The sequence below is a fragment of the Setaria viridis genome, chromosome 8, assembly GCF_005286985.2.
Source record: "Setaria viridis chromosome 8, Setaria_viridis_v4.0, whole genome shotgun sequence".
NCBI lineage: Eukaryota > Viridiplantae > Streptophyta > Magnoliopsida > Poales > Poaceae > Setaria > Setaria viridis.
In genome coordinates, this window is record NC_048270.2 from 5183427 (window position 1) to 5254878 (window position 71452).

General features: G+C 44.6%; 6 protein-coding genes and 1 pseudogene across 6 annotated transcripts; 1 reads left to right on the forward strand and 6 right to left on the reverse strand.

Annotated features, from left to right (window-relative positions):
• Window positions 1–169: 169 nt before the first annotated feature.
• Window positions 170–6200, reverse strand: LOC117833757 (uncharacterized). The gene is made up of 6 exons (XM_072295580.1): window positions 5428–6200; window positions 5043–5325; window positions 2624–2849; window positions 2389–2542; window positions 2142–2291; window positions 170–2055 (listed from the first exon to the last, which is right to left on the reverse strand). Exons 1-6 carry the CDS (start codon window positions 5530–5532, stop codon window positions 454–456), a joined length of 2520 nt encoding a protein of 839 aa, XP_072151681.1. The 5' UTR covers window positions 5533–6200; the 3' UTR covers window positions 170–453.
• A 4983-nt stretch (window positions 6201–11183) lies between these two features.
• Window positions 11184–12063, reverse strand: LOC140220179 (uncharacterized; annotated as a pseudogene).
• A 5714-nt stretch (window positions 12064–17777) lies between these two features.
• Window positions 17778–18673, forward strand: LOC117833355 (dirigent protein 22). Its single transcript, XM_034712815.2, has one exon. It carries the CDS (start codon window positions 17878–17880, stop codon window positions 18427–18429), a length of 552 nt encoding a protein of 183 aa, XP_034568706.1. The 5' UTR covers window positions 17778–17877; the 3' UTR covers window positions 18430–18673.
• Window positions 18674–19664: 991 nt separating this feature from the next.
• LOC117834225 (protein-tyrosine-phosphatase PTP1) lies at window positions 19665–23951 on the reverse strand. Its single transcript, XM_072295537.1, has 9 exons — window positions 23707–23951; window positions 22529–22616; window positions 22374–22441; window positions 22142–22276; window positions 21916–22038; window positions 20971–21113; window positions 20748–20889; window positions 20229–20311; window positions 19665–20056 (listed from the first exon to the last, which is right to left on the reverse strand). The coding sequence occupies exons 1-8, from the start codon at window positions 23803–23805 to the stop codon at window positions 20240–20242; spliced, it is 870 nt and encodes a 289-aa protein (XP_072151638.1). The 5' UTR covers window positions 23806–23951; the 3' UTR covers window positions 19665–20056; window positions 20229–20239.
• A 13310-nt stretch (window positions 23952–37261) lies between these two features.
• Window positions 37262–37549, reverse strand: LOC140220180 (copper transporter 6-like). The gene has a single exon (XM_072290214.1). The coding sequence runs from the start codon at window positions 37547–37549 to the stop codon at window positions 37262–37264; it is 288 nt and encodes a 95-aa protein (XP_072146315.1).
• Window positions 37550–46259: 8710 nt separating this feature from the next.
• LOC117834226 (uncharacterized) lies at window positions 46260–47676 on the reverse strand. The gene has a single exon (XM_034713851.1). It carries the CDS (start codon window positions 47601–47603, stop codon window positions 46260–46262), a length of 1344 nt encoding a protein of 447 aa, XP_034569742.1. The 5' UTR covers window positions 47604–47676.
• A 5606-nt stretch (window positions 47677–53282) lies between these two features.
• Window positions 53283–55892, reverse strand: LOC117833865 (uncharacterized). The gene is made up of 2 exons (XM_034713465.2): window positions 54361–55892; window positions 53283–53529 (listed from the first exon to the last, which is right to left on the reverse strand). The coding sequence occupies exons 1-2, from the start codon at window positions 55652–55654 to the stop codon at window positions 53501–53503; spliced, it is 1323 nt and encodes a 440-aa protein (XP_034569356.1). The 5' UTR covers window positions 55655–55892; the 3' UTR covers window positions 53283–53500.
• Between the last annotated feature and the right edge of the window lie 15560 nt (window positions 55893–71452).

Genomic DNA, 71452 nt, shown 5'->3' on the forward strand with positions numbered 1-71452 from the left:
GACTCTCAGAGAGCAAGACGGTCCAAACGAAGAGGTAGGCGCAGACGCGCGACGCTGGGGAACTTTGGTCAAAATATGAGGGTTACATTAAAGATGCTAATGCATTTATAACATTTAAAGTAAAACTTTTTACTAGATGTTGAAATATTTAATATGGTTTAACAAGATGTTTAATAAATCTTTCGTAGTTTTGTAAGTCACAAAACAGAATATCGGTGATCATTCACATGGACTACGCAAGAAAACTAATATGGGCTGACATGTGCATGTGCTGGGACGACAATTTCGAAGGCTTCTTTCACATGCTCCGTTGCCCGCAGCACACTTGCACACAACGCTTGCGGTGCTCCGCCAGAACTGTCCAAATCATGTCCCCACATATATTTTGTCCAATGCCAACATTTCCTTCTGCATTTTCTGAACAAAGGCAAGCTTATTGCATATGGTCGTTCTTCATTTGGTGCTCTTTCGGCCTCTTTTCACGCAAGGTCGATCATCTTGCTTGGGGTGATCCTGGGCCGCAAGAATTGCGGAAGTATGTCTCCAAAAAAACAGAATGCCAGCATATATCTCTCTACAAACCATAAGAACTGGAGCAAATATCCCAACAACAGAAATAACAAGTACTGCCAGGACAGCTCCAATGGCACATATGATAAAAAGTGGCAACAAAATGGCGGGTTCCCATCGGAGGGGAAGGACAAATACAGTGATGACTCCCATGGCATACCAGGTTAACCGAGTTGTAACGACGACCTTCACCCATGACCATAAACTGCTGGGATTCAGTAGGATGAGAACAGCCTGTATAGCTCCTATCGCAAATAAGATCACCAGTTTCGTCCATGAACTCCGGCGACCCAGTTTACTCAAGTAGCAGAAGAGAATACTGTTGAGCGTATATGCTATGGCAAGGAAGGCTACCGGAGCCATAATGACCTTCAGGGTCGTTACCACCCATGACCATGAATTGCTAGGATTATTCAATAGTCCAACTACTCCGACAATTGTAGTCAGTACAGCTTTTATGGAAAATAATAAGATGGATCGTGATCTTGAACTACTCCTGAGATCATGTAGAGCGATGTTAACTCTATCCACAGCTTCAGTGACATAAAAGGTTATGAAAGCCTGAGCAACATTTAGGGTCGTCATTACCACCCATGGCCATGAACTTCTGGTCTTCGATAGTACGAGAACTGCAACCAGTAGTATATATCCTGTGGCAAATAAGGTCACCTGTAACCATGTCCTGGGACTCGGTAAGTCTTGGAACAGACCTCTAGCCATTGCCAAAAGACCCACTATTTCTATGGCAAGTAATGTTACCAGAGCTGTGAGGACCTTTAGGATCAGTACCACCCATGAGCATGAACTGCTAGGATTCAGTAGGACAAGAACTGCAACCAGCATGGATCCTTTAAATAAGGTCATCCTTGACCATCTCAGGGGATTCGGAAAGTTGAGGATGAGAGCTGTAGCGACAAGGTCCCTAAATCCGTTAGCATGTAATGTTAGCAGAGACGTGATGACCTTCAGGGTCAGTACTACCCATGACCATGAACTGGTAGGATTCAGTAGGACGAGAACTGCAGCCACTATAGATCCTATAGTAAATATGGTCATCCGTGACCCTCTCCTAGGATGAGGTAAGATAAAGATGAGATGTGTAGTCATAAGGCCCAAAACTCCTAAGGCAAGTAATGCTACCAGAGCTGTGAGAACCTTCAGGGCCAGTACCACACACCATGAGCTGCTAGGATTCAGTAGGATAAGAACTGCATCTGGTACAGCTCCTATGGCAAATAAGATCACCCATGGCCATGAACTCATGCGATGCTGCTGGTAGACGAGAATTATAGCCACAACACCTGTGGAAAATAAGGTTATCGGAACCGTGAGGATTTTCAAGGTCGATACCACCCATGACCATGTGCTGGTGTGGTACTTGCTAGGATGAGAACTGCAGCCACAATTCCTATGGCAACATCGGGGGTCATCGTTTTGACCCAATACCATAAAAAGTTGGGATCCTGTGGGATGAGAGGAAGCCATCTGTCATAAGAGTACTATTAGCTGAATGCACGAGTTTAGCATCAAGTTTTTTTATTACACATTTGCTAGGGTGGAGCTAGCAGTACCTGGACTTCATTAAGCTTTTTGATTATACATCCTGTGGTGGGCCTTCTATCTTTGTCATAGTTAACACATTCTATTGCTATCGAGACACACATGTGTACTTGTTGACTATAGGCTGCATTCGACAATCTGTCCCTCCATTTTCCAACCACCTATAGTTTTCCACGGTAATTATATCACAATAAGAAAACTATTACTCCGGGAGCAGGATAGAAATATGCAAAAAGGCTGGAGCGGTTCATATCTTACCTCATTAGGAAGGTGTGCCACAGATTCTTCACTAAGGGGATACTCTGGGAGTTTGGATCCTGTCATTAGCTCCAGGATTATAACACCCAAACTGAATATATCTGCCTTCGGTGATATCGACCCATGAGACTTGTACTCTGGTGCCATGTATGCACTGCATGATGTAGCAAGAGAATGAACATGTGTACATGTTAGTTGGGTACATTGGGTACCATTCTGAAGGCGATTAGCTTACAGTGTCCCAATAGGGTTTTTGGTCATATTTTGAGATTTGTTTGTGTCAAAGAATCTCGATGTACCAAAATCTGCAATTTTCGGTGCCATATTGTGATCCAGTAATATGTTCGCGGGTTTAAGGTCCATGTGAGCAATATTGTGTTTCGTGTGAAGGTAGTGCAAACCAGAGCAAATCCCCATGATTATGTCATATCTCACTTGCCACTCGAGGCCACAAGATGCATCTGTAGAAAACAAAATAAAAAGGCAAAATTAACATTGAGAAATCTTACTATTACTAATTGGAGGCTCCTTTTGAAACCTCCAGGTGAAGCCACCTAGGATTCCTAGGTGGACACCCTAGAAAAAGAGTGAAATCCTAGAAATTCTCACAAAAAAGCAAAACATTCAACCATCAATCGATAGATTCAAATCATCATAGCCATTGGATCTATTATGTTTTTATAAAAATTACCCACCTACGCCATTATGAAAATAGCCTAAAGTAACCCCTTAATCTCCATCAAAATTACCCACTTATACCATTATAAACAATATTTAAAATAACCCCCTAATTTGCAACTGAATTGCCTACCATATTTACTTAAAGTAACCCATTAAATTTGCATCTATATTACCCACACATGCCATTATTAAAAATAACATGAGGTTACCCTACGTTTTAATCAAATAACCTTAATTAAAAATATACAACAATATATGATTCTAAATCGTCTATATCTTACACTATTGGTATACGATATAATAATTAAGGTCTTTACGTATGATGTATGTCACCATTTATAAGGAAATAAAGTGATGAGAATATAAATTTCTATGCTAAAATTGTATCTCAAAATTAGGGTTCATTAAACAAATTCAAGCGCATACCTGCGATGCAAAGTGAAAAGTTAAAGATTATAAATGTGGATGAAAATATTATAGAGTAATTACTAACTAAAACTATCATAATCAGATGAAGATATTAAGTATATATCTACATAAGTATTATGTTTGAATATTTAACAAACGAGAGGTAGCTTATGGTAATAGTTTTGTAGCAATGTAGTCTTATTTTGTTCCATTGGAGACTCTGCATTAGTTCCCACGAGACAAGCTAGAAAAAAGAGATTTATTATATTTTCTAACCACGAGACAAGCTAGAAAAAAGAGATAAATTCTCATAAAAATTAAAAAATATCAAACACCTAAACTCTAATAATCATAGCCATTGATCTATTATATTTTCTAAAAAGTTACCCACCACTGTCATTGTGAAAATATTCAAAAATGAGCTCTAAACCTGTATCTAAATTATCAAGCTCAGCTATTATAAAAAATAATCTAAAGTAACCCCATAATATTCATCCAATTTAGTAATACACATCATTATAAAGCATAACTTAAAATGTCATTAAAAATTTTATTTATGTTACCCACGAATGTCGTTATTAAAAATAAACACCTAAATCTTAATCTAATTATCTTCATGTGCATCATACAGAAATGTCAAAAAGTAAACTAATATATGATTCTAAATTACCTATTTATGTCATTGTTAATATAAAAATACTAAGTTAAAGTATATACACATGATGAGTGCTACCATTGAGACCATTTATACAAGTATGTGAGGAATCGATGAAAAATATTGATTTGTATGCTAAACATAATGTATGGAGGATTGGAGGTGTGATACAAAATAGAAAAAGTATGAATATGGATGAAAAAGTGCATAGAGTAATTATTAATTCAAAATCAATCACAACTGGATAAAGATAGGTACATATCTATATATATCTATATAAGTATTATGTTGAAGTATTGAAAAATAAGAGAGTAGTAATTAAACAATTTTGATTATTAGCTAGAGTTTAATTTCTAAATAATTTTTAAATACAATAGCTTTTAAAAATATAAGCCCGTGCGGGAGCACGGGTTGATGGACTAGTTGAAGAAATAAGTTTGCATGTCTTTTACATGCAACTGAGTGCTCGAAGGGTAAAACTAAAATTGTGTGGTGGTGGGTGCTGCGATCCACGTGATTGGTAAGGTGTGCAATGTGGGTCGCGTGTTTGGTTGCCTGATCAGACCCCCACACACACACCAAAATCCAGGTTTAGGGACTGTATTAAAAACAATGTCGATTGCTATCCACCAAACCAAACATCAATAATCAAGACCAATTTGATCCACATAACACTGCAAACCAAACACGATGGAATCGCACGAGGCCGCATATATAGCATCAGGTTGGAGTGGTCTGCTTTCAGATGCTCGGCCATGCTAGTAGAGACAATGCGCCTTACCAATCACGCGGGATGTGTAGGAGCACATGCATCTTCCTTATAATAAAAGAAATGTAATATAGTTCGTGCAATTTCCCAGAGCGAAAACGGAAATGATAGCAACCATACATCGTTACCGCATCCTCGTACCTGAAATGTGATGACGAAGGCTTTTGTTAGGCATGTATTCAAGGCAGAGCAGCCTTTCTCGTATTTCAGCCAGGACATGTTTATTTCTTCCGGTGGCTTCCGGCACCGGCACCGGCACACATTCCTTGCTTGAGTCAGCACAGTAGCCTCTGAGTTGCACTATATTTTTGTGCCTCAACCCAAAAAGAGCTGCAACTTCTTTCTCAAACTGGTCATCATCTAGGTCCACATGGGAATTAATAAGCTTCTTCACAGCAACCTCCTCCCCATTTTCAAGAACACCCTGTTCAGACTCATTTTCATGAGTCAGGACATTAGCGCCTGATATATACTGCTAATGCTAACGCTAGCAAATTAAAGAAACGAGGAAGAAATATAGACATACCTTGTAAACCACTCCAAACCCACCTATTCCCAGTATTTGGTTGCTGGAGAAATCACTTGTGATGTCTTTTAGAAAGGCTAGCGACATACGCTCCGGCTTCGACATGGATCTGAAAGTTCCTTTGAAAGCTTTGTTAACTTTCACTTGAAAGCTTTGTTAACTTTCACTTGAAAGCTTTTATGAACAAATCCTTCACAAACAATGTTGTATCCTGAAAACAACAAACGTGACTGTATACTCTACTATGCTATATATTCGAGAGAAGATAGAGTTGAGTAGAATGCCGAGAAGTGTACGACAATGTGGACCAGCTGTGCCGCGTGCTCCACTGGTAGGCGATTTGGTTCGTCAGGTCACCGTAAACGCAAGCAAGCTAAGGAAGCGCGCTCCCAAGCAAGGCTGGGTAGCGCTGGACGCTGCTAGAGCCCAGAAGTGCAGAACCAAAGCTAGATGGAACAAGCAAACCCACAGGTACGACGTACGCAGATCCAGAACAATCTAGCGATTGAACGCAATAAGAAAAGGCTCTGGTTACCTGGTACAAGAAAAACCAGGAGAGGCGCTGAAGAAAATTCGTCCTCAACTCGTGCTAGGAGGAGCTCTAAGCTCTCTGATGGTGGGTGCACGCTAGCTGTCATCTATCAATGGATTGAAGACGATGATTGGGCTGGATTCCAATATTATTGGATTGTAAGGATGTATTCCCTATTTGTTGAGCTGTATTAGGAATCCCTTTTAGAGAGTGCATGCGTTGACCTCAAAAAATAGTTCGATCGGTTTCTCAATGCCAGCTTCGTAATGGCATCATAACAGATCAGATCAGGAAGGAAGCACGCATATGTATATGTATGCAACACGCACATGCATACCTCAACTCTCTCACATGTACTGACTACGACGGCTTCTATACTCCCTATAGATTATACGTGCGCATGCAACACGCAAAGGCTGATTCAGCACCAATCATTAATTACATGTGCCCATATAAAGGTTATTTGTTGGCATTAATGATTGAGCCTGGTTGGAAAGACAACTACTCCAAATGAGTCTGGTATCTGAGGGAAAGCTTTTCTTCTTCATTAGAAAAGTTGCAAAGGCTCCTTAAAATAAAGTTATTAAACAAGTTGCAAATAGACATACTACTAGTAAAACTAGTTCACTACATCTCAAAAAAAAAATTAGTTCCCCAACTCGTTTTCCCTGTCTTTTTCTCTTTCACATTTGTCCATTTTTTACCGTAATGTGTGCATATATACAGTTTGCAATCTTAATTGAATTATGATTAGACTCGCTATGAGAGAAACTGGCTTTAATACCGGTTCATAATACCCTTTGGTACCGGATAGGCAACAGATACTACTGTGAAACCGAGAGTAAAAGGCTTGTCTCCAATATCAGTTTCATGACCTAGTATTAAAGAGGACCATTTATTATTGGTTGGTAACACCTAGATATTAGTACTAATGTGCCTCTAGGGCTCAGTACTGGCTCTAATTCCCACCGGTACGAATGTTGGATGGAAGCCAGTTTCTTTAGTAGTGACTCCAGTCAAAAAACATAATTTATATGTTGTTTCCCAAAAGAAATACTTGGTATGAATCTTTAGGGAAACATCTTTGGTGATTGCGAAAATCATGGAAATTCTTGCCCAAAACCAATTTTCATGATTTTCACAATCATGAAAATTGATATACATGTACATGTGGTCTGCATAGTAGCAACTATAGCTACTCTATCTTGTTCCCCACATCACCGTCAATCTTGCTGCAGTAGAGAGGAAAACCAGGGAGTGGATGAACTCCAGCTTTTGAACACCACAACAGTTGCAGCTCTCAAAGAACAGATTCGTGCCACATATCGACTCAACCACATCCCTCACATGCCCTTCACCAGTGCTAAATGGAACACTCTAATATGAAGAGAGAGCTGGAGGATAGTTTCCAAAGAGCACTGTCATCAACTATGCACAGATAATGATGTCATGGATACATGAAATCATAGCCAATCACACCCCATTGAGGAAACCACCAGGGTGAGATGACCAAAAGACCAACATAAGAAGCCCTGCCATTGCCAGCATCGCTGATCAAAGCGAGGACTTGTTAGGTTTAGCCCCACATCCTAAATTGATGGTGGGGAGCACAACATATAGGTGGGGGTAGCCCTCACCCATAAGGCTAGTTTTTTGGGTTGACTTAGGCCCAAGGCCTTGTTGTTGTAGGCTCCGGTGGACCTGAGCCTGGTGTGGCACCGGCTCGTGGGTATAGCGGGCCGGGCCGGATCTCACTACGCACTCTAACAAGACTGATGAATATTTTATTTGGTTGAAATCCTAATAAGGTCCCCGCTCCTACATCCTACTGGCATTTCATCGGATAGGAAGACGGATGGAGAACAAAAGACGGCGATGCTACTGCTAAAGCTAGAGCGGGGAGGGAAGCACTACGGTAGGAACAATCAGATACATTTGTTTTGTTATTTGTATGTTCACGGTTAGGAATATTATGTTTATAATTTTTGGATGTTGTATTTTTACATTTTGGATGTTGATGTTGTTGTTTCATAAATAACAAATCGACGCTGGTGTATTTTTCTAGATCGATGGATGTTGATTTGTAGTTCAAAATGTTGCTTTTATGATTTTTAGATATTATGTCATGTTTTAATTGTTGTGATCCTAGCTTTTCTTATATTAGGACTGATTAATGGATATATTACATGATATGAATGTAATATTGTTGTAGCGGGAAATTTTTCATGGAATTGAAAGCCTGTTATGAGCTTTTCAGGTGCATTTTTTATGTTGCAAATGTTGACTTATGATGTTGCAATTATTGTTCTTATATATATTTTAATATACTGTTAGAGTGTAGATGGAAATTTCCTGTCAGATATCTAGAGGCTAGCGACACCTATTTGTTTGACCATGTTGTCAACAGGCAAAAGGTCCATGCTACAAATAGGTTGGCCAGTGTGCTCGATGTGGCCGCATAAGTAAAGGAGATGCTAAGCCCTCCTTTGGCAGCTCAGGCTAGAAGTACCCTGAGCAGCACAACCCCCTCCGATAAATTAACCTGGAGCTGGGCATCCCTGCTCAAGGAGAACGCACCCCTCCCCCCGCCCCGTTTGGAGCCAAACTCCAGGGGATTACTGGCTGGGGATTAATTTAGCAGCATAGCAATGCATTTTAATTTAGAAACGTAATCGCTGGCTGTCATGTATGTGATGCATGACATACAAACATACAGTCAACAAGCAAAATCTTTAGACAGAAAGGTGCATGATGTTTTCCAGAAATTTAGACCAGCACATATGGTAGAACGTATCGTATCCTAGAAAATAAGACAAGTTTATTTATGACAGTACCTTGCACTCCCAAGCTAGAAGTTAACATGTTAGCTCCTAAATCCAGACTCTTGCTCACAAGTACTCTGCACAGCTCCCAAATTAGGACTCCCGCTCAATCTGCAATGGAAGCATCATTATGCTTAGGATATAATTTTTTATTTGGTAACAGAAAGAACAACAAGCAGCAAACTGCAGTTAAATACAATATATCTAATATATCCGTTAATTCCAAAAGGCAACAGTGATATTGACAATTATTTGAGACCAGATACATATAATACAACACTGGAGAATGGAGATAATTCAGCCCAATCATAGTTTCTCAAGTGGTGTGAATTAATGCAACATTGGTGGTCAATGAAATGATTTATCTTCACATCCTACTGAAATGATAATTGAAACTGCTCCAAACATACCTTATATCAGCACTCGAGGTAGACACAAGAGGCTTCTTAGTTTTCATTTGTAGCAGCACTGGAGGAAGAAAGTTGTAGCAAAAAAACATGTAATATCAGTGACACCAGGAGACATAATTTTCTGTTTTATATAAGCAAATAGAGGATTCAACCGACAAACATAGATAACACATTACAGAAACTAAGATCAATTATGACAACTAAGAAAGGGTACAAAACTGAAAGGGAACATACCCGAGCAATCTTTTTCTTCAACCAAATCAGGTGGACACTTGGGTTTTTGGTGCCCACCAATATTTTTTCTGTTCGTTTCACTTTGGAAAACTTCATTTGCATAAGCCTTTTGTTCATCCGATAGCCCTTCCATGGCATCCACAATATCAATACATTTCTCGATTGAGTAGTTTTCTTCACGTCTCTTCTTCTCTTCTAACTTTTCTAGAGTTTTTTCAATCTGATCCTTTCTAAAATCAATGTAATCCCCAAGTTTTGCATCCATCTCACTTTGTTTGCGTTTCTTTCCACTTGTAACATCTTGGTCCTCTGAATTACAACTAGCTAGAGCAGATTGAACTTCTATGCTTTCTACACCACCAAGACAAAAACTAAGTGGATTTCTATCTATAGAATCCATGCTATGATTGCTTTGCTCTGAGATACTTCTTTGTGGAGTGGGTTCAGCTCGCAGTTCACTTGTTTGTGGAGTGGGTTCAGCTCGTAGCTCACTTCTTTGTGGAGTGGGTTCACTTCTTTGTGGAGTGGGTTCAATTGATGTAAAATTTAAATCCCCTATGGCCACACTTCCTATTAAATAAAAAATCAAGGTAACAATATCAACATCTTAGCATCTATAATAGCGAGAGTTCAAACTAGGAACATGATCTTATAGGATAGCAATTTCACCGGGTTAGCATCACTAGGTTAGCATCAGTAGGTTATAATTAAATTCAGAAAACAGTTGTGCATTACCTAATAAGCAACATGATCTTATAGGAAATTATTTGTTCTGAACACATAACTTAAAGATTATTACCTAATAATGTTACTGCTCAGCATATCAACATAAAATAATGGGAACTCTTCAGCTTAATCACTACTTTATCAGAGGATATGAAAGCATTACTTTCATACAATAATTCCAAGCTGTTATATAAAGGAAATGACTTCTCGTGGAACTTGGCAACTTTGTGGTTATCCTATTGAAATGTAATAAAAATATATGATTAGATGGTTTGTATAAAGGTTAGCTATTATATAAAGGGTTGTTATATAAAGTTGATTCTCCATTTAAGAGACCTAATCTTAATCAACTTTTCCCAACCTTTTAGTTCTGCAATGACCATACCCAAAGTATCGTTCCAGCCAACACCACTTTTCCTCACTTTTTTTATTATCTTGCACTTGCTACTTTTAGCTCTTTCTCCCTTTCTTGCACTTGCTACTTTGTGAAATGTGTCATTGGAAACATATCATTGAATTTGTTTGTGATATTCCTCCAACCTTCTGCTATCCACCCATTTTATCCCTTAAATATTGGGATGTTGACAAGCTCTTTTAATATATCCCTTCTCATAGGTGTAGCTCCACGTAGCCCTTTCCGTTGACATGGATGCAAGAAATAAACAAGATTAGATAAAGGGCTATCATGAAAATAATACAGAAATAAGCAATAAATCAAAAAAAAATAATACAGGCTGTCATGAAAACATTTATGCTTCACCTAGTTATTACAGGCAACCCATATCTGAAAAGCAATTTGATCTCGTAGGGTGCTTCCTTCATTTGATTGCAGTTCATTTGGGTAGTTGTTATCCCCTTTTGGCAACTCAACATAATCAAATGGGTTGATATTATTTGGTTGGTGATCCAGCCACCCTTCATCCCCATTTAGCCCTCTAATGAGATTATGAAATACCGCAGCTGCCATTGGAATTTTAATTTGGTTCTCTATTGGATGAAATGTCCAAACTTTCAGGATTGAAAACCGCTTTTTTAGCATGACAAAGGCCCTTTCAATATGATTGTGTAGCTGCGCATGATGATGGTTGAACAATTCTTGTAATTTGCATACTGATTTCCATGTCTCCTAAACTCACTAAGGTGATACCTAACTCCTCGGTATGGAGCAATGAATGAGGAAGTATTTGCGTATCCACCATCTACAAGGTAGAACTTCCCCACAGGCATATGAAAATCTTTCGCACTTGCAGACCGTAGGACCCCTACATCAGATGCAGATCCTTCCCAACCACATGAGATGAAAGTGAAATTTAAATCAAAGTAACATGCACACATCATGTTTAGTGACAAGGTTCCTTTCCTACTTTTGGAGGGAGCGACTCTTTCTTGTGCAATGGTGATAGGAACATGAGTGCCATCAATGGCCCCAATGCAGTTCTGGAAGAAAGGCATAAAGCGAGGGTCTAATGCAATATTCACATGTGTATGGTTCACATTTGGGAGCTTCAAGAATCTATGACTCAGTGCTGGAATTATATCGAAGAACTCTATTATTTTCCTATAAATTGTCTCACCACTATGGTGGAATTCCTTTTTTAGCCTATCGGTGCTTGCATTATGAGAGAGCATGAACATAAACATTCCCAGCTGCTCCTCAACTCTAACACCACGGGTGTCACGTAATAAGTTCTCCACTCTAATTAAGATAATTTGCTATAACTCTAAATATCTCGGGCTCCATCCTGAACTCCACTTTGCACCAATTCTCATAGCCTTCCAAGATTTGTATGACCTTTTCAGCACCAGGCAGAGTTGAGGTGTGCTCCGACCTTTTCTCCTCATATAGACACTGCTGAAGAGCGGGGACCATAACTAGGAATAGCTCATCATCCTCTTCTTCCTCCTCTAGCATGAATCTCTATCTATATGTATGTATATGGTAAGGCAAGTAAACTATGTTACTCAAATGCATAGGGTCTAGAAAAGAAAAAGAAAAAGCTCACAGGTTATGAAAACTGGAATACTTGCAAGAATATAAGAATATATGATATACTTGCAAGAAAAAGCTCACAGGTTATGAAAAGGCATTCAACCATATGCAGTTCATAGGATCAAAAAGTCAAACAGCTACCATAGAAGGTATGTTAAATTATAGCAGATTTGATAAATTATAGCAGCCTTAAGGAGCAAAAAATCAGACAGCACATGAGTAAGAAATCTCAACTGAACTCAGATAAATGGAACCAGAGTATTTCTACCATTACATAACATAAATAGTTTGCAAACCATGAGGATCAGAGTGATCAAGCATTTTTATTTACAATGATCCCATCCAAAGAAATAAGGATTTGAATAGTTTGGACTTAATATGTACAGTGAGTTAATCATAAGGATGAGTCCAACTAGATTTCTTTTATTTTGTTTTCCCTGTGACCAAACAACTCAACCATTTTAATAGGTCAGTCTTCAAGGAACAATTTGCTAATGTTTAAAACTCAACAGAAAGTTTCTGATAGAAACCATGGACCCTACTAGATATACTGTGCAGTTTAAAAAAAATGGACATACAGTGATCCCTGTAATTGAATTTAGCCAACATGGGCAAACATATCTAAAAACATTCCAAAGTAAGAGGAAAGACCAGCAGCATGGAGCATTGTGCTCCGATCCTGTATCTAGCATTCAAATATGCAGGCAGCTAAAATCTGTGTTATGATAATCATTGCTGATGATGACAGCATATATAGTATCTTCTAGATTGAAAATGTAATCCAATTGTCTATTGGACAGAAGTGAAACAGTGTTTGTATTTCAGGCATCAGGCTTGTGAAGCAAGTGCATGTTAGACTAAACAAACTCAAAAAATTCTAAAACATTTCTCTCGACAGAATTGCATCACAAATAATATGATGCCATAATGAGTTTTGACGGAGAACATAAATATCTTTTAACTTTAGAATATGATCAGAAAATGCAGATTTGATAAGAGAGAACACTTCATTATTTTCACCTATCTGAATCAACATTATTTAGATCAAAAATAGGCATGCACTTCTGCTAAATTCAACAGCAAGGCAAAGATTAACTGCCAATAGCTCTATGCCTCAAAAAACAGTATATAGCAGCTCCAATTGCTATATGCCTCAAAAAACAGTACCAACTCCCTTCTTCATAAAGAAGAAAGGGAACAGTCAGCTCTAAACTACACTAATCATGTTTCTGTTTTTTTCTCCATTCTACATGCATCACCAATGATGGTGAAGAAATTAAACTAAGCTAGCAAAATGCCACTTGAACCCCTAAAATCCCAATCAAATATTCATGTAACTACAGTTACGTGTCAATCCTCATCTACTCATAGCTAAATGAACTAAGCACGCACGGTTTGGCTCAGCTTCTCCTGTTGTGAGCTGGTGATTCAATCAACAAGAATCCGTTAGCTTTCGTCAGAACATTGGAGCAGGAGCTCGATATTCTCAGATCCAATGAGTAAAAGTTAGACATCCAACTAGCAGGAGCTCGATCTGGGGAGGAAAAGGAGGAGAGAGGAAGGGCTTACTGGATCTTGGGACGAGGCAAGGCGGGAAAGTCACGGAGCAGTGGTGGAGATCGAGCTGGCACGGGGATGGAGAGGCGGCGGGGAGGCGATAGGGAGGCGACGGCGACGACGGGGAGGCGATGGAAAGGTGACGAGGAGCAGCGACGGCAAGCTGCAGGGAGGCGGAGGCGGCGCGTCGCTCGCAAAGGGCATGGGGAGTACGCGCCCGATGTCTCTAGGTGGGAGAGCTCTGCCCCAGGGAAAACGTGTGGGTCAGGTGGGCAAGCCTCTTTGCGAGGGTTTCCAAAGGTCGGATCAATTTGGCTCGTGACTGATTCTCCGTGAGAGCTTTCGGCCAGGGAAATCGTTGGGATCCCGGAGGGGATTTACGTTCCCAAAGGAGCCCTAGGAGTGCTGGGTTCCCGTCAATCCTACCATGATACTAAATGTGCATGGTTTCCTATCAGCATTAGGCCCATGCAGCCCGAACGAGGCCCATAGTTATTATGTTGAAAACAAATGTCACAAATCAGCGCCACGTGGTAGTGGATTGAATGGCTACGTCATCACGAGCCTAATCAAAATGACATGGCTACCAGCATGGACTGATGTGGCTGCTCCCATTGAGCTGACATTAGCCACCAAGTGATTCTCATGGCCCATCTAGTAAACTTTTTTGGGTCCAATTATCTATAGGTCGAGCCCATTATCATGATCACAGATTTAGAGCCCATTTCAGAAAATATGGGCAAGTAATTTATTAATAATAGCATACTGTCAATGTCAATTAAAACAGAAAAAACTTTCTCATATCCAGATAGACAATCATATTGTTATAGTAACACCACTTCTTGTATTGAAAAAACACATGCAGTAATATTTTTTCTTTTGAATATATGAACTAGTTTTTAGGATATCCTGAATGTAGGACAACAACACCATGTCGACAAGCATCCACAGGAAATCGGACCTTCTCATCAATAAACTTTTTTTTTAATTAAGGAAACAGCATCCGGCCTCATCAATAAACTACAACACCGATAATAGCATATATATATGCATCAGCGCAATATTTAGTAACCTATCTGCTATGAAATTTTATTTTGTGAGTGGGGACCTAGTGAGAAATAATGCTACTGTGTACACTACGGGACACAGGAAAATTGCCGAGTGCCAGGGGCACTCGGCGAACCGTTTGCCGAGTGTAACACTCGGCAAACGGCACACGGCAAACTTTGAGTCAGCAAACACGTATTTGCCGAGTGTTTTGTGTCGCGCACTCGGCAAAGTCTTTGCCGAGTGGCCAAAAAACACTCGGCATCCAATTTTTGAAAAAAAAACATGTTCCGCCGCCGCCACCACCACCGCCAGCACCACCAGCCACCACTGGCCACCACCGCCAGCCACCACCGCCAGCACCACCACCGGCCGCCACGGCCAGCCACCACCGCCAGCCACCACCGCCAGCCCCCAGCCGCCAGCACCACCACCGGTCCCCTCCCCTCGATCCGCGGCCGCCGCTCGGATCTAGCCACCTCCGGAGCCCCTTCCCCTCGAGCCGCCCGGATCTGACCGGCGGCGGAGGGAGGGAGGGAGGAGGCCGTCCCGGCCGCCAGATCTCACCGGTGGGGAGCGGGGCCGGGAGGGGAAGGGTCGGAGGAGGGGCGCCGCCCACGCCGGAGAGGGAGGGGAGGGGTGCCGCTCGCGCCGGAGAGGGAGGGGAAAGGGAGAGGGCGGATCTGGAGGAGGGAAGGCGGCGGCGCCGGAACCGGGGCAGGCGGCGACGCCGGATCCAGAGGAGGTGGCGACGCCGGCGGATCCGGCTTGGAGGGGTGACGTGGCGGTGGCGACCAGATCTGGCCCGGAGGAGGGGCGGCGTCGGGATGAGGGAGGGAAAGGGGAGGGGCAGTGGAAACGAGGGAGGGAGGAGGGGAGGGGAGGGGTTGGCCGGCGGCGGAGGGAGGGGCCGGGGGTGCGCACGGAGGGAGGGGCCGAGGTTGCGCGCAGAGGGAGGCGGAGGGGCCAGGTGCCAGGAGGCGAGGGGGGTTGTGGGGGCGGCTGGTGCGGGAGGCCGGAGGACGGGTGGGGGGGGTTTAATTTTTATGCGGCGCGGGTGGGTTTGGCCCTTTGCCGAGTGTGTATAGCGCAGCACTCGGCAAAGCACCATTTTACCGAGTGCCAAACGGGGAGCACTCGGCAAAAAAAAATTTCCCTTTTTCCCTGATTTCATACAATGTTTTCTTCTACATTTGTTTTGATAAACTTAACAATATCTCATCAAATTCACTCAACAATATGTATTTGATTATTCTACTCATATTATTTCATTATTTTCCGCAGTTATAGCTCCAATTCAATTTATATCAATTAAAATTCTATAATTGCACTTAATTTGATTAAATTATCAAACGGTTCCAAAAAATTACCAAAATTTCACATGAAATAATATATGTTCTCTATTGCCTATACAAAATATTTTGTAGTCAAATTTAAATTCGATCATCACTTTGACTCCAAATCTTATTGAATCCTTCTCAATGGTACGATTCTTCTTCTGAGATGCTTCGGTTTGTAAACATTGTACGTGATAAAATGTGCGATACTTTCTCAATTTTTTACCACAACCTCCACGTATGATACCAACACATCATGACAAATCTCATAATTTTCCGACTTCGTTTGCCTTTTTTAGAATTTAAAAATCATTCGATCACATGTTTGTGGTTATATTTCCTGAACAAGATGTTTGAAATTTCTTTTCATTTCATGGGTAAGGCCTCAAACTGGGATAAATAACATAAATATCATTTTTCTACTCATTTTATTCTATAATTTGAATCACTTGCAGTTCAAATTTGACTTAATACCAAAATTTTCCTTGAAATACAATTAATTAAATAAATATAGCAAATGAATCCAAAAATATACCAAAATTTAACATGGAGTACCACATGTTGTATGTGGGGAGTAGAAAAAATTTCAAGGTGAAAAGAGGAAAAAAATTATTTTTTTTTGCCGAGTGCAAAAAAAAACACTCGGCAAACCCCCCTCTTTGCCGAGTGTCTTTTTTGACACTCGGCAAACTCCCCTCTTTGCCGAGTGTTTTTTGGCACTCGGCAAAGAGGGGGTTTGCCGAGTGTTTTTTATTTGACACTCGGCAAAGCCCTGATTTGCCAAGTGTTTTTTCTTTGCCCAGTGTGTTTAGCTTGGCACTCGGCAAAGAGCTTGTTTGCCAAGTGCTCGAAAAAAAACACTTACCAAAAAAAATACACTCGGCAATTTTTAGCTTTCCCATAGTGGTACAACACAATGCTCGCAAATAAATGAACTGAAATTACATGATGAAGGGTTAATTGGATTTGTACCATTATAACTTTCAAGTTTTTGAGCCACACCACTACTATTTGAATTATAGGATGCATGCCATTACAATTTCGAAGTTGTTTGAGATATGTCATTTTCTACGTCTTTAATATTGTTAGGCCCACGTGCAGGTGATTGTATTTTTGTATGGGTAAAAAACCCTCCAACAACTCCTCCCTCAACCTCACTGACGCGTGGATCCCACGCGTCGTCTTCCGCTAAAAGGTCCTCTCTGAAGTGTCTGAGGCAGCAGTGACTTCTTTTGTCTTCTCTTTTTGAAGGGGTAGTGAATTATTTTTTGGACCGTCCGTTCCAGGAAGAACTTTGATCATGCATTCCACTTGGAGAGCGAACGAGTACGTGCAAGGAAAGCAAGTATTAATCAGGGTGGGTCGCACCGGACGTGTGCCTTCTCCCGTTGTTTGCCCTGCACCGACAAGAGCACAGAGCACCGAGCTAGAATCCTTCCAGAAACTCTCCATCCCAAGCCACAAGAAATTCGTATTCGCGAATCGCGAATGCGATCTGCTCCTCTGCATTGTGCTCCCTCCCCCACTGAGATGCCCTTTTTCATGGCTGGCCAAGCAAGCAAAGCATTATTGCCGCCCTACCACTCGTCACTTCGTTCGTGTTCATGGCGCAGCATTCTGAAGCCCCATTCACTGCCCGCCACGCGTCACCAATCGCTCCACACCTCTACAACACTCCACTGTCCACTCCACACTATAAATTGTAGCTCGATCAGTAACCCATACCCACCCAACTCAAGCTTGCTCACACTTGATACTCAGCTACAACACAGCGCTTCCCACTCGCAGCTCAAAGATGGCCAAGAAAGCCGTGGCGCTCCTCCTCTTCCTCGTGCTAGTCGTCGCCGCCGAAGCCCACCATCCGGAAGCCCACGACGGCGGGCGGCACAAGGACGCCGCCGCCGCCCCGACGCACCTCCACTTCTACTTCCACGACACGGTGAGCGGCAAGTCGCCGACGGCGGTGCGCGTGTTGGACCCACCTTCCTCCTCGTCGCCGATGACCATGTTCGGGATGGTGAACGTGATGGACGACCCGCTGACGGAGGGGCCCGAGCAGGAGTCCAACCCCGTGGGCCGCGCCCAGGGCCTCTACATGGGCTCCGACCAGGCCAAGCTCGGCTTCCTCCAGGCCATGAACCTCGTCTTCACCTCCGGCGACTTCAACGGCAGCACGCTGGCGCTGCTCGGCCGGAACTGCCCGCTCGACGCCGTCCGGGAGCTACCCGTCGTCGGCGGCACCGGCGCCTTCCGCTTCGCCCGGGGGTACGCGCAGCTGCGCACACACTGGCTCGACTTCCGCACCGGCGACGCCACCGTCGAGTACGACGTCTACGTCATGCACTAGCACTCATTCACTCATGAGTGCGATAAGATTGCAAAGAAAGATAATAATGGTGTCACTGAAGGTTTTTCAAGCATGGTGCTTCATCGCAGAGTGTTTGTTACTTTTTTAAATTTTATTTCATCAGCCTTCTTCTCTTTTCACAGCTTACAGATTGCGTGTTTTGTGTCCATTACAAGGTTCAGAACTCTTGTTTTCACAAAAGAAGCTTCACATAAATCTGAAGGGAGAATACGTTGGCACCACATACCATCTATCTCTACTTTTGTAGCCTCCTCATTTTGTCTGAGAGTATTATGTGTTTATGTCAGCGCATGCACAGTACGAATATAGTTTCTGATCACGTGAAAGTGGCACAAATGATGGTGTCTGCTCCAGCATGCCATTGGGCAAACACCCCTCTTCTTCGCTCAGGGGAAACTGCTAACTCTGCTTCTAGAAGCATATGTGTTCCGCCCATTTTCTTGTATAAAATTCTAGGGGCAATTCCAAATGCCCCCCTTCCAAGTCTTCTGAAGTAGCAAATACCTTCCTACTACAAGCAGAAATAGTTGCGAAATAACTTTCCTACAAGTATGAATATGCAGAACGCGTTCCAAATTCGTAATTCCCAGGTCATTCGTGATCCCTCCGCCAGCATTAAAACTAGCAAGAAGACCATCCTATAATTCCCATCTAGACTCACACAAAGGCTTTTCAAGTGTGATGCTTCATCACCGAGCGAGTGTTTGCTCTCTTTTTTCGTATCAGCCAATAAAAAGGTTGAGAACACTTCTATTCCGAAAGGGTGGTTCACAAACCTGATGGAGATTGGTGTTGCTACTTAAAAATTGAGGCACTAGCTTCTACTTTTTATCCATGTGTGCACGCGCGCACTTGTGTTCAGTGCCCACTATATATTCCTTTTATCAGAAAAAGTGGCACAAAATGTCTAGATACACTGATGTATCTAGAAAAACCTAAACAAATAACTTGGAATATCAAAAGTTATGTATTTAGAAAAATCTAAACGAATATTAAAAGTTATGTATCCAGAAAAAGCTAAACGAATAGTAATTTGGGATGGAGGGAGTACTGTCTTAGTCCAGCATTGCATTGGGCATTCTACTTCTACGGAGATTTAGGAGAAGCTTCCAGGTGGAACAAAGTGATGCTGCCTGAACATTTGACTGAGTAAAAAGTTAACAACGGCCTGGAAATCATTCTGTATGCGTCCATGCGAGCGTCACAACAGAAAGGAACAATACCAAATCTTTCCTGCGCATTCCACTTCATGGGTAGTCAGCAAACAATACAAGTCAGGGGCAATGCCACACTCAATGATCGGTAACCTAACATCATCTAAATTCTAATACATGAGGAACCAAGTATACAAGTTAATGCAGAGCAAGGTTGGTATACATGTGAACCTTGATGCGCTCCAGCTGCTCATAGATCATACAAGATTGCACATATGGATCGGAACAACAATATTTAGATCAGAAAATGTTAGAAAAGCTTCGGCTTTTCCTACTAAAATCTGCATCTCAGGCTTCATGCTGTACATGAATGCTGTTACCGAAGCTTAAAGAATGGCGGAAAACACGGAATCAGACTGTCATGACAATGTCAAGACTGACGTTACTTGTCCCTGCAGGGAAACAGCATAAATTAAAACGAGAAGGTACCTAAGATTCTAAGATTACTGGTGCAGAGCATATATGTTTGTACAGAGATCATGTAGGTAGGAGGTTGTCGAATATGACATAATGACAATGACACAGCGATGGTCCACTGGGCGCATGTTCATGCAGAAAACCTACCTCGAAATGATTCAGTGTTTTGAATTTGATATCAGATCTTTCAGTTCATCTGCGATTGCCTGGTGGCAAAACTTGAATTGCTCCTGCAAAGCAGAAGATGACATTAGAATACCCAGATTGTACCACTTCTAGCACATCTGTTCTTTGTTACTCTCAGGGATTGCTCCATCAAAAGGATAATAACAGATGAGAAACCCAAACCTAACACTCGAGCAATCCCCAGCACAACTGCTAGCTGCATATTGCCATTGCCAGACAAAACATCTATGTACCACTATCACATGAGGAATCTACCTCTAACAATCGAGTACTAGTCAAATTTCAACAACCATGTATTCACTAACTCTAGTTCAGCAGAATAGGTAATGACCACTCTTCTGCAACCAGCAGAACAAGGGTTTTTTTTATGTCTTTTGGTTAGCAAATACTGGCTGCACTACACTGAAACTATTCTGTACCAGAGGATTTTCTAACTGAACCCTAGAGACAAAAAAAATTAAAAAAAAAGAACCACCATACCTCTGTTTGGACCATTCCAGGCCGTTCTGATCTAAATTTTTTTAGAGTTTCAGCAAGATTGACGGCACCCTGATCTCCAAGTAAAATACGATCTATTGCATTATGGATGGTGATGTAAGCACCCGTTCTTCCAATGCCAGCACTGCAAAAGGAGAAAATAGTAGTATTAAGTTTGTGTATAGAAATGGTTGCATAAGTAAGCAATGCATTGTTTGAAACTGACCTGCAATGTGCAACTATTGGGTGTTCTCGTGGAATGTGATATAATCTTTTCAGAATTTGTCGTACAGCATTACTGTTGCTTGGCACCCCATGGTCAGGCCATTCAGAATGCTCGATGTGCAGAAGAGAGTGCACTGAATCTGACTGCAATGTGAACAATCACAACCAGAAGTTACTTCAGTACTTGAGTTCTTAAGCATAGGAAAGAAACAGAAGGTAACAAACATGTAAGGACATGTACAAAAGAAGAGGGAATGAGAAACATAAAAATATTCATGTAAGAAATGAGGTGAAAATTCCAGCTACATCTGATAAACTAACATGTATGCCATTATTGACCTAACATCTTACTTAAAAAAAAAAACTCAACCATGGGAGAAGACTCCCCCAGGCTTTGTTCTAAGAAGGTGTCGTGCTTCGAACCGGGTTGGGACGGGAGTTTCAATGACTCCTGGAGTTCAACGCTCTAACCGGTCCACCACGAGAAGCTTGACATCTCACTTGGTAATATGACATCATATTCTGGCAAGAAATGCTATCGCAGAAAAAAAAAATTTGACATATGCTGTGAACAATATGCTATGCTAGATATCTAACCAATAGCCTATGACAGGTCAATGCCTAAAAAGCTGAAGTGAAACATTTAACACCAAAGTTTCAATATGAACATCAGATAAAAGGAACACAAACAATGAAAGATAACAATAATGAGACTATAATAGAGGGCCTTTTATGCAAACGAGAAATACCCTAAGTTCTTATGGACCAAAGCAACCGCAAAAGCTGAAGTCAAGTACTATGTTGCCTAGTTGAACACAAACAATTCTTCATCTTAAAACTATATCCTATGAAGCAAAGCATGGTATAAAAATAGTCTGTGGTGATACATGCTAACATACAATCCACCAAAAACAGCATAAATACAATAGCATTTATATATATTTACCTCATCCCTTTGCACCTTTACAACACGCAACACTAACTGACCATCATTTCTTGTCTTCACGATCTTAATGTTAAATTTTCCAAAAGCTCCCTGACCCTTACTCAACGGAAGATACTCATCGCACTGCTAATATTTTCAATGTGAATATTATTTAGTTAATAACATTTCAAAGGATATAGTCAATAAATTCAAGTTGTGTCTACAAGATTATGTTGAATATTAGCACCTTATAACCATCAAATTTGGTGAGCATAACGATCACAGGACAGTGATTCTCATATATCATCTGCCAAAAATCTTCAATTGTCCTGGCTAGCGGGCCTTGAGTGGAAATAAACTTTGTTTGATATCTGCCACCAGTCTACAAATTTTATATGTCACAAGCCAGATGACGATTGGAGTCATTAAAAAGAAAAGGAAAATAGAGAACGAAATACAAGGAAATAGGGCAAAATTACATTTATAAAGCTGGCATTGATGTAATCATTGCCTGTTGGGGACTGTAGTCGTACTCTGGTTTTGTCAACTAAGGAACAGAAGTCAAGTTAAACCAAATTAATAACTCCATACAAGTCTATATACCTGCAAGTCTATACAAGTTCATGATGCTCACTTGGCAAGACATCAGTGTAGCGATTTCTTCCTCTATTAACAGCTTCCCGAGCCGACTTTTGTGACGACGGAGGCACTGTTCCTATATCCTGCAACAAGGAAACACATATGAGAGGTAGTTTAGCTTGGTTCAAAAAAGTATTTCTTGCGGCACCCATGATCTAACTTACAAAGTTTTTTAAAAAAATAATTATTGCTTTCATACTTTGGAAGAAAAGAAAGAAACATGGGGCTCAAGTGTGTGTGTTTTGGCATATTAGACTGAACAAAAATACATAACCAAAGCAGACGTTTCATTCCATAAGATTGCAAATAAATAGGAACATCACAAAATGCCAAGTCATGGAATTGTTACAGCAATTCACTAACAGTAGCTAATCCAGTTGTTTACACAGCAATTGGTACAGCTACAGCCCCAGTGCTATTTCAGAAAACATTTCCTTACAATCCTAGTAGATAATCACCATTGTAGGTTACATCAATTTCAGTTAAGACAATGAGAACTATGCAACAAGATGCCTTAAAAAGTAAGTCAAGGAAACAGGAATTACTGGTTCGGTGAAGAGGTGAGAAGGGTATAGTTAAATTAAGTTTTAAAAATATTGGCCAGAGTGCTGGTCTGACTGGAGCAGTTTTCTGGAAATAGCAGCATCAAGTCCTCTGGTAGCATCCAGTAGAAATGCTGGACTTCAAGCCCAGTTGCTATGATGTATACCCAATACATTTTAAGAAAAAAAAAATTCTCGATCCCCCTCAAAAGGTACCGAAATGATGCGGCGTAATCATGTCAAATCATTCATACACAATAGAGCCACCGTGAAGCTTAGCTTCAAAGCAAAGCCTGCCCTAGCATAAGGCGCAAGATCAGATACCAGTACCACTAAAGCACAAGGCACAATTGATCGCCCTCTGCATCCTAGCACTACACAGAATTGAGACTCTGCATCCTAGCACTAGGCAGAATTGACCCTCCGCATCCTTTGACAAGTCAATGAACAAATGATCCTAGTGCCCAGAACGTAAAAACCATGACTAAGTGAGTAATTAGAAGTTACTACTCGAGCTCATCTTTGTGTGAGGAAATAAAGACCAAGTAAGAGCAACAACAGAGTATCCTGAACTCGCGCATAATTGTCACCACAGCGACCGAGAGGTGGAGAAAAAGAGGAGCTCGGGTACCGGGAGGTTCCAGAACTCCTTGGCCAGCGCTTTGGGCTTCCCGAGCTTCTTCTCGAGCGCCTTGAGCGCCTTCTTGCAGTGCTTGACCTCGCCCTCCATGAGCACCTTGGCAGGCGGGTTCGCGTCGGGGTCGAGCGGGTCGAACCCCGCCGCGTTCCCCGCAGCCGGCGGCAGCGCCAGCGTCCGCGAAGGCGGGGGGCCGGAGCCCCCGCCGCCCCGCGGCTGCGAGTTTCCCGTGTTGACGGCCTCGCGGCGGCGGCGCTTGGAGGCGTGGATGGTCGGGGGTGAGGGGGAGCTGGCGGGGGACGCGGCCGGGGGAGTCGTCGGGGTCGCCGTCGCGGCGCGGCGCGGGTTTAAATAAAGTGGGGGGGGGGGGGGGGGGGGGGGGGGGAAGGAAGGGGCCTTCGGCTGGAGGAGTGGTTGGATCGGAATTTTTTTGTGGGGGCGGGGCGGGGAGGGGAGCGGAGACTTGACTTGGGGGCGAAGAGGACGGCGCCGCGGGGCGGGTGACGACGGCGGCGGGAGGGCGACGGGTGGGGCGCTGTAGATCCGACGCGGAGATGAGAGGGGCGGGTGGTTGCGGGGGCGGAAGGGGCGACGCCTTGTGGCGGTGAGGGAGGAAGGCTCGTCCTCTGTTTGAAATTGGGTTGCGGGGAAGAAGGGGAAATGGCGGACGCGGTGGCCGGGGACGGGACGGGACGGCGAGGGGAGACGGGGAAGTGGAAACCGCTGGCCGGATTCGAACCGGCAGTCGTGGGCCCGGTACGATGCCTGGGCCGAGTGCTACGCTGCTGCTCGTGATGGATTTGGACGTGGCTGCTGGGTGAATTAGGTGCTCAAAGTTTGGAGGTGCAAAATTACTGTTATAGTACTGTAACATATTTGTTTGTATTTGTGAATTATTATTCAAATATTGACTAATTAGGCTCAAAAGATTCATCTCGCAAAGTACAACAAAACTGTACAATTAGTTTTTGATTTCATCTACATTTAATATTCCATGCATGTACCGCAAGTTTGATGTGATGGAGAATCTTTTTTTCTAAGTGTTAAAGTTGGGAGTTTTGAGGGAACTAAATCGCCTCAGTCAATTGGACAGTGCGTTCTGTTCCGCGAAATGGACCAGGCGCGTGTGAAAAATGCAACTTCGCGTATGCGTAGGCGAGACAATGCCTAGTTTTTTCTTCCGAAAAAAAACAAAATAATTCTTACTGCGTCACGGTTATTACATTCAAGAGAAAAGAATGCCACAGTTATGTGTATGTGTGTGTGTAGCACAAAAAGAAAACGCTTCGTATGTACAGAAAGGCTGTGAAGAGCACGACTTTTATTTTTGCTCGTGAGCAAATAGCGCATGGAGCACTATTGGTAAGAGCCACGTTGGAGGTATGGAAAGGTATGGCTGGTAGCATATTTGACACATGATCATGTGTACTTTGAAATTGTCAAAATGTTGCTGTGTAACCTATGCTCTTTTTTTTATTACTCCTTGTTTAAATAAGTTGGATGGGACGGACTTATAACCATTAGAGTATATACTAAGTTGCGTCAACATACGATAGCATGGATAAACCACGTCCATTTGGAACATCCACAGCACGCAATCCAAGCTGCTATCCACCATTTTTTTAAATCAAGTCAAACGTTCAGAGTGTTAATCTATGGATGGTGTCTTGCCATTTGCAAATGGAAAAGGAATGACAATGACTGAAGCCTAAAGTGTTGTATAGTAAACAAAAAGACAAAAAAATCCTCCTTGCAACAAAGTCAAAAGACACCCAACCGAGCCAAATGGCAGCAAACCTCGACAACGACTTTGCTTTGGATGGTTGGGTTGGGCTTATGCCCATCCAAGGCGGCGGCCCTGCCACTTAGCAGGAATTTTGAAGGCCCAGGAGTGGCCCGTAATCTTGATTATTTTTCCCTCCCCCTGCAAGGTTCACGCGATGTAGAAAAACATTATAGCTACTTCAGACGCAACAAATAAACTGTCAAATTTTTAAACAAAAAAAAAATAAACTGTCAAATTAACATGATATGAAATAAAAGCAATGGAGAATGCTCATATTTTCGTCGTCTGAACATGAGCAGGGATGGACCCCCGCGTCGCTTCCCTGGGAACACGGGGGTGACCGCGCCACAACCACACCTTCCCCAAACCCTAGCCTGCGGAGGCCGTTGCCGCCGGTGATAGCCGGCGACGGCAATGGCCGGCAGTGCGCTGAAGCTGGGGCCACCCCTCTCCTCCTCCTCACTCTCTCCCCATAGCACCGCAAGTTGCATTGGTTGTCATGCCGCCACCATTGTGCGTCTCTCAGTCCGGCGTCGCCGGATTCGCCCGTGCGGATTCATCTTCTGTTAGCTTGGATCTGCATTCCCTCAATGGGGTGGCCTCCTCCTTGTTGAAGATCGACTGCACCTTCATCCACCACTGTTGGCGTCTCCCGGATCGGATCCACCACTCCCTGCTCGGGTGGTCTTCTCGTCATTGTTGGCGGCCTCGTGGCCGCCGGCGGTGCTCGGCCTTTGGTCAGCTGGGTGGGGGGCCCTGCCGCCTTGTGCTCCAAGGGCCGTCACCGCTGCCTTGTGTTCCGGGGGCTGCTGGCTCCAGCGGCCACCTCTGGTGCCAGTCTTCCTCCTTCAGCTATTGCTTGCGCCGCCTGTGGAGGGGAGTTTGTTTGGTGTGGTTGCCGTCAGTTTGGGCACCGCTGCCAGCATCACCGCTTGTGTGATGCATCGTCGCCTTTGCTTCTGGGATATGCTCCCACCTGAGCTCTGCATTTGGACCTCATTTTCACTATGGTTTGCCATCGCCGCACTACTGTCCTTGTCTCTTGAGTCGCTTGCTAGGTCTTTGTAGGATTATTGTGCAGTGTTAGGGTTCGTTGGTCAGGAGCAAAAGGTCTGCCCGGCTTCTGCTGGTGCTGACAGTGGTTACAGCCATGGGCGTAGCTCACCTTGTTGGAGGCATTGTCGTGGTGACCCAGATCCCTTTGGTTTTGCTGGGTGAAAACTCTGGTCTGTTCTTGGACGGATGGACGACGGTGGTGTCTTTGACCTGCACCCTTGTTGAAGACGTCGTCTTGCATAACCCCCTGCATAGTACCTCCGTTGACCGTTTTTGTTGGGCAGTCTTAGCGTACAGCCATGGTGCTCATCTATCTTGCGGGACTCCGGTACCAATGGTTCATACCATTGTAGCTTCTGTTATGTTGGTGATTGAGTTTGGTGGGTATGCTGAGGAGTAATTCAGGTTGTGGTCCAGATCGACTTAGTACAGTTTCTACACAATAGAGATTCTCAGGTAGCACATGATCATTCTCTTGCAGAACGATTCTAACATCAAAGTTCCTAAGTAGACAAGTGATGTGAAGGATGGTTGATGTACGGACAAAATAAGTTTGAAGCAGAGACGTAGAAGAAGTTTGAAGCCTAGTCTTTCTAGCTCTCTTTTTTAATCTTCTAGCTTTCTATCTTTTATTTCTCAATTTTGAGGCTCGAAGTCTACAAGCTCCTGTAATGTGTGGCTATGTATATCCGCATGTGGATATAGAGGCCGGATTTCTATCCTTTATCTAAAAATATGTTCGTCGTCATGAAGGTAGAATTATATGATACACAAATTACACTAAGGAACATAAGATGGGCAGAGGATTTGGCTGCAGGAGTGGTTGGATTGGAATTTATGTATATGTGGGGGGAGAAGGGGATGATACTTAATTTGGTGGGGAAGACGAAGCATAGCAAGGAGGGCAAGCGAAATGAATATGATATTGTACGGTTATCTAATACAGAAGGAGGAGGGGGGAGGGGGTTGTCTTCCGAATTTGATTTGTGGGAAACGGGAAATGGCAGGCAGATGCAGTAGGAAGGGGCGGAACGAGATGCGACTTCCAAAATTGATTTGTGGGGAAGGGGAAATGGCGGATGCAGCATGAGGACGGCATGAGATGAGACTGGAATTATAGTTTGCGGGGAAAGGAAAATGACGGATGCGGTGGGAGGGGACGGAACGAGACACGACGGTGAAAGGAGACTGGAAGCGGAAACTGCTAGCTGGATTCCGATCGTCAGCGGTGGGGCTTGGTACGATTGCTAGACATCTGATACTCTGTCTGTGGGTGATGAGCTGAGGGAGGCAAGGTTTCTTTCATCAATTCCATGGACCGATCCATCATCAGCTGCTACTGCTGCTCGTGCTCGTGAGAGAGGGAGAGAGAGACGGATTGTCATGGATTCACCGGTGGAAAACTCACCTTTAGTCCTGATTGGAAAGACGCATAGGTCTCGAAAATCCAACCAGGACTAACTATTCGTGACAAAAGGCCCCTCTCTTTAATCCCGAGTCATTCACCCAGGACTAAAGACCCCCTTTAGTCCCGGTTGGTAATACCAACCGGGACTTAGAAAGGTTCAAAAAAAATGGGCACGCTTGCGCCGGCTCGCCCGCTCGCTCGCCGCCTGAAAGAAAGGGAGAGGAGGAGGAGAGAAATAAGCTATGGAAGAAGAGAGATTGCCTGCGCGAGAGAGAGTAATAAGCCCCCGGGACTAAGGGGCGCGCGAGAGAGAAATAAGCTAAGGAAGAAGAGATAAGGGAGGAGAGAGGATAAGGTGGAGAGAGAGGGGGGACTAAAGCTCCCAGTTGGTGAGGTGAGGCATTTAGTTTCGGTTGAAAATACCAACCGGGACTAAATTAAAGGCCCTCTTTAGTCCAAGTTGGAATTAGGCCTTTAGTCCTGTTGCTGTTTTCAACCGAGATTAAACACCTTACCAGATTCCCTTCATCCCACTAGCCATTACAACCGGAACTAAAGGATCTTTTTAGTCCCGGTTAATATTACCAACCGAAACTAAAGCCATTTAACTTGGGACTAAAAACCCTTAAATCCCGAGTCAAAGACAACGGGGGCAAAAACGTTGTTTCTACCGGTGATTCACGGGCACGGTTGCATGGCTCGTGAACTGATGATTGACGGAGAGAACCGCGTCGTCAAGTGCCGTGTTGGAAGGGGTGTGTGACTAGGAACCGCGGCGTAGGAAAATGCTCGCTGTCCCGCGAGATGGTACTACAGGCATATGTGAAAAATGCAACATTATTTAACCATGAGAAGGTATTGCTACTGCTGTAATGCATATGCAGGTAAAAGACGCGTTAAATTGGATGGAAACGCCGCTTTATTTTACACGTGATTGTGGATAATATATAGGATGCTATATTGCATTATTGCTATTGCTATAGCACACGGATACGCGTTGTTGAACACCGACCGAATACTGAAAATGAGCTGAAACCGTGTGTACATACTTGTTAGACCGTACTTCCTCCATTCTAAAATATAAGGTGCATCTCCAAAACTTTCCTCCATCCCAAAATATAAGGCGCGGTCACAACCTCCAAAACTAATGTTTGACTCTTAATATCTCCCATATATAGGGCCTGTTTGGATACCCTGTGTTAAAATTTAACAAGTGTTAAAGTTTTAACACTCTCAAATAGAGTGCTAAAGTTTAACACATTGGGGTGTTTGGATGATGTGTTAAACTTTAACACCTTTGGTGGGAAATGACTCCATTGCCCCCTCATTTATGGCCGGCGGAGAGAGAGGGAGGAGAGAGAAGGGGTAACCTGGGAAAAAGTGGAGAGGGGGACCACTTTTAACACCTTTAACAAGTTTTAACACCCCCTCCATGTGTTTATGAAAAATAGGGTGTTAAACTTTAACACTCCACTTTTAACACAAGTGTTTGGATAGGAAAGTGTTAAAAAGTGTTAAAAGTGGGGTGTTAAACTTTAACACCCCCTTCCCAAACAGGGCCATAATATAATGTTTATAGTAACAAAATTATAGCCATACGAAAGTACTTTTAAATATAAATCTAACGATATTAATTTTGTAAGATAAAGTTTTCATTATACAAGATTAATTGTTGGTCAAAATGTTTTAAGTTTAAATCTTAAATTACGTGTGTGCCTTGTATTTTGGGATAAGAGGGAGTATATATATCAAGCCACGCGAACCTAGTACGACGACATAGATAAACCGCATCCATTTGGAACATCCATAGCGTGTCCAAGCCAAGCCGCCTCATCATTCTATCTTTTTTAAATCAGACATGTTGAGTGCCTCTTGAAATTTTCGAAGGGATTTGACAAAAAGAATAACGATGACCAGAACCTCAAGCCTTACATAACAACGATGTATATGTAACCTCACGGGAAAAGTCAAAAGGCATACAATGAAAGCCACATGGCAAACCAAACAAACCTCGAAAATGATCTATATGATCTCAAAGTGGTTGGATTGGCATCTAAGAAAGTATGCTTGGGCTCCGCTTGTGCCCATCGGCGTCAGTCTAGCCATCTATATGCTCCCTCCATCTAAAAATAGTATTCATTTTGACTTTTCTAGATACATAACTTTTACCATATGTCTAGACTAGACATCTATATATCTATATACATATTCAAAGGCTGTGCACCTATACAAGCCAAAACGAATAGTAATTTGGTATGAAGGGAGTATGTTGTACTGCGCTTGAGCCGCGACTAAAGGAGGAAGTCTTTGGTAGTGCATACTTTACTACGCGTATGTGAGAAGGGTAAATAAAGTTGCAGAAATAGCAAATACATGGAAAAGACATGCTGTAGGAGTATTACATATGAAAAAGTTCGGTTGATATGATATACCCGCTAAGTAAATGATAAAAAGTTCCACCAGATATTATTAAAAAAGAGCCGTCATAGGGCAACTAGCTAATTGGCAAAAACCGCATATACACTTACATATTTCGTATAATTTTATAATTAAGTTTGCCATGACGTGATCAGCTATTAAAACTACTATGTCAAGCCATTTCAGTTCAGCCTACGATGACATGGACGATGGATATGATTACCGCGTAAACTTGGACCACCTCTAGCGTGTTAAGCACGGGCCAAACCGCCTACCCCACTTTCTTCGTTTCAAATCAAACATAGTTTGTTTTATCAAAAAAAAATCAAACATAGTTACATAGAAAGTGTTATATTCCGTGCACGTCTCTCTTGAAATTTAAAAAAAAAATGCGAAATTAGAAAGACCACGGCTGAAAACCAAATGAAAAAACCTCGTAGAGAAAGTCAAAAGGTGCACCCACGAAAACCAAATGGCAAACTACCAGGCAGGCCCGCGACAATGACATGCTCCCCGAAGTTCTTGGGCTGGGCTTGGGCCTATAGCTTTGATGGTCTAGTTTTGAACACGTCCGTCTCTCTTCAAATTCACACGAGATGAGAAAAGAAGTCCCAGAATAGCAGCAAGAAACACAAATCTGCTTCAACCGCAGGGTACGGGATGCTTTCTGCTCGAATTAGACAAAGTTCATGATTCTCGCTCTGTTGTTTTGTTTCATAGCCTCCCCATAACAATTAATTTCATGACTCGTTTAGAATTGGAAACAGAGCCAAATGAGTTTCATCAACCACTGGATGTGGAGAGGAAGGTTTTGTCAAATTTGATAGTATTTTCTTCAGCATTGTCTATTCTGTACCGGTTTATGTTTTTCTTAATGTAAATTAGGTATAAAGATGCCCACAGGATTTATTGGAAAGAAAAAACAAACTCCCGCTGTACTGAAAAAAAATGGACCCTTAAAAGATATGTTTTTGACTAATAATATAATGATACATGATAAACTAGAGTAACAAAACTTGTGAGTTAAAAATACCATCGTAATACCAGAAGAAGCCTAGCTAGCCAATACCCGTAGATAACGAGCTTTGCACAGTGTATGGGAACCAAACAAACCGTTTAATTGTCCATGCTAGTTTCAAAATGACCAGGTCATTAACTAATTGGATGCATCACAGAATGTCTTCATGAATGATTTTCAGTTTTATTGCTATCATTTATTGTTTTGTTTTAGACTAATATTACAATGATAACTCAAAACACTAGGTGAGTGTGTTAAGGGATTGTTCTCTGCATCTGGTACTGAAGTGTTCTTGTCAGGAACTCTCTAGGGAATAAGTACGCCGAATGAATGATTTATTAGTTTATCTCATATGACAGCACAAGAGGTTGCCCGCTGCCCTGCTTACATAGAAATTTCATTTTAACTTCGAATTAACGTGGAACCTGTGCCATTCTTTGCTACACATTTCAGTTTAGCAAGACCTGTGAAGCTGGGCCCTATTACACCCACATATGCTTTCCTACTGAAGAGAACAAACTTTATTCATTATCAGTATCTTTTTACATCAATTCTTCATGTCTTCCTAGTCAAACATATGTTAGTTTGTTTCATTGAACTTCATTGTTATAATCAAGTATACCCATCTGTTTCTTTTTTCTTTCCCTTGAGAAAATCAATCATATACTTTGTAAAAATTTATGAGAAAGACCAGTAGGCATGCATACTGGTGATGCAATGTCAGCCAGACCATGATGATATTTGCAAGTGGATTCTGGTATAACGCACAGTAGGGAGCATTTCAGTTCACAAATGGTTTTAACAAGAACAAAATAAGATATATATACCGTGGTTAAAATGTTCATTGGCAGAATGTGCAAATGAATACTCATCTAGTCACTCTCTAACCTGCAATTAACAAATGCGGTTGAAAAAACAAACTCTCTCTAACCAGCCACACCACGATCGCGGCCAGGAACAGCGTCATCATGCTCGACATGAAAACGGCGTAGAAGAGGCCCACCGCCTGCCCCTCGCTCCGGACGGCTGGAGCTGACGGTGTCCGTCGTGCGGAACGTCTCGCTGCTCGTCTGCTCCTACCTCGGCTTGCGGACCTACACCTTATCGCGCACAATGGGCGCCGCCGCCGTCTTCTTCCGCGCCACGTACGCCGCCATGCTGGCCTCTTTGCCGCCGGCATCCTCGTCGGCCCCGTCGCGGGGGCGGCCACCGCGGGTCTGGGTGTACTGCCTCGGGACGGAGTGTTGGAGTTGTTCCAAATTCACTCTAGGAATAAAGGCCGACCTTCCCGACCCCTGACGCTCAGGGTCGGGCGAGGTGGAGCGTCTCCCGACCCCTGGACTTTGGGGTCGGGCGAGGCGGAGCGTCTCCCGACCCCTGGACTTTGGGGTCGGACGAGTCGAAGATCCACCCTCAAGGGGTCAGGTGCATCTGACCCCAGGCTTGGGGTCGGGCGAGGCGGAGTTACAGGCGCATCCGACTCCAGGAAGAAGGATCCAGGATCAGACGAGGAGGAGTTCCATCCTCGCACGGGACCAAGAGTCCGTACAGCTCAATACCCCCTGTCTAGGGTTTCGGTACTATATATATATATATACACCCTTGCTAGGGTTTCGAGATATAGAAGAAGAGAGAGAGATTTATCAGATTCTCTTGTAAGCCGCCATAGGCGTGTAACCCTAAACTCTTGAGATAGTGAGATTGTTACCGGCTGGTGCCCGTGGTTTTTCCCTTTCACATTGAAGGGGTTTTCCACGTAAATCGTGTGTCTCCTTTGCGGTTTGATTCTTTACTTCATATTCCATACGCCGTTCATAACACGGAGATGATGGCCATGGCGGCGTTCTTCGGCTACATGGTCGCCGTCAACGCTCGCTGCAAGGATATCTTATTAAGGTACTACGATGTGCTATGGATTAAGCAATGCTGCAAATTAACCAGCCGTATATTTACTGGATTGTGTTTATTTATTTAACTCAACAACAGAGCGTTCATATATTTTTGCTTTGTGTGTCATGGACAGGGAGGGAAGGCGACAGCTATGCCTGGCAGACCTAGGTGATGATGACGATAGTGCCGCCGAGGCCACACCGGGAACTGATGTTGGGGGAGCTAGCGCATGAGGGTGCATGCCAGCTTCATCGTCCTCGACAGGAAAGGATGGTTGAGCTCAAAGATACTGCTTCGACTTTCGACGAACACCATCGCTCTCATCATTCATAATCATTCGTAGGCGTTAAGTTAGAAGAGCACAGCGTGCCTTGGTCGCTCGATCAGAGTTTTGGGTATCTTGCATCGAGGGTCGATCCTGCAAACGACTGTGGTCACTTCACTTTGTGCCTCTGCGCTGAAGAGCAAACTGTAATGTGTATGCCCTTGTGATGCATTTCAATTTCATTGCCTGTCACCGTCGCTTGGTGCGCCCCTCCGGCCAGAGCGAGACGCAGATGTTGTGACCGTGGTCGATCTAGGCCGCATTCATGTTGATCATGTTGGAAAACACCAACGTAGCGAATCTATGTTGTGCTCCACGGATTGTTGAGATTACGTGCTGGCTTTTTGTTACAGATAGGGGTGTTGTAAACCAATTCTCAGTAAATTGCTTGTAAACCACGCCGAGGGTGATTCCCGGCTCATATAAACACGTAGGGTGGCCCTTAACAGGGTACAACGCCTTCATCCAATTTTACATGGTACATAGAGCCAACCTCAAATACATCTATAGATGGTAGTCAATGGCGAGCTCGCCGTCCCTCTCGGATAGCACCGCTTGGACATCCCATCACGGAGAAGCTCAGTCGCCACAACTTTGCGCTCTGGAAAGCGCAGATCATGCCCGCCATTTGGGGTGCCCAGCTAGAGGGCTTCCTGGATGGCACGGCTGCCGCACCTCCCAAGCTGATGGAGGTACTCGTCAATGGCAAGAAGATCCATGTGCCAAACAACGCCTATATCAAGTGGGTAGCGTCCTGATCAGCAAGTGCTGAGCTACCTACCTCCTGGCATCGATCTCCAAGGAGATCCTCACCCAAGTCACCACCAAGAAGGCGGCGACAGAAGCTTGGAGCAGCATAGGCGCGTTCGGTGAGTACCAGGCTCGCCTCACCATGACGCTCAAAGGTAATCTTTCCACAGCTGGTTACTTGGGCAAGAGGAAATCTTTTCTTGAACTGGACGTCGGCTCCAGCACGATATCACACGGCTTGGCCACCTGATGACATGACCCAATCGGTCTGCTACACACGCTCAGTATTTCTCCTTCAGTACGAAGCACATTCGAAACGGTATCATATATACACTACGGGAAAGCTCAAATTTGCCGAGTATTTTTTTGTTTGCCGAGTGTTTTTGGATCGACACTCGGTTTGCCGAGTGTTTTTTGGCACTCAGCAAATAAATAATTTTTTTTTCTCCTCTCACCTTGAAAAATTTTCTACTCCCCAATACAACATGGTACTCCTATCAAAATTTGGTATATTTTTAGATTTGTTTGCTATATTTAATTAATTAATTGTATTTGAAGAGAATTTTGGTATTAGTCAAATTTGAACTGCAAGTGATTCAAATTATAGAATAAAATGAGTAGAAAATAATATTTATGTTATTTAGCCCAGTTTGAGGCCTTACCCGTGAAATGAAAAGAAATTTTGAACATCCTGTGGCTCCAGCGTGGTGCCTGGTGGTGGCCGGACAATTGTGGCGGCCGGTGATTGTTTTTTTATTTTTTCTGAAAAATGTTGCCGAGTGTTTTTGGGGCACTCGGCAAAGTTTTGCCGAGTGCCCGACAAAAAATACTCGGCAAAGTTTGTTTGCCGGCAGATTTTTCACCGTGTGCCATTTGCCGAGGGCAAACACTTTGCCGAGTGTTTTTAGGATTTCGCCGAGTGCCTGGAGCACTCGGCAAACCTCCTGATTCCTGTAGTGATACTCACAAACCCGCCGTGAGTACACATTTTATAGTACACCTGCAAATACACCATTTCAATTGTTAACTAACTCCTCAAACTCAGGTGTGTAACCAGGTCAATGCCAGATTACAGTAACCAGGTCAATGCCAGATTAAAGTAACCAGGCCAATGCCAGATAACAAATGTTTCCTTTGCATGGAAATATCAATCAACTCCATTAAGATGCAACAAAGCCTTACTATCGGCATGTTCGCTTCAGCTTATTCAGCCGGCTTATCAGCCACCAAACAGTGTTCTCCTCTCATAACAAATCAACCGTTTCAGCTTTTCAGCCAGCTTATAAGCTGAAGCGAACAGGCCCTATGAATTTGTTGGATCTGGCACAGCCACACTTATTCTTATAAATCAGTGGGTACAAAGGAAGCCTAATCCTTTAGAACTATGCACCTCCTGGACCTAGGCCACCTTGTCTATTAATCAAAGACACTGCTGTTCATATATTTCCACTGTCTGATCTTCTAATTAATACCTAGTTAATCAACTTGTAAGGTTACTAGCTGAGGTAAGTAAAGTAAATGATAAAGTGTCTCTGGTCCAAGGCATACATAGACAGTTCTTGGAAAGCTATAGTCAATCAGTATAATCATATCCACAAGGTAACAGATGACACTGCAACCAAATCAAATACAATAGGTAACTCATTAGGTTAGTCTCGGTGCAAGGTTTCATTGCGTGATTTCCAATAGTGCCATGTCATCTAATAATCATTGAGCTAATCAATGAAGCTAAGGGGGGTGTTTGGATATCAGGTGCTAAACTTTAGCCGTGTCACATTGGATGTTCGGATGCTAATTAGGAGGACTAAACATGAGCTAATTATAAAACTAATTGCAGAACCCCCTAGGATAATTTGCAAGACGAACCTATTAAGGCTAATTAATCCATCACTAGCAAATGGTTACTGTAGCACCATATTGTCAAATCATGGACTAATTAGGCTTAATAGATTCATCTCGCGAATTAGACTCCATCTATGCAATTAATTTTATAATTAGCCTATGTTTAATACTCCTAATTAGTATCCAAACATTCAATATGACATATGCTAAACTTTAGTAGGTGGGAGCCAAACAGGTCCTAAGTCTCTCAATGCAAAGTTTCATTTCACGATTTCATATGTTAGCATATCATTTAAATTTTTCATCTAAGTGATCAATGGGAGTTGATACATGTGTGGAGATGAAACTCAAATCCTCTCAATGGAGTTTCATTCTAGTTTCATGGCTGTGTACACCTAGTTTCATCTCCATGAAACCCAATTCTTCTCTTTCCTCTTAAATTCCATGCCATGTCATCACTTTTGCCTATGTAGCATGTCATTTAATGAGAATGAAACTCATGTGAAACTTGCATTGAGAATGACCTTACAAAACAAGCAAATCGAAAAGCATTTTACTATTTTAATGACAAACTAAAAGCCACGGCCTAAAGTTGCTTATGGGTAGGCACTTGCATGTAATAGTAGAAGAAGCTAATAACCTGGGGTGGCAGCCGGATTTATATATTTAGGGCCTGTTTGGCAGCACTCCACCTCATAAAAATAAGCTCCACTCCACCAGCTCCACGTTTTCGTAGCTCCACTCCACCAACTCCAATAAAATATGGAGTTGCTGCACGTGTTTGGCTGATGGTGGTGCTCCAGCTCCAAAAACATAAACCCTTATTGTAAATAGTCTATTTTACCCTTTGTGAACGGCCCACCTGTCATACTTATCAATTATCATTCAACACAGAAATACTTTCTTCGATGTAAACACAGGATACCGTATAAATCGAGTCACTCTGAAAAGTTCTCTTAGTAAGGTACATCATGCCATCTTCCAGCATAATCCATGACACAGAAAAGAACAACGAGATGACAGCCACGGCAGCCCCAACTGCATTTGCGCTGCAGCCTAGGCCTTGGAGCCATACGGGGCAGTGGCGCCACCCCCAGGGTGCACCCTGCTGCGCACGAGGAGGAAGCCGAGCGCGTGCCCGGCCACGGTGGCGAGCAGCACGCCGCCGTTGAAGGACATGACGGCCAGCATGACGAGGTACGCCGTCCCCATCCTTGCGGCGTGCGTGGCCGAGGATGCCGGGGCGCCGCGCTCACCGTCACGGCCCGTGCCGGCAGCGCCACGGCGGGCGACGTAGCACGAGGTCACGGCGAGCGCCTCGGTGAGCACGGCAAGTGCGAGCATGAAGAGGAGGCACAGGATGATAGGGTGACGGTGATCTCGGACGCGATTGAGTACATCCAGGAGCTGGGGAGGACGGTGGAGGAGCTAACTCTGCTGGTGGAGAAGAAGCGACGCTGGATCGAGCTAAGGGGGGCGTGGTGGACGCGATGCTGGTGGAGAGCTCGGAGGGCGAGGTGGTGCCGCCACCGCCGGCCGTGCAGCGAGGCCCGACGCGTAGGGGCGGGGTGGAGGGCTGGCAGCCACGGCGACAGGTGGATACGGCGGCGCCTGGCCAGGCTGGGGGCGGCGCGGGTGGGCGATGGTGCGGGCGGGCAACGGCGGCGCGCCATTTGGCAGGTTGGGGGCGGAGGAAAGGCTGTGTACCGAGCGATAAGGAAAAAAATAGAAACAAACCGTTATCCTATGTAAAGAGTGGCATTGTGGGTAAATACATCACTGCTCCATGGGAAGGTCTAAAACTGGAGTTTTTGGAGCACCCCTTGAGGTACTCCAGGAAAAACGTGGATCTAACCTCCTGCTTCACCTTTTTTCTGGAGTCGGAGTTGCTAGAGCTGGATGCGTTTGGCTGCGATTTTTTTAGAGTTGGTGGAGTGGAGTGATTTTTGCTGGAGTGAAGTGCTCCCAAATAGGCCCTTAGATGGATTCATATACTTGGAGATTCTACTAGGGCAACAGATGAGACCAAAGTCAGAATACTGGTTTTGAACACCAAAGTAAGCCGTAGCTTTAAGCCTGCCTCCATTCCTCATGTCAACACCAAGAATCCATGCCTTGGGGTGCCTATTTTTCTCCTTGGCCACCAAATAAACGACATCTTCACCGTTGATGCAGGGACCAGGGAGAGGGCTGGTACATCGAGAGGTTCTGTAGGTCTCTCTTCTCGTTGCCCCGTGCCCTACGCAGCAATCCAGAGTCCTCAAGAAACCGTGAGATCGCCGGGTCGTCGTCGAACTTGATCTCGGAAGCCCGGACCATGGATTCCTCGTGCCAATCCTCCACAGAGCTGGTCATCGCCCTGTTGCTCCATGCGGTGATCGCCCAGTCATCCACTCGGAAGCAAGGCACCCCCGTCTATTGGTCCAGGCCGGGGAGACGGACGTCAGTGATGTCCAGGTGGACGAGCTTGAGGCAGCCCTGGCCTCCAATGAAGGTGATGCGGCAGCGTTGCGTCGGGTTGCCAATTACCCGCCAGCTGTTGTAGCTGATCTCCACCGATGGCCATGGAAGCGGCACGCAGCAGAGGGAGGGGTTGGGGTCCAGCACGTCGCAGAGCAGGATGCTGTGGTACAGATCGGCCCAGCCCATGGTGCCCCCGTCGCCGGCGATGGCGGTATCATGACGTTGACAGTGCTCTCCCTGCGGTGCCCGTGCCACCACCACCGCCGACAGATTGCGGCTGCTCCAGGTTGAGATGTCGGAGTGGAACTATGGCGGAACCACCCAATTTAAACCGGCTGAAATGTGCTGACCATCATCTTAATGGTTAATTTGGTCACACACACTTAAAACGGTGTAATCCGACGGTCCGTCCGGTCAAGCCCGATTCAACCACTGAGTACCTCGATCGAAAAAATATGCAACAAGTCTAACACGAAGGTGAGCGCAGATGATACAACATGGTATTTCAGTTTACAAACATACAATTCATAATTAATTTACAAACCGAGTTTGAATTCATAAAAGATTACAAGCTAGAGTTCTTACATAAAATACAGCGGAAGTCTAAATGATAAAGCACCAATAAAGATACATGACGACATGAGTAGCCCGCCACATGTCATACAACATTTAAAGATCAAAGAAGAGTATACAAGTATATCATTATCTACACAAGGAAACATAGAGTTTTCATGTAAGACATAACATTATCAAACTAAGCCAATAATATTTCAGTAACTTTGGTTGCAGCATAGTATGAATATCAGGTCCTAAATAAACGATTTAGTATGTCATCATGGCAACAAAGGTAAAATATGCTTATGAGTGAACTATAGCAATAACATACTAGAGGCCAAATAAATGACATATACAAGCAACCATAAAGATTCTGCTAGCAGACTTTTCAGGGATGAACATGCTACTAATAAAGAGCATAAAGAAGAATTTGTGGGCCTACAAAACCTAGCACCAAGCATCTTTAATAAATAAACTAACTTTCAACATGAATAAATATCCAGGAAGCTTCTGTTGGTATATGAACATGACAGATTTATAGGAGCTTTACCCTTACTCAAGCAATCTACTGCAAAAAGTTTAGCATGATTGGGTTACTACAAAATTTATTATAAATCAAATATGGTTATACTAAAGATATGAAGAATGATTTATAACTAGAGAGTTCTATCATCATTTTAGTACTACAAACTTTCCAGAATAGTTTTCAACCCTATTATATACTATTGTTAATTTATTAAGATTTTATGAACGAGAGAACTATTTATTCCAAAATAAGGAGATTAAACAACATGCATTTTAATAAGCAACAAAAACACATGTTTCAAAATGAAGCGTCCCCACATAAGTAGAGATTAAATGTGATACAAATATCAATTCCAGAAGGCTCATAACACATTTATTCAACCGATGGTTCATAAACCATACAACTCCCAAGGGAGTGAGCGCGAAAGCCATGCCGAAACGATAAGTAAATAAATAACAACAGCGAGCCAAGCTACTGTCAAGAGACAGCACTCGGGACTACACGATAACGGAAGCATTCTACAAAGGCCAACACCACAGGCAGTGTTGGGTGCAGAAGCGACCTCCTACTCAAGATCCTCGGCGATGAAGTCCGGGTCTTCCTTTGAAGGAACAAAACAAGGGTGAGTACAAAAAATACTCAACAAGTCCAACCCCATTCAGGGGGGGATACAATCAAGAATATGCACAGGATAAGGCTAAGGTTTATTTGCAATGAAGCTAAATTTTCAACACATGCAAGGGCTCATTTTCCAAAAGAGTCTTCGCAAAGCACTTCTTTTAGTAACCGAATCATTAAGTGGGGTTGATCCTACATAAAGGATCTAAGTTTTAATACTACCGGACTTCTCGTTCGCAGTAGCTCATGGCACAACTGCCGTACACTTCCAAAATCTAACACATGCCATGAAAACCATCCATCTCCAAACACTAGTTATGTGATCAAGCCGTAACTCGTCCAATGCCGTGGACACAGCTACCCAGATAGGTTTTAACTCCGCAGAGGTTGTACACTTTTCCCACAAGTAGGTTACCGCAGCACGATCACCTTAATGCCGGTGCAGATCCTATCAAAGCCATTACCCACCTTAGCTGAGACTGACTAGTCAACACGGAAGCAACCAAGGGGTTAATGACCTACCAACAAGATCTTAACCGGGATCTAACTTCACAAAGTTCTAGGTCTTAACCGAGATCTAAGTTCACACAGTTCTTACTCCTTCTCCATGGTCTCCCGTTGCTCACCAGCTCTCCTGATGACTAATAGACTAGCTAGTAGGATTTATGCTAAACCGTTGCCACATACAACGGTCGAGTGGTTGCACGATGATTGGGTTAGGCAAGATGACACATCAACTCGGTCCTTAATTTGTAACAAGATGGATATCTCCCAACCTTACTCAACCACAAAGGTACGAGCCCAACTTATTGGCATTTCACACAAGAAACACCCATCCATCTCATCATAGCATTCCTTTCCTTCATTTCTGGAAACCCATTTTCCCTTTTAAAAACACTCACACATTTATTCTTTAACGAAACATATTGTAGTCATGATTGAATTGAGTAACATGATCCTAAGCATTCTAGCAGTAATTATCATCCAAACAGAGCAAGTCATATTTAGAGATAATTATAGGACAATCAAGGAATAATCAAAGCAATAAAGGGGTGGCTATCTAACCATATTTCAGCGGTAAAACAATATGCAATTTATAAAATAGGCTAATAGGTTGTGTTTGAAAAACTAGGATAAATATGCATCAAAGGGTAAGATTGGACTTGCCGTCCTCAAAGCCTTCCAGGAGTTCTTGCTCGCGGTGCTGGTCTTCGAGCTCCGGCTCATGGTACTGGTCATCAAGCTCCTCCTCGGACTCCTCCTTGGGCACTCCACGATCTACGGCACACACAATTGGGCACACAATAAATAAAAGAAAAATAAAGTTTTACCCGTTGAGCTTGAACAGAGAACGTGAACGGAAATCAGGAGGAATGAGTATTTTCAAGGAGTCTAGAGATGATTCGGCGGGAATATATTGGAGGATGTCGTGGTCAAATCTGGGATTAATTGAAGGAAGTTTGGCGCATAAAATGACGAGATAACAGTGTATTTGGGGGTTAAAACAGGGCTTAGGACCAATCTGCGAGAATCAGGGACTTGTGTGTAATTATTTTTGGGAGGTGGAGGGGCTGAGAGCACCAGGAGGCAAGGTGCAGCAGGGGTGCAAGTGGGGCCGGATGCAAGAGTGGGCCCAGGTGCAGCAGGGAGGTGCACGGGCCAGGCGGCGTGTGCGTGGGAGCCTTGGAGCCTGGAAGCGGTGCATGCAGGGCCAGGTGCAGTGCGCATGGGAGCCAAGGAAAAGAAATAAAAAAAAGAACGGTGCATGCATGCATTCGGTGCGCATGCAAAAAGAAGCAAGGTGCTCGTGAGAGAAAAAGGGAGGAAGGGAAAATAAAAAGAAAGAGGAAGGGAGAAAAGAAAAGAAAAAAAGGGAAATAAGGAACTGAAGAAAAAGGGAGAAAAGGAAGGGAAAAAGAGAAGGAAAATGAGAAGAAGAAAATAGAGAAGCGGCGGCGATTGCGGGAATGGTCGCGGGTACGCGCGGCGATTTTCCGTCCGGCACGTGGCGTGATTCGCGGAGAGGAAAAAGGGGAACACGGATGGATGGCGGTCGGCTTCGGTGCCGGGACGGCGAATTCGCCGGGAAGGGAAATTTAGGAGCTCAAGCGGTAAAAAGATTTTGAGAAAATTTTAGCGAGTGATTTTGGTTGGTAAATTTTGTGGGCGTTACACAAAAGAACAAGTATTTTTACTAGATAGATCTGAGCATCGGGAAGCCAACAAAATTTATTTTGCATTTTTAACATTGTCCTATGATTTTATACGAATTTCCAAAGTTTCAGCCATTTCAACTAAAACTAAAATAGAAAAAGAGAAAGTTACTTTCGCATATAGGTCCTCGAAACAAAACTATCCTAGCGGATCTGCCCTTGCTTTTGTACTAAAGCCCCTGGATCTAGCACTTAGACCCCTTGAAGTTTTCCACCTCCGCAGTTGAACTTTTCTACATAACCCCCGTGAACTTTCTATTCCTTCGCAACTCGACCCTGCCCTCTTTCTTCTACCTTGGACCGGCCCGAGTGCCCACAGTGAGCGGTGGTGGCGCGGCCACGCTGGCGCCTCCCACCCCAATGACTACTCCGAGGGCTTCCCCTAGTTCAGGCGCATCATCTCCCCTACTTCTCTCCTCAACTTTCTAAACCTAGCCCCTACCTTGACTAGCAGCGGCCCACGATCGGCGGCGAGCTCGTGAACGCGCGTGGAAACTAACCTAAGAAAGCGAAGCAGCGAGTGCTAGGGCACCAGGAGCTCACCGTAGCTCCATTTGTGGGGTTAGTGGGGCAAGAGGAGGTCGGGAGGTGAGGGTTCGACGGTGAGGTGGAGCTCGGGCGGGTGGCGGCAATGGTGGCTACTGGAGCTTTAATCTCCGGAGACTTGGGCCATGGCGTAGGGAAAGAAGAGGTGGGGGAGGTAGCTGGAGGGGTTGAGAAGTGGTGGGCGGTGGTGATTGGAAAATGGTGAGGGTGAGTGGGAGGAATCGGCCGGTGGTGGTGACTGCTCGCTTGGCTCGTTTTGTTCTTGCACTTGGTCGTGGCGTGGGAGTGAAAGGAAAACGGAGGGTGAGACCGGCCAGCTGAGGAGAAGATAAAGCTGAGGGCATGGTCGTTAGTCGCCCTGGTGAGCAGTGGCAGCGCAGGTGCGACAGTGGCGGTGTAGGCGCGACAGTGGCAGGGACAGCATGGCGTGGTGCCAGCGGCATGGCGCGGCGGAGCAGTCGGTGACAGGACGGCAGCGTACGACGCGCAGGGGTTTGGAATGCATGTGTGGTTGACTACCGGGCCGGGCGGGTGGACGTAGGTGTGGCATGGTGGGGAACTTGCCCTGCCATATGTGGCAGATGCCACAGAGGTATGGGAGGAGGGAGAAGAAGGTAACAAGTGGGCCCGTGCTATTTTTCTAAAAATAACTTTCCTCCTTCAAAAGAGCAAGGTGGAGCTAGTCTAAAATTCCCCAAAAATACCTATTGGAAAGATAAAATCACAAAGAACTCAAAAGAGCTTGAAACAACTGCAAAGCTAAAATGGATTGCTCGAAATTTAAAAAGTAATACAGTTAAAATTGAAACTCCGCTGAATTTTTATCATAGCACACATCACCCAAAAATTATGGAAAATTCTGTAAATTCATCATTTTGCTTCAAGTATTTAAATAAAATAAAAGGTATACAGAAGTTTCTTCACCGTTTGAACAATAAATATCAATTTAACGGAGTTTAAACTGATACAATGACATGATGCTTATTATGCACTAATGAAGTTTTCTAATCCTAAGATTAACACCTGAGGTGTTACGGGAACATGTAGAGCTGGTATTGGTCGAGCAGCGTGGCTACGGGGACCAGCGCGGCGACGGCATAGTGGCCGTCGAGATGGGGGAGGAGGCTGACGTTGGAGGCGTCGAAGCAGGGGTGCGGGTGCCGGAGGAGCTCGAGCGACGGGCGGGTGGGGCTGGCGACGTGGTAGACGAAGTAGTCGAAGTTGGCGGCGTAGACAGCGTAGGGCCCGCTGCCCATGTTGACGCGGAGGAGGAGGCCATCGACTGCGCGGACAACGTCGGGGGCCACGGAGGGTTGAGGTCAGAGCTGTGGACGAAGAGCGTCGACGGCTGGGGCCGGCGCCTGAGGCGGAAGGAGACGTGGATGGGCTCCCCGTTCCAGGTGCGGTCCGTGCATGTGGCGGCGGCGCTGCTGGTGTGGATCCTGACGACGGCGTCGGCGTTAAGGAGGACGCGTGCGGGGCGTTGGGATCTGCAACACGGACGGCCACGGGAGGACGGCGCTGTGGTTGCAGCGTCGGTGGGCATGGTTTCGGTTGGAAGGAGGCGGTGGCCGATAGCCCTGGTGGCTGGTTGCGGCGACATCACCTTCACCTGCGCAGCTGCGCTGGAAGCTGTGGCTGGGTTACATTTGACACGGGCCAAAAAGGAAAGGCCAAGATACCAGATGAGTTTAATTGTGATTTCATACCCAAACAAGTTATTAGTTCAATAAAAAGGCAAGACGAAATCCATATAGCCTTAAAGTTTCGAGAGAAAAAATCCACGGCCTTAAAGTTTCAAAAAAAAAAACCACATCCTTAAATACATATCACAACTTCACAAGGGAGATCACGAGAGCACCGCGAACATGAACACTACTTCTTGTATATTAGTTGACCGATGTGTTATCTAATTGTCATATGCATATATGGTTCCCTCGAAAATTGTATAGTGCATCAGCAAAGTAAAATACTTTAATGGATTTCTGGTATGCTCGAAATTTGGGAGACAATCTTTGGAAGCTCCTAGCTGCAAAAAAAAACATGCCACATGGAATGATTGACTATGGATATACTAATTCTTTACCGAGTCCTGGCGACATAATGCTGCCATAGCCGAGTGCAGTTCGCAGGGTATCAACTCTTGACAAAGCTTGTCCCGACTGTTTCTGACACTCGGGAGCTTTGCATATGGTATCATAATCAACTCCATCGCACCAGCTTCATGTGATTCTTCAACATCATTGCCAACTGTTATAGCATACCATGAAACAAACATAAATACTTGATGAACTAAAAAGCATGTGAAATACTTATTACTTTCTAAAAGGAAACAATAATTTGATGAGATTCAGCATATCCTTCCCTAAAAGTAGCCTCAATTTCATTATGCAGTTATCATGGAATCTTCAGATAGAAAACATTTAATCATGTCACACTCTGGATTCAACGAGGAACGGTTAATCTCAATTCTCAACTATATAAAAATAGATAACATTTAATATTGGTGGTACACAAATAAAAAATTGTTTGCTATTTCCATGGAAACATCAATTCCATTAAAACACAACGAATCCTTACTATGAATTTGTTAGATCTGCAGTGTCACACTTATTCTTGTATTGATATCTTAGGATTCATCACTAAAACAGCGAGTACAAAGGAAGCATAATCATTTGAAACATGCACCTCTTGACTAAATGCTAGCCACCTTGTCTATTAATCAACACACAATGCTATTCGTGTTTTCAGATATGTCACTATCTGCTCTTCTAATTAAAATTAACATCTAATTGATGAACTTGTAAGGTTACTATCTCAGGTAGTATACTACACGATAAAGTGTCCGATCCGAGCCATATAGGCAGTTCTTGGAAAGCTATAGTAAAAGCAGTATAGTCATGCACATTGCACAGGAGAAGCAGATGACACTGCAACCAAGTCAAATACAATATACAATAAGTAGCTAATTAGAAAGCAGGCAAATCGAAAAGCAGTTTAGTGACAAAAGCCACGGCCTAAAGTTTGTTAAGCACATGTCACAACAGTGATAATTGTAATGCATAGACAAATAAGAACCAAGCAGATGAAGGACAACACAGATTCGGCATTTGCAGCTATAGTAGAGAAGCAGCTAATTACCTGGGCTAGTAGCCGGGTTTCCATACTTTGCTGGATTCATGTACTTGGAGATTCTACTAGGGCAATAGATGACATCAAGACCACAGTATCTTCGAATGCCAAAGTAAGCTGCAGACTGTAGCCTGCCTCCATTCTTCATGTCAACAGAAAGAATCCATGCCTTCGGGTGCAAAAACTTCTCCCTGGCCACCAAGTAAACGACATCTTCACCACTGATGCAGGGAGAGGGCTGACACATCGAGAGGTTCTGCAGGTTTTGCCACTCTGTTGCAGCCTCATTTTCCCGTGGTCTACGCAGCAATCCGGTGTCCTCCAGAACCTGTGAAATCGCTGGGTCGATCGCTATGCTTGAAGCTTTGACCACGGATTCCTTGTGCCAATCCTCCAGGAAGCTGCTCATCTCCTTGTTGCTCCATGTGGTGAGCGCCCAGTCATCCACTCTGATAGAAGTCAACCCTGTTTCATCATCAATTTCCGGAACACATTCCTCAGTGCTTTCCAAATGAACAAATCTGAGACATCCCTTGCCTCTGATGAAGGCGATGCCGCGGCGTTGCGCCGGGTTGCCCAACTCGAACCCCCACCCGTTGTTGTAGCTCATCTCCACCAATGGCAAAGGAATCGGCATGCTGCGGAGGGAGGGCTGGCCGACGAGCACATCGCAGAGCAGGATGTCACGCCAAAGATCGACCCATCCCATGGTCCCACCTTCACCTCCGATGGTGATCACGGTGGTTGTATGGTGGTGAACAAGCCGGCCACAGTTCCTGGGAATTTTCACCGGGAAGTCCTCCAGCGGCGCGTCCACCGACAGCATCCTGCTGATCCAGGTCGAGGTGTCGGAGTGGAACAAATGGAGCTCGAACTGGTGAACGGTGCCCGTGAAATTCAACGCGGCGACGGTGTAATGGCCATCCGGACGAGGAAGGAGGCCGGCGGAGGAGCTGGAGAGGTGGGGGTGCGGGCGCCGCAGCAGCTCGAGCGACGGACGGGTGGAGTCGGCCCGGTAGACGAAGTAGTCGTAGTCCTTGCCACGCGAGTCACAGGGCCCGGACCCCATGTTGACGCGGAGGAGGAGGAGGTCGTCCACCGAGTAGAGGATCTCCGGGGGCAAGGACCGGTTCAGATCGGAGCTGTACACGTAGAGTGTGGACGGTTGCGGTGGGCGCTTGAGGCAGAAAGAGACCTGGATGGCCTTCCCATTCCGGGTGCGATCTTCGGCGGTGGTGCTGCTGTTGTGGATGCCGACGACGGCCTCGGTGTTGAAGAGGACATTCGCGGGGCGTCGGGATCCTCGACGCGGACGCCGGGAGGACGACGCCTTGGTAGTGGACATGGTTTCAGTTGGAAGAGGCGGTCTGCTCCGGTGGCTGGGTGCGGTGCGGCGGGATAGCAGATGGCGGCGCCGGAAGCAGGGGGGACGGATGGTGACACAACGGGCCGAAGATGAAAGGCCCAAGCACCAGGATGCGCCCCGCTGTCTTTTCACTCCAGGACCAACCCAAATGCTCCACTGCCCAACATTTTGGGTCGACTGTGCGAGCCCCTCAAATCAGTTCAGGCCAAGCGGAGCCTGCTACGTGCGCCGAGTCTCCAGGAGCAAATCTCGCGTTGTCTTGAGATCCTAAAAGAAGATGGTATAGAGCAGGGATCGGAGCTTCACAACCAGGCTATATATTTTCATTTGGGCAGAGCGCGGAGTGTCGGACCACGTTCATGGGGTTAGACACAAAAGATGCCCGATTGAGTTGGATCAATTTCTACTGGAACATGATGCACAAGAAGTGATGGTGCCCTGGTTATTTGTTAGCTTAGTTGCACTTGTGTTGTGTTGAACATTGAATTTAGCTTCTGTAATTTGTAGACGAGGTTGAACCTTTCTATGTGCTCCGAGTTGAACATTTTTAAGTTAATGATCGTTGAACCTTTCTCTGGTATGTTAGTGGTTGTTTCTGTTCAGGTGTATCTGACTGTTGACCATTTCCATTACTAAGTTGTATCTGTTCAGTTGTACCTCCTAGTTTTGTTGCTAAGTTACTTTGAAGTTAAATTACGTTCCATTTGTTTGCAAACTAGTTGTACCTCCTCTCAGTATACAGAACGTTGTTCACCTTGTCTTATAAGCTGTGTTTTCATTTTCAACAGGTACTTGAAGTATGAGTGGTGCAGAGGAACACAACAGTGACACCGGTAGCGACAGCAGCTCCGTGTTCGATATGAAATGTTTAGGAGGAGCTGCAGCCGCATATGAGGAGCTTCGCAGCATTCATCGGGCTAGACGGAACCCGCCTGTTAAGCTGCCAGTTGAGCTGCCACGCCTGACGGGTCGGCAGTGGGTGGAGCTGAACCTCCGGGACAGGAGGCGGTGCTACGACAATTTTCGTATGTATCCCGACACGTTCCTTCAGCTGCATGACATGTTGGTTAGCAATCATGGGTTGAAAACGTCGCAAGAGGTAGAATCTGTTGAGGCGTTAGCTATGTTTGTGTGGGCATGTGCGACACAGCAGGCGTGCCGTCAGATTAGAGAAAGGTTTGACCGGAGTTTGGACACAGTTAGTAGGAAGATGGCGCATGTGGCGAATGTAATGTATTCGTTTGCCCAGCAAGTCATCGTGCCAAAGGATAGAGCGTACTCTACGGTCAATCACAAGCTGACCCAATATGCACCGTTCTTTGATGGGTGCATAGGTGCTCTAGACGGTACGCACATTCCAGTAATTGTCGGGTGTGAGTCCCGTTTGGATTTCCTAAACAGAAAAGGATTCACGAGCTTCAACGTGTTAGCCATATGCGATATGGACATGCGATTCACGTACGTAGGAGCTGGGATGGCAGGCTCGTGTCACGACATGGCGGTTTTGCGTGACTGTATGTCGGCAACGACGTACCCACATCCACCTGCAGGTAACAAGATTCTAAGAGTGGCACATGTAGCTAGACTTGGAAAATGTGGTGCACTAATGTTGATTTTTTTTGATTACCTGCAGGCCGCTATTATTTGGTCGACTCGGGGTACGCCGTTCGCGAAGGATATCTAGGGCCGTATAGAAATACCAGGTATCACCTCGAGGAGTTTAGCAGAAGGGCGGCGGACACATTGGAGGAGAAATTTAATTTTCACCATTCAAGTCTTCGCAATGTGGTGGAACGCGCCTTCGGTGTCCTGAAATCGAGGTGGCACATTCTGCGGGAAGTGCCACTATATTCAAGAGAACGGCAAACCAAGATTGTTATTGCTTGCTTTGCACTGCATAATTATTTGTTGGACCTTGCAAATGACAGTTCTGCAGGATCGTCCAGGGCGCGAGAACCGGACTATGCGGTGTCCGAATGGGTGGTAGCTAATGCTACACCTGATATGGGCAGTGTCCGAGATTGGATTGCGGCGGGAATCTCGTTGATGTAGACGCGGGATGTATGTTGTGTACGTTCATGTTGTAATTTGTATGTACGAAATTGTAATATGTTGTGTGTAAGTTCGTACTCTCGAGTGTGTTTGTTATGTTTGCCGGCCACTATTTTCGAACGTAGCAGCGCATCCGTAGGGAAACCACTTTGGAAATTGCTAAGGATAAGCTGTCACCGCTCCCTCGCTCGTATCGGTACAGGAACAATTTATTTCCTATTTTTTTAACAACCTCATATTTTTAAGTATCAACAATTCTATTATTATTTGTAGTCCCACACCTTGTAATTGTTTCATTTTGAAGATGAAAGGCCCAAGCACCAGGATGCGCCCCGCTGTCTTTTCACTCCAGGACCAACCCAAATGCTCCACTGCCCAACATTTTGGGTCGACTGTGCGAGCCCCTCAAATCAGTTCAGGACCGTCGGACGGTCGACAGTTTTTTTTAACTAGTAGAGTGCGGCACGCACGTGTTTTTGTTAAAACATAATAAATAAGATTTTATAAAAAATATAGCAAACAATTTATATTTATAGGAAAGATTTACATGCGGCAAGAACATATTTTAAAGAAATATGATGTACAATAATTAGATTCGGTAATAACAGTTTAGTATCCCACACATTAAAAACATTGCATTCTAAACTTCCAAAGTATATAATATATAAAGAATTAAAAAAAAGAACATTCATTTGCTAGAACGGTGCATACTCAGAATAAAACATCATTGGTACAGGCATATCTCATCCATGCAGATCTTAACGAGCCATGAGTAAAAATATTGTTTACAGCCAAATAGATAAAGTAATTAAACATACCGGAAATGTTTCCTCTTTGCACCAGTGGTATTGGCCCTGACTCCGCCCTTGGCCTCCTAACACCACGGCCAATATATACCCCATTTTCAAACACGGATTCGGTAGCTCGTAGGTTTCTTTTTACAAAGATGCATCTATACTAAATTATTTCGTGCATTTCCTAGACTCTTCATGTACCAGAAGCCGCACACAATCTTGGAGTGTAGAAACTGCTGGAACAATATATAGTGTTATTTTCAATAAACATGGGATCCAAGAAAAATTATAAAGCATGAAAACAAAACTAACACACCTCACGACTCCGAAACATCTCGATAAACAATGTTTTTTGTGCCTTTTCCGGAGATATCCATATCCTTATTCTTTCTAGCAAGAATCCATATCGTCTCACAAGAAACACCTTTAGATAGAACCACATATAGCTACCCATGTGAAAAAAAATAGGCTCGGGGAGTTTGATACCCACATTTGGTATTGTCTGACCTTGCACATTGATAATGGTCATAGCGAAGCTCAACCAGATGGGGAATTCCTTGCACTTGAACTTGAAGGGAAGCGATAGATCTTCAGAGGGCAACATTGGTATCCTGGGTATGAATACCCTTTTTCCTGCATGTTGTCCATTAACAATCTTGGCATCGATACAATTCTTCTGAAATCCTCTCACAATTAGATGGGTACCATTACATAGGCCATTGTGAGGGTCAAGATTACGGAGTAGGATGACAAGGCAGTTCTTCTTTATCGTCAACTCATGTGGAGGTAGCCCATTCGATGTGATTGAATTGAGAAAATCCAGAGGATAATTATTCTGTGGGTCATCCTCTACGGAATCAAAACTGCAGTACACATATTTACTACCTAGGAACCTATCAATCATTAGTGCATTCATTGCATCCACGTGCTCATTCCTAGTGGAAAGGATAGCACGCTCGCGCATGTAGTTTGCAAATGTACAATTAACATGAAGGTTTGGGAATACGTGGTCAATGAGCGTATCAATAAAGATGTTACCTGTCGGGCTATCAATAAGAATGTCATCAAGCAACTGCACATAATCATCACCAATTATTTCCTCAATACCGTTACCAATCCTCAACAGATAATCTGCGAACCAAGCATCGGACTGTGCTCTCATGTTTTGGGTCAACCGGATGCGCCGAACACTTTCCCATATGTACAGCCGAAAGTTACGTCACACAAATATTCAGAATCAAACATGCACTGTGATGATCTGTCAGACAACATTAAGTTTGTCAGCAACCAATTTGAATAATCATTTCCATTATGAGCAATTATTTCTCGTAAGGCATAGTCAAAGTCAAGGATTTATCTAACTAATGCAATGGTACACAAATTTGGATGATGGAAATCAGAAATAAAATTCAGTGAATGGAACAGTGATCAATATGGGAGCATACCTCACGTACTAGAAACCCAACAAATGGCCTTCTTTTGCTCCTGTTACTCTTAATTATTCTGGTTCTTGTAGTTGTGTTTGTCCCCCTCCCTCCTGTATGGCTATTCTAATGTAATCAAAGATTTTAAGAACATTAGAGTAGACTATTAGTCCAAGAGAAAACAGAAAAGGAAGTACGGTAGGCCATTTTAATTTCAGTATATAGATTGGGAAGGCGCATCATTCTTTCCTTTTAAATCTAATGTAGACAATGAAAATAAAACTCAATGAGCTAAGTTGTGACAGCCAAAATGTATGCCACACAAATATTCAGAATCAAACATGCACTGTGATGATCTGCCAGACAAGAAAATAAAAATTTGAATTGTTCATTACTACATCAAAGTTCATTAGGAATATCAGATCAATACATATACTATAATCAAAACACTAAAGATGAAACTGATGGCTTCAGTCTTAGGAAAGATGCTCAAAAGCTTGCAAGCCCATTAAGCTAAGTGGTTCATAGCAGTCAAGAAACACTTTACACAAGCATTGTTAATATAACTAAGAAATACATATGCATGCATCTCTAATGTGCTACTGTTCAGAAAAGAAGTTTGAGCCATTTACGATCAAAGAAAAGTAACTAACCAAATAGACACATATACGAGGCATGATAACATACAAGGTCGTGCTTCTACAGACTGTGTCATCAGCTTGCACCACGCATGCATGCATCTTGCAAGGCAATAAAGGGTACGTACCTTCCCAGCTGGTGTGGTTCTGCAGATAGTGTGCTCGGTGAATCCATGCATGTGGCAGCATCAGGAACACAGATCACTGCAAAGATGGACAGGAGGATGGGCAACGGAGGTGGGATTACCTGTCGGCAGATGAGTAGGAGGCAGCTTTGGGCACAACGCACGCCTAGGCCGCTCTCCTCTCGTCGTTCATGTGCTGCTGCCAGGTTTAGACCGATGCTCTGGCAATGATACCGATGATGATATCCTCCACCAGGGCGTGCCTCTCTCCTCTCGTCGTTCATGTGCTGCTGCCAGGGTTAGACCGATGCTCTGGCAACGATGCCGATGATGATATCCTCCACTAGGGCGCGAGACGGAGATGATCCCATCCACCAGGGAAACACGGACACAGAGTGAGGCAGATGTGCATCGCAGAGGGTTGGGCGGCGCGATGCAGCAGCCAAGCCCGTGGTCCAAGAAGGATCAGGGTAAGGCAGACCAGCATGACGGAACTAATAGGCAGTGCTCCGGCCAGGCATTTCTTCTCAGGGTTCAAACCAAACAAGTCTAAACGCCGCTGCTACTGGGGCAATCTATGCAATATACATCATACATTCGCTGATTAACTAGCAGGCAAAAAAACGATCTAAAAATCCGAGAATCCATAACAGTGATTTCGTGACCATATAAGTTGGTTTGATGGACACAAAAGGAAATCCACAAGCATAAGCATTCCAGTCTTATAACTCAAATACATATCGAAGCTGACATCACGATTCACGAGATCACCATGAACACTAATGTAGATTAGCGTAAATCATCTTTGGTATCATAATCAACTCCACCGCACCATCTTCATGCTCATTCTTCAGCATCCTTCCGAACTGTTACTGCATACAATGAAACAACATAAATAATCGGTGAACTACAGCATATGAAATACTTATTCCTTTCTTAATTTGATTGAGATGCAACAGGTCATTCCCCAAAAATAGTTTCATTTCCATTATGCGATTACCATGGGATCTTCACATGCACTACTAAATTCAATTGGAAACAGATGCAACAGTAACACAACTCAACTAGATAAAAAAAGAACATTCATAATCGTGTAGGATAAGCTGCTGGAGTTGCAATGCAACTACATATAAAAAATTATTTCTATTTGCATGGAAACATCAATTCAAATTTCAATTAATACAAACCAAATCCTTCCATCAAATTTGTTGGATCTGCAGTCATACTTATAACTAAAATCAGTCAGTATAGTACAAAGAAAGCATAAACCTTTAGAACAGGCACCTCATGGGCCAAAGGCTTAGTCTACCTTGTTGATTAACCAATTCATATTTTCAGACATATTTCCTTTGTGCATTTCTAATCATTATCTAATCGATCGGCTTGTAATATTACTAACTGGGGTAGTAAAATAAATGATAACTTGTTTGATCCAAGCCATATGCAGTTCTTGGAAATCTATAGCCAAAGAAGTATAGTGATCCACAAGAGAAGCAGATGACACTGCAACCAAATCAGATACAATATAGGTAACTAATGAGAAAACAAACAAATTTCAAAGCATTTAGTGACAAAAGCCACGGCCTAAAGTTGTTAGTCACATGTCGCAACAGTGATAATTATAATGCATGGACAATTACGAACAAAGCAGATTAAGGTCTAAAAAGTAAGCATTTGCAGCTATAGTACAAAAGGCTAATTACCTGGGGTAGTGGCTGGATTCATGTACTTGGACATTCTACTAGGGCAATAGATGAAATCAAGACCACGGTATCTTCGAGTGCAGAAGTAAGCTGCAGACCGTAGCCTGCCATTCTTCATGTCAACAGAAAGAATCCATGCCTTCGGGTGCATAAACTTCTCCCTGGCCACCAAGTAAACGATATCTTCACCACTGATGCAAGGAGAGGGCAGAGACATCGAGAGGTTCTGCAGGTTTCTTGCAGCCTCATTTTCCCGTGGTCTACGCAGCAATCCGGTGTCCTCCAGAACCTGTGAAATCGCTGGGTCAATCGCTATGCTTGAAGCTTTGACCACGGATTCCTTGTGCCAATCCTCCAGGGAGCTGCTCATCTTCTTGTTGCTCCATGTGGTGAGCGCCCAGTCATCCACTCTGATAGAAGTCAACCCTGCTTCTTCATCATCCCATACCTCAGTCATTTCCAAATGAACAAGTCTGAGACATCCCTTGTCTCTGATGAAGGTGATGCCGCGGCGTTGCACTGGGCTGCCCAACTCGATCCCCTGCCCGTTGTTGTAGCTCATCTCCACCGATGGCAAAGGAATCGGCATGCTGCGGAGGGAGGGCTGGCCGACGAGCACATCGCAGAGCAGGATGTCACGCCAAAGATCGACCCATCCCATGGTCCCACCTTCACCTCCGATGGTGATCACGGTGGTTGTATGGTGGTCAAAAAGCCGGCCACAGTTCCTGGGAATTTTCACCGGGAAGTCCAGCGGCGCGTCCACCGACAGCATCCTGCTGATCCAGGTCGAGGTGTCGGAGTGGAACAAATGGAGCTCGAACTGGTGAACGGTGCCCGTGAAATTCAACGCGGCGACGGTGTAATGGCCATCCGGACGAGGAAGGAGGCCGGCGGAGGAGCAGGAGAGGTAGGGGTGCGGGCGCCGCAGCAGCTCGAGCGACGGACGGGTGGAGTCGGCCCGGTAGACGAAGTAGTCGTAGTCCCTGCCACGCGAGATACAGGGCCCGGACCCCATGTTGACGCGGAGGAGGAGGAGGTCGTCCACCGAGTAGAGGATCTCCGGGGGCAAGGACCGGTTCAGATCGGAGCTGTACACGTAGAGTGTGGACGGTTGCGGTGGGCGCTTGAGGCAGAAAGAGACCTGGATGGCCTTCCCATTCCGGGTGCGATCTTCGGCGGTGGTGCGGCTGTTGTGGATGCCGACGACGGCGTCGATGTTGAAGAGGACATTGGTGGGCCGTCGGGATCCTCGACGCGGAGGCCGGGAGGACGACGCCTTGGTAGTGGACATGGTTTCAGTTGGAAGAGGCGGTCTGCTCCGGTGGCTGGGTGCGGTGCGGCGGGATAGCAGATGGCGGCGCCGGAAGCAGGGGAAGCTAGGGTTAGGTATTTGTGCTTCGACGGATGGTGACGCAACGGGCCGAAGATGAAAGGCCCAAACACCATGATGCGCCCCGCTGTCTTTTCACTCCAGGCCCAACCCAAATGCTCCACTGCCCAACAATTTGTGTCGACTGTTCGAGCCACTCAAATCAGTTCAGGACCGTCGGACGGTCGACAGTTTTTTTTTAAGAAGTTGCTACCTAAACGATCAGCTGCTATTTTCAAGCACCCGTGCCACACGTATGAATTTAGAAAAAATAATTTGATTGAACTCTATTATTATTTATTATATCAAATGCACACATGATAAATGTATAAAACTATCTGTTATTTATATATCAAAGATGTCCTTAAAAATAACATTAAAATTGTCAACCGTGGAATGCCGGACGGGGGAAGTTATGTTATTATAATAGACGGGAGCAATGCTAAAATAAAAAAACAATTTTGTTTAGTAGTGAACTGAAAATAACTAACATTACGTCACACAAATATAATTCTCTTATTCCATATGGATGAAGTAAACTATGATATGTTGAACAAACAAAACCTATCTCTGCTACTACGTCAACCTCATATCCATGAGGTTGTGCTATAGCAACTTTAAGAGGCTCGAAAGCAACACGTAGCAACAAATGAATGCAGATGTCTGAACTCCTTCAATTGATGGGTTCTGTAAGGAAAATGGCCCTAGGCCATTATGATTTTGGTGATTAATGATAACATAGTCATCGGGACTAAAGTGTTTGCAAGATATACCTTTGTAGGTGTTTTATAGGTCCCAAGGATGATTACCAAAGCCATCAAAATGAAAAGAAAAAAGAAAGACTTAGGGTCCGTTTGATAAAGCTCCATCTGATTCTGATTCTCTAAGAGAAGTGATTATGTGGCTGAAATTGATTCTCTTTGACTCTTTAGCATAAACTCTTAAAATCAGGATGGAGAATCACTCCACAGAATTAGGAGAAGCTACTTTTTTCAGCTCACAGCCTCTTAGTTCATTTTAGAGAATCACTTCACAATTCACCAATTCATACGGTGATGGGAGTGTCACTGTCGGTGTTTAGACCGGCAACCTACCGAAGGGTATCCCGAGGTAGTGGATTAGTTGGTGGCGTTTGACCGAGATCCGGAACTCGAAGGTGATCGGACACACGATTTAGACAGATTTGAGCAGCTGAATAGTGTATTACCCTACATCATGTGTGTTGTATTGTGTTGGTTGTATTGAATTGCCTCGGAGGGGGTCGCCTCCTCGCCTTATATATACAGGGTAGGGTTACAGGTTGGTTTATTACAAAAATACTAGTAAGATAAAACTAGAGAAGTCGTACCCTTATTACAACAAGTAATTTCCTAGTCCTCGACTAGTTTTTTCTATTCCATGTAGACCACGACGTCCTACGCCATAGTTTCTATATCAGACACGTCTTGATGTCCACCTCTATATTTAGGACTGTCTACACTGCGGGTGGGTCCATAGATGTATATACAACAAGCCCCTGAGTACTTCTTAGTCGAATGTAACAGTCCTCGAGTACTTTTCAGATCTTCACCGAGTAGTTTTGATGCTCCTCGAGTATTTCAACTAGTTGAATCTTCATAATTCTCGAAAAGGTGCCATAAGGCTATGAGGTGCTTAAGCCCCATTCATCTTGATCTTGAAACCTTCATCTTTGAATTTTGTATGGAAGGGCGACGAAAGTCGCGCTCCATATGGAGTAACTCCCGAGTCTTAGGTTGAATCGAGGAATTAGGCTAAGGGTCAAAATCATAATTTACTTCTTTTCCCTTTAATCCTGAAAAAATTCCAATTCTTGGACACGTGGCACCCAGCCCCCGGGCCTTACGCCAACTAGTTTTGTAAGCATAAGGGTCAAAAATAGGCAATGTATCCATTTTTTGTTGAAAAAGTCATACCTTATCAAAAATAATGGTAATTGTCTATCAAATTTTTTATTTTCATAAACCCCTTAGATCCGCTTGGTTTTGTTTTCGCATTTTACTGTGCGTTGCCGTTATAAACCATGGACAGAGTTATCTGACTATCTATTTCCTTTCACCTTTGCCATTCGCCTCTTTGCCTTGCCTCGTACTATAGCCATAGCGCGCCGCATGCACGATCTAGGCTAATGCCGCCGCCTCCTAATCCCGAGCCCCCGAGCGTATGCTAGAGAAGACACTCGTGACATCTAGGATGGGAAAGAAGGCCTCTGGATCCATGTCCACTGAGGAGAAGAAGGGCAACGGCAAGAAGAAGGAAGTGCAACTGCCGCAGCCGAAGTACGGATATGTCAAGACAAACCAACCTCCTAATGCCGTCTGCGCTTGGAAGAGATCAACGGCCGCTGAAGCAAATTTGCAGGCATTGGTTGATGCGAAGCTGCTCTATGACAAGGATACGGTCCAGTGGCGATCCGCCTATGGTGAAGCCGTGCCCTTGGAGATGGACGACAACGAGTCGATAATCTTCCCACACTTCCTTGAGCACGGTCTTGGAGTACCAATTTGTGATTTCCTCCGTCGTATCTTAAATTATTACAAGCTTGAATTGGTGTATTTGAATTCGAATGGTATCATCCAGGTCTCATCTTTGTGCATTTCTAAACCATTCCTGGGGATCAAGCCCTATTTCCATCTTTTCCAGAAATTTTTCCATGTCAAGCCGTAGCCGAAGAAGGAGCACGTCATGGTAGTCGGTGGTGTTGGAATCCAACTGAGACAAGGTCTGGGAAATCAATACCTCGACTACACGTTGAAGGACTCCAACACCGACTGGAAGGAGAAATCATGCTAGATTGGCAACCATGCCCCGAAGCTACCGGCCAGGACATGGTACAAGCCGGTGTGGAACAACCATTGGATGGACGTGCCTACCACAATGGAATCACTCCAGATCCCGGAATTGATGAAGAGGATTGCTGCTTTGAAGGCGGAAGGCCTAACTGGATCTATCATTAAGGATTCAAGTACAGTGGTACTTCGGATCTGTCAAGATTCTCGCCAAAGGAATTGAGTTATGATGTGATCATGGCCAAGATTGGCCGAATGTTTAAAAGAGCTAGCACCATCCCTACAATTGTGAGGGAGTTCAATGCTACAATCCACCAAAACCTAGCAAGTACCTGTGACCGCAGCCTCCAAGTACTCATTTTGATACCTCTAACTTGTTGTCACTGTGTTACCCAGGATGATGTGCCATTATACTTGTGGCGGAACCATTCGACTTAAACTGGCTTAAGTGCGCCTAATCGCTGTCGGGGCAACGATTATTCAAAATGCACTTAAATCAGTTTAACTCCGGTAGTCCATCGAGTATCCCCAGAACGCCTTGAATCATCCACGATTTAAATCTTAGCCATACATCAAGATTGCTTCCACGAAGGGAAAGGATCAACAAATATTACATTTTTACATAAATACTGAAGGTACGAATTATTACAAACCGTAGATTGAAACAAATTTAGAGTGTGAGTTAAGCCATTCTAAGTGTTTCAAATTTGAACATGTCTGGGAAGTAAAGTGATTAAACGACTAAGTTTATTACTAGGGTATTGTGAGACTCGTAAAATACCCTAGTTCTTCGGGACTTCTTGTTCAGTGGTCCCCTGCTGTGTTTCTGAAAACATCAACAAAGGATCCCCTGAGGGGTACTCAGCAAGACTGATCCGACTTAACTGATATAGATAGATTTAAAATACTATATGATAGCTTTTATGGTGTACTGGCTAACTCTGATATTTTGCGGAAAAGTCTTACTACCAGTGGAACCTTAGTTTTGTCTTTTTATTTTAATTTAGTTTTTCCTAGCTAGTCTAGGTGAATAAAATGTTTTGAGCAATAATTGGAACTAAGTCATACAGAATATTAATTTCAGGAAAAACATTATATTCATCTTGATTATACTACGATACTTAAGCGATGATCAAGTGCATTCATAATCGAGAATTGCAGCGATCCGGATCGATTTACATCTTGCAGGAGATACCTAATCACCAGCTATGCACAACTTATTGGGTTGCACATGACGACATTTTGATTAGCCGTACCCAAAGATTGGAAATATAACTACCCGAACCCAGGGACGACAAATCCCGGTGGCAAGTGGACGTAGACCTCCTTCTTCAAGTCACCATTGAGGAATGCTGACTTGATGTCCATGTGGTGGACGCACTAATCCTCCTAGGCTGCCAATGCGAGGATGAGACACACAGACTTCATCCGTGCAACAGGAGCGAAGGCGCCTTCGTAGTCGATCCCCTCCTGCTGCACGAACCCGCGCGCCACTTAAGGGCCTTGTGCTTGACGATAGCACCAGCTTCATCCTTCTCCAGCTTGTACACCCACTTAAGGGTTATCGCACGATGATTGGGAGGAAGATCAGCCAGCTCTCAAGTCTAGTTCTTCACAACCACGACCATCTCCAGCTTCATCGTAGCACGCCATGCCGTGTGCCCCTCAGCCTCAGCGAAGGAGCGATGCTCGCCGTCATCGTACGCGAGGTGCAGCTCCGCTTCCAGGTCGTGCAGTACAAGTCTCGGCACTAGCTGGTCGCCGAGGATGTCGTCCATGGTGCGGTACTGCAGAGGCTCGTCGTCGTGGTACGCGTTGACGCGGTCTTCATCGTGGGAGGGCGGAGTGGCGAACTCCACCGAGTTGGGCTCATCGTGACACTGGTAGAAAACTTACCTTTAGTCCCGGTTGGTAGAGGTCAAATCTCTCTAAAAACCATCTGGAATAAATGTTTCGAAACAAAAGGGGGTCTTTAGTCTCGGGTCATCCACCCGAAACTAAAGGCCCCCTTTAGTCACGATTGGTGTTACCAACTAGGACTAAAAAATTTCAAAAAAAAAGCCCCCCACCCCGCACGCGCCTCGATCGCGCCGCCGCCCCCACCACGCCCGCCACCACCACCACACCGCCACCGCCACCGCCACCACGCTGCTCGCTCGTCCTGCCGCCGCCACCACCACCTGTGCAAAAAAAAAGAGAAGGAGATGGGGCAGAGGGGGAGCACTCCCATCATCGCAGCCCACTGCCCTGCCGCCACCGCCATGCCTACCACCACCACACCGCCTGCTGCTCGCCCAGCCCACCGCCGCTGCCACCACCTGTGCAAAAAAAAGAGGGAGAGGGAGGGAGATAGGGGAGAGAGGGGGGAGCCAAGCACGTACCAAGCACTCCTGCTGCTGGAGGGGGTGGCGCGCTGGGAGGATAAGGTGTAAGTTCGAGTCTGAGAGAGAAAGGAGGTGGAGGTGGTGCGGAACGAGGGAGGGGGCTTTTTTTTCCACTAGCCTTTACAACCGGGACTAAGGCCCTGTTTGGCATGGCTCCAACTCCGAGTAGAGCTGCTCCACTCCAGAACTCCAGGTGGAGCCAGCTCCACTCTAGAACTCCAGAACAAAATGGGGTGTTTGGCTAGATGGGTGCTCTCAACTCCAAAAAAGATCGATTTCAGTGTGGATTGCCATTGCTGCCCCCAATTCAGGCCCCACTTGTCATCCAATCTATCTCATCTTCTTCTCCTGCCACGTTCTGCCATGGGCGGCGGGGAGACGGCCCTGGGGCCGGCGACGGCGGCGACGAGGGCGGGGCGAAGACGGGGGCAAGGCGGCGACTGGTGGGGTGGCGACGGGCCCAGCCGGCGGCGAGCTGGATGGCCACGGGGCCAGGGTGGCGACGAGCGACGACAGGGGCGGGGCGGCGACGGGCGACGAGGAGGCGGCAGGCGGGGCTTGGCGACAGCGACGACGGGCGGCGGGGCGGTGACAGGCGGGGCGGAGCGGCGACGGGCGGGGGGGAGGCGGCCACGGGGCCGGCGACGGCGGCGACGGGGGCGGGGCGGCGACAGGCGGCGGGGAAGCGGTAGGCGGGACGGCAACAGGCGGCGGGGAGGCAGTAGGCGACAGGTGACGGGGGTGGGGAAATAGAATGAAACGTTTTTTGTGTAACCAGTGGCATTAGTGGGTAATTACCCACCAACTCCACGAGGAGGTTCGAAATAGAGAGTTTTGGAGCAGCAAAAGAGGTGCTCCAAAACTCCACCTCCATTTGCACTACAACTCCATGGAGTTGGCTGCTCCATGGAGTTTTGGAGTTGAGGTGTTTGGCTGAATTTTTTGGTGGAGTTGCTGGAGTTCTGGAGTGGAGCCATGCCAAACGGGCCCTAAAGGGGTTCTTTAGTCCCGATTGGTGAGCCCCCATCAGTGGCTGAGTTTTAGTCCTGGTTGGTGAACCTTTAGTCACAGATCAAATATTAACTGGGACAGAAGGGGGTGGGTGGAAGGTGAGTTCTCTACCAGCCGGTGTTGCCAAAGCCGTGCCCGGAGAAGTAGCTGCTGGCGCATGAGTGTGGCGTAGCCGATTGTGGTGGTGGCGGTGAAGAGCTCGTCACAGCTGGAGTAGCACTCGCCGAAGTCGGTGGAGGACTCGCCTGCATTGGTGAAGAGCTCGCTGGAGTTGGTGGCGACTCGGGGACTTGGGTAGGCACACTCGGCGAAGAAGAGCTACCCACTCTCCCAGCTCCCTCGAAGTGGACGTGATCGATGGTGAAGTCGTCACACGTCGGAGTCGAGGTGTCGTCCACCATCTTGCCCCACGCGCAACCTCACCCTTCGTCGAACATGTTTCTCGAAAGGGGGTTCTAGGACTGTTTCCATGGACTGCATGGGCATCAATTTAACAGTTTCCTCACCCTTTTACAGTACAGTCAGGTTCAACAGGTTGAATCAAATCTCAAAAAAAATAAATTAAAGAGTGCTACACATGATTTCTGACATGGATAAACATGTATAACATCAGTTACTGTGTGAAGATGGACTGTAGTCCATCCGACAACATGAATGACTAATTGAATATGCATCTATTTGAAGAAATGAAAAAGTGGCCAGACAGTATGAACTATCCATCCGACAACATGAATGAATATGCATCTTAAGGGATGAATACATGGTTTACTTACACTGGAAATCTCAATCTCTAGCTCTGCCTGGAAAGAAGACCAATAGATATATTAGATAATGCAGTGCATTACAAATGGCTGAAATATAAAGTTACTGTTATTTTTTGACGGTACAGAGGAACAAAGCAGCAGCATAGAAGGTAGCTAGGCTGACAACTGCCTGAAGCATAAAAAACATGAAGTGTTGAAATTTCACATACCTCATGCATGGGCAACAATAGCTTTAAAAATGATGTTTCAATAAAATTGATGTTTACAATAACATTCAGGAAAGGCAATAGAAAACACCAGAGGGCAAAGGTGAAAAAGCAAAAGTATACATGCATGCCAGTTATTGATTTATTGAGTCAGAAGCAGGTCTATATAAAAAAAAAGTGTAACTGCCATACAAGTGATTTGCTTGGCTAATGCAGGGAGGATCACCAAAAGTGTATCTGTCCAGAGCCTATGTGTGATAGCCAAAACAAAACTATAGTACCTTGGAATTGTGCGTTACTATACATGAAAAACAATTATAGTATATGCTCATGCCTTCATCAAAGACATTATCGTGCCACTTAGTTTTTTTAGAAGAGATTGAAAGCACTAAGAATATTTTGCACAAAGTTCAGTACTTAAAACTTCCAATTGATAAAAGAAGCATCATTTTGGAACAAAGGCAGACCATTGGAAAATCAGCACTGACCTGTAACTAAAATCTGCCAGCCTTTCCTGGATAACAATCTGCTACTAAAGAAACAATCAAGGCACTTAACTGCGGAAATCAGGAGGCTCTTAGGCTGCCACCTGAATCAGAACATTTGTCCCAAAATTAGACATCTTAACTGAATTCTGTAATTTAGACATCTTAGGCTGAACTGGTTGGCTCTTAGGTTTCTTTTTTTGGTTGCCAACTTGCCATAGGTGTTAAAAGATGGAAATAGATTCTCAATGCTTCATTCGCTTTATTCAATTTAATACGTTGCAAAAAAAGGTATAACAAGTTACACGAATGAAATTTTTCATCTAAACTGGAATAAACAGACTGGCACTTCATATGGGACCTTCAGACCTTGTATATATCTTGCTGCTGTAATAAGCAGAGAAATGAACAGAGAACTATGCCTGAGATATTGAAGATATTTATTTGCTACAAACATCCAAATAATAAATATTAGGCAGCACTGCAAACGATATTATGAAAGATTAATTAGAATACTTATTTTATAAATTTTTAATTTGTAGTAGATAACACTTGATGCAAATATATAGCTATCCTTAGTAACAACCACTGCAAACGAGCACACTTCTGACTTCCATATGAGCATAGCAGTGAAGATACCAATTTTCTCTAGATACTTCAGGTTGTAACATACTTCTAAGATGAGATGTAGAAACGCTTGGCAGTAGCACGGAGGAGGGTACTTCTTTGCAATGAAGGTGAGTGTGGTCGTGCCCTGCACCTCATATCTCACAGGCTGGCCTAAATGAAGAAAAAAAAGAATAAACAGTAAGACTGATATATGATCTGCAGGCAACACTAAGTGACATAGATTACGGATAAATAAAGCAACCAGCAACTGGATGGGCTCTTTTCACCTTTGCTTTAAAAAGCACAGCATAAAGCTTAGAGTAAGACAACCACTAAATCCTCTGTTCGCTCTTCTCATCAAATTCAAGAACCAAGAGCCAATCCAGCCTTTACGTAACACTTAACCTACATAATTGAAAGAGCACCCAGTTTTGTATGAAAAATTTCAGCTTAACAAAAGATTTCAGTTTTGTAGCAAATGATTTAGTATGAGCTACTGCACTGGATATCATAAACAATGTTTAGTTGTGCATCCAATTAACCTGAATGTCACATCGTCCTCACTCTAACATGTATAACTATAACATGGACTATATTCCCACTGAATGGACGGTTTAAGAAAATGGGGACACAATTGCTGCTTTTCTCACCTACCTTCAGTCAAGCAACATGGACTGGGTTTTTTTCTGGTCTCCCTAAAGAAATAGAGGAAGGGAATCCATTAATATTCATAAGAGCTTCAGCTAAACTAAATAGCATATGAAACTAAATATCTATATGGAACGTTGACTTGAAGTTAAGAGAAAAAAGCTTCTTTGTTAAACTCAAAGTCTCAAAATTATTCATACCTCTTGAAAGATGGCACTGCCTAGCATACATTTTGAGCAGCACTGCATCAATGCTGCCTGTCACTGGCAGCTCATACAGAACCCCATACCTGCACAACAAGAGAATTCCCATGAAAAAATGGCATATTTAACTACAATAAAGAAGATGCATCCATGTAACCTCTTACAACAAGAGAATTTCCATGGAGAATATTTACTGACTATCACATATGAAAAGCACGGAAGAAAATTATGTGATTCTCTGAGACCAGACAGAGGGATGATGTAGAAAAGGGACCTGCGAGATCAAGGGCACCACGTGTTGATAGTTGATACCCTGCCGCCTTGATGGAACCTTCACAAGCTAATTAGGTAAACCATGATTAGTGACACAAATAAACACCATGATATTGTATACTCATCAGAAGAGAAGTTGCATGGGAAAACGTACAAAATTCCATTCTGCTGTTTGTCATTCTTGTTTATCTAGAGAAAATTGGTATCTTCACTGCTATGCTCATATGGAAGTCAGAAGTGTGTTCGTTTGCAGTAGTTGCTACTAAGGATAGCTATATATTTAACATGATCCAAGGAATGGATAAACAGAATTATACTATAATTGCTAGATAGTCATTGCCTTTATCATCTCCTGGACGGAATGGATAAACTCATCATTGCCACAACCAAGGACCCAGTGCTTTTGATTTCCCAGAAAACAGTAAACTTTAGATTACACTGAACTGAATGATTATACTCCAAATAAAGAATGATTTGGGGAATCAAACCTCAATTCCATCATCTCATGGATGAAATGGCCAGAAACTGCAAGACAAAACACAAGATATATATGAGGCACCATCATCTCAGGAGCAGTAAAAAATCCGATTGACTAAGAATAAAGGACCAGTTTCCGAGTTAATCTTCCCTGGAATAAAGAATAGAAGTACACAGGCATTAAGCTTCTATTTTCATAGTTAAAACCAAACAATCCGAGGTAGTCTCATATATGGCCTCAAACAAGAATGACAAAACAGCAGGAAAAGTGGAGGCTGCATGTAGACTTGCATCAAAAGTGGCTGCAGGCATCTTGTCCACTGGTTTTCTCTACAATTTTCTTCGCTTAAGCAAGCGCTAATTTCCATTCTCTACAATTTTCTTCACTTAGAAATGAACAGAGAACTATGCCTGAGATATTGAAGATATTTATTTGCTACAAACATCCAAATAATAAATATTAGGCAGCACTGTCATGCTTTTTCTTTAAAAAAAAACAGGAAGTCATGCTTTTATAAATTTGTAAGGATTGTTGAGTGAACACAAGGCTAACAGTCTGGTAGAGTGTTGAATGCACAAGTTTACAAGTATAAAGAAAGAAACAAGCAATGGAGGACATTGTTGTACTGGTCCTCACAAGAGTACTGGTAATTCTCATTAAGAATGCAGTCAGAAATTCACCATGCATAGCCAGCATATATTATCTTTATCTATGTCACAGCTTCAGGCCTTCAGGGTATGCTAATGGTTGAAGGTGGGGAGGCAATCAGTCGCCAGGCATGGACATAATTATCTGCTTGCCGTCATCGGACAACAACATTCAGACTTCAGTGAATAGGGGGGAAAATCCAGATTACTGGTCCTACTTGTATTTTTCGAACTTTGAAAGCCACCCTCGTCTCTCCCCAGCTAAAATCAGGCCATCCTTCCTTATGCTCATATATTGCATAGGTGTAGAATCCTAAAGAACCCTGGAAATATTTGCTCCGTTTAATTCTCGTTCCTGTTCACCTCTTCTCGATGAATTGAACAGATGAGAATTAACAACATTAGGTGTTCTTTTGTCACATCAAATTTAGTAAATTGTAGGCATGTGTATACAGACATGGGGCATAATGTATGGATCACCCTTGAACAGATAAGTTAATTGGTACGATAAATCACGCCTTCCATTGGAATGAAGTAGTCTGATACTGCATTCGAAACTATAGTCAACAAATTTCAAACTTCAAGGCATTAACTAACAAGCAAGTAGGGACGTCAAGCAAATTGGTTCACTCATTTTTTTCCAACACGTAGGAGGTAGGAAGTAGGCACGCAGCAAAAAGGTTTCCGACTTCCCGATCAATGCAAAGCTTACCAATGAGAAGAATGGAGGCTTACCTGGATGAGGCCGGGGTGGGTGCTGGAGACGACGGCGGCGCCGGGGTCTGCGTGCTGGAGACGGCGGCGACGCCAGGGTGGAGTTGGAGGCGACGGCGGCGCCAGGGTTGGGTTGGATGCGACGGTGGCCCCGGTCTGGGACAGGAGACAACGTCGTCGGGGTGGGATTGGAGGCGTCGCCGGCCTCGGTGCGAATGCCGGAGACGACGGCGGCACCGGGGTGGGTGCTGGAGATGACGGCGTCCCCGGTCTGGGTGCTGTAGTCGACGGCGGCGGCGGGATTGGATCGGAGGCGAGGACGTCCCCGGTCTGCGTGCTGGAGGCGACGTTGCCGGCGGGGTTGGAGGCGACGGACGGCGGCTCGGTTTGGGGGCGATGCCAGGGTCGGCGGCGCAGGCGAGGCGGCGGAGGTGGATGCGTGTGGTATCGGGCCTCAATCGGAGGGACGCCGCGTGGGCGTGGGAGCGGAGTGACGGCGGGGGTTTATCCCGATGATCAACGGCAGAACGGGAAGCGCGGGGTGGGATGAGGCCGACGCGGACGGCGCGGGGTGGGGCGAGGCAGACGGATCGATCGGAAGAACCACCGACGTACGGATTGGTTTCTTAAGTAGTAGAGAAGATTTCACCTCCAACCCGCGCAACACTAATTGACCCACTTGTTTGGTCTTTATGATCGTAATGATAAAATTTCCATAATCTCCTTGTCCCATTTTCAGCGGAAGATACTCGTCACACTGCAGTTATTTTAAATGTAACCACTTAATAGTTGCAGATAAAAAAATGTTTTAAATATATATACCAAAACTCAAATATATCTTGTCTTTCAGCTCAACAAAGGAAAGATCTACATGTCAAAAAAATATGAAGGCATGCTGTTAGAAAGAGATTATGAAACATGCATGCGCGGTTGGTTCAAATGAAAGAACAAAGCAAAAGAGGCTCATGATCTATAGATATCTGAAATTATGACTGGATTGTTCCACTGATAATAAAAAAAATTTATTGTTACTGTCCTTGGAAGGAATCAAGACGTACGGTAAGATTTACCACTGCTGTACTTGCGTAGCAACTTCTGGTTTCTTGCAAGTTATAATTTTATTAGTTCCTTTCTAAGGATGGTAAAATGGATCCAGGAGAATACCCAATGCTAGTAGCTAGGACATAGGTGGACATGTGGAGTAAGAAGGAAGTGGAGAGGCAGAGAAATGGAGGAAAAATCATCTGACTATTTTGTTCAATAATATAGAAATAAAAGAAATTAAGAGTGATCAACAATGGAACCTGGCCAACAGCAACTGGGGTGACCATAACGATGACAGGACAACAATTTTCATGGATCATCCGCCAGAAATCTTCAAATGTCTTGGGTAATGGTGCTTGGGCACAAATGAACTTTGTTTGATCTTTACCATCAGTCTGCACATTATATTATATACGCCATAAAACTAGTTTGGATTAAAAGAATTTTAAGAAAACATGAAAAAAGAGGAAATTAAATACTAACGCTAGCTTTTACTCCTACCTAAGCCTTGTTTAGTTGCCCAACTTTGGGATGTCAAAATTACTGTAGCAACACTGTAGCGTTTCGTTTGTATTTGTGAACTATTGTCCAAATATTGACTAATTAGGCTCAAAAGATTCATCTCGCAAAGTACAACAAAACTGTGCAATTAGTTTTTGATTTCGTCTACATTCAGTACTCCATGCATGTACCACAAGTTTGATGTGACGGGGAATCTTCTTTTTCATAGTACCAAAGTTGGGATTTGGGGGTGAACTAAACATGGCCTAAGGCTTGCGCTGATGTAGTCATTGATTGAAGTCAAATTCGCTGTTGAGGACTGTAACCGAATCTTGGTTTCGTCAACTAAAGAAGATAAACACAAATTAAATCAAATCCATATATGCATACATATATATAAATCCACATGGTTTTATTGCTGTGTGTGCATGTGTACAGCCTGTATATTATATACTACAAAGAATAAGGTGGTGTTTGGATCACTAGTTCATAGACTAAACTTTAGCTCCTAAAGTTTAGCCCCCAAACTTTAGTCCTGCTGGGGTGTTTGGATCCATGGGCTAAAATTTAGTCTTCCTTCAATGAATGACTGATTTGCCCCTCATTATGTTTATTATGCTGCTTTTGCTCTATATTCCTTCTGACGGGAGAGATTGCCCTTGCGCCCAACCTCCTCCTCTATGACGCCCTCCCTTGCCCCCCACCTTTGCCATAGTGGCGATGCTGAACTGGTCGGACCAGACAACAAACGCCAAGTACATCCAAGATGTGTCGCGTGTTGGCGTGCGGGTGCGGCCAGGTGCCAAAGGAGTGGTGAGGAGCAAGGAGGTGGAGCAGTGTGTGCGGGAGGTCATGGAAGGGGAACTGTGCCAGGAGTTCAGGATGAAGGCTTTAGACTGGAGTGACAAGGCTACACCTTCGTGTCACCCTCGCCGCCGCCACCTCCCGCTGCCCTCCACTGCCGCGCATCCTCCTATCAAAGCCGGCCCCCTATCGCTGTCCCTCTCCTCCGCCCCTGCCTCTTGCGGGGCTGGCGGAGGTGGCGGGGTCGGGCGGAGGCGGCGGGTGTCGGAGGCGGCGGTCGCGGCCCCCAGATCTGGCAGCTGGCAGCATCAAGGCCGGCGAGGAGGAGGTGGCGGCGGGGACGAGGCGGAGGCGAAGGAGGAGGTGGCGGCGGGAGCGAGGCGGAGGCGGAGGAGGAGGTGGCCGGCGAGGCGGAAGCGGCGGGCGAAGGAGGCGGGGCCGGCTGGAGGCGGCGGGCCGGCCAGAGGAGGCAAGCGTGGAGGCGGAGGAGAGAGGGAGTGTGGAAGGGGCAAGGACCGCGCGGAAGAGAGAGGAAAGGGGGCAGGGCTGGAATTTGTGGTCCTGGGAGCACTTTTAGCCCCTTTTAGGACCTCTTTGGGGGCTAAATTTTAGCTCCTAAAGTTTAGCTATTTGTCACTTTTAGCCCTCCTGTTTGGATCTCAAGAGCTAAATTTTAAGCTAAAAGTGCAAGACTAAAATTTAGCCCTTGGATCGAAACAGGCCCTAAGTTCATGATTCTCACATGGCAAGACATCACTACGGTGGTTTCTCTCAGGAGAGCAACTTCAAGAGTTTAAAAAAAAAATTCAAAACTACGTATTAAAGGCTCTTTGAAAAAAATTCTTTAAAACTATATTAATCCATAGCAAACGTTAATAGCTTTTTGATATTTTAAAATAGACCATATCAAAATAGACCACATCATCATCGTAATTGGTTCTAACCTCACGTCTCTCTTCCCGTCTCTTCCTTTCTTCTTCGAGCCCAAGAAGAACCCCGTCCGGTCCGGTCCAGTCTGCGGGAGTCTCAGGGATGTTCCGCGGTATACGTGTCGAGATTGTTCTATGTTGCAAATCCCTGTTCCGTAGCATCGTCTGCACTACACTGTTTTACTTCTACTCTCTGAGACGATAATCTCCACTGTTTTTTTTTGAAACTTTATAATCTCCACTGTACTCCGTAGCTTGGAGAAGTATATCCGGGGCAATCTTGAGCCTCCATCGTTGCCCTTGGCTTGTCACTCTCTCGAGCAAGCAAGCTACTCCTGCTGCTAGCTTAGGCTCAGGTTCCCTCGTTGGCCGTGCGAGGCGTCGGCGGTGGCGAGCCGTGCATGTCGGCACACGTGGATTTCCATTGCCAATGGCATGCCATGTTACGGCCGTTCCATCTCCCCTGCATCCGAGGAAGGACCTGTTACCGTATGTACGCGGGGCGATGGAGAAGTAAAATTTTTTTTACTCTAAATAAGATTTTGGAGCAATTTTAAGATTTTGAAGCAATTTTAAGAAAGTTTCTTGAATTGCTCTGATAATTAGCGGGATCGAGAGCAGCAGTAAACAACTTTGCAGCTGCCGCAGATCGGCGGCCGGGTCGAGAGGGTCGAACTGCGCCGGGGACGAAGCCGTCGTCATGCTTGGGTTCACCATGGCGAAGCGGGCGCGCGCGTGCTTTATTTGCTCCCGCGCTCGGGCCTCGGGGAAGAAAAGGAGAGCGCGCGCGCTGCACTACGGGTATGGCACCGTGAACTATTAAGAAGTGAGGGGCATGATGTTTTTTTAGGCTTTTGTTGCCGTGCGTGCTGCGTGGTAGCAACTAGCTAGCAATGATGAGCTCAGCACCGTGCCACCGTCCATGTAGTGAGATCCGCGAATGTACCTAACATTTGCGAGTTTTTGAATGCTTGCCTGCTAGGACACCTTATACATTTCAAAACGGAGAGAGTGCATCTTACATTTTTTGACAGAGGCAAAAGGATAAATCATGAGACAGCCCTTAGGAAATCCCATAGTAATCGTACAAGTTCCATTGGAAACAAACAAACTAAAAAAACGACCTACATTTTCAGATAAAGGAGTAACAAATTAGCAACCCTTTTGTACCATGAGCTAGGTTGTAAAGCAGATTCTAAACCATGCATGATAA

Bases quoted from the DNA above. Each gene is read 5' to 3' on its own strand.
- LOC117833757 (XM_072295580.1), bottom strand. From the start codon at position 5,532: ATGTCGAAGCCGGAGCGTATGTCGCTAGCCTTTCTAAAAGACATCACA. The intron at 2,292-2,388 runs GTAAGATATGAA...GGAAAACTATAG, and splicing joins TGGCACACCTTCCTAATGAG to GTGGTTGGAAAATGGAGGGA. The intron at 2,056-2,141 runs GTACTGCTAGCT...CTCTTATGACAG, and splicing joins AAAAGCTTAATGAAGTCCAG to ATGGCTTCCTCTCATCCCAC.
- LOC117833355 (XM_034712815.2), top strand. From the start codon at position 17,878: ATGGCCAAGAAAGCCGTGGCGCTCCTCCTCTTCCTCGTGCTAGTCGTC.
- LOC117834225 (XM_072295537.1), bottom strand. From the start codon at position 23,805: ATGGAGGGCGAGGTCAAGCACTGCAAGAAGGCGCTCAAGGCGCTCGAG. The intron at 22,442-22,528 runs GTGAGCATCATG...TCTGTTCCTTAG, and splicing joins CTACACTGATGTCTTGCCAA to TTGACAAAACCAGAGTACGA. The intron at 20,890-20,970 runs GTCAGTTTCAAA...CTCCTTTTGCAG, and splicing joins CCAATAGTTGCACATTGCAG to TGCTGGCATTGGAAGAACGG.
- LOC140220180 (XM_072290214.1), bottom strand. From the start codon at position 37,549: ATGCTCGCACTTGCCGTGCTCACCGAGGCGCTCGCCGTGACCTCGTGC.
- LOC117834226 (XM_034713851.1), bottom strand. From the start codon at position 47,603: ATGTCCACTACCAAGGCGTCGTCCTCCCGGCGTCCGCGTCGAGGATCC.
- LOC117833865 (XM_034713465.2), bottom strand. From the start codon at position 55,654: ATGTCCACTACCAAGGCGTCGTCCTCCCGGCCTCCGCGTCGAGGATCC. The intron at 53,530-54,360 runs GTAATTAGCCTT...CATTGTATGCAG, and splicing joins GAATCCAGCCACTACCCCAG to TAACAGTTCGGAAGGATGCT.